A 72089-nucleotide genomic window follows, 5' to 3' on the forward strand; every position below is an offset into this window, starting at 1 on the left:
TCCTTATTTGAGGGAGCCCAGCACAAAGTTGCACCCACCTCACAAGCCTTTGACTGCACGTTAAATTATATTGAATTTTATATAATCATTCCTATGTTTTCCTTGTGCTTTACAGAAAATTGACTTAACCAGCTGCAGAGCTTATCCAAAATATCACGCAGAGTTATCACGGTGCATCTTCCAAACTTATTCTCACAGACATAGATGAGACAGTTTGTGTGTAGAAATGAAAACACTTTATAACAAGAATTTATTTAAAACTGTGCTGTGAGCCCGAGCCTTTGATGTTGACAAATGTCTATAGTACACTATATGAAATACAGTATCCTTTTTAATAATGTCTCACATAATATTTGGTAATTGCATTTACAATACTGAGCTAATTTTAGCACTTGAACTTAAATGAGGTTTTATCCAACATATGTTGTACTGCAGATTCCCCCCTGCCTCCCATCACTATTAAGAAAACCAGGGACATGTTTGCTATGCAAATTCATTTTCAGCTCTAACAAAAAGACATGATTTGCTATATTTTTACAACCATAATACTGTGTCCATAGGTAACAAAAGAAAATCAACTCTCTGATGACTACCTCCAGTACCCTAAATAAGTTTAAATTATATTTAATTTGATGCACAGCTAGCCTTAAGACTGGTAAATATCATGGCAAAAGAGGTTGACAAAGCAAGCATGGAGATGTGTACACTGCCAGCAATGAGACAGAAAAAAAACCCCAAAAATATATATATGTGAACAGAAAATGCACAGATATACCGACATAGTTCACCTCTTCCTCTAACATACAAAAGGATAATGCTGAAAACTCCATAAATCAAATGATCCAAAATAATTTTTCACTACCAGAGAGAAGCAGATGAGATCATGATATGAAGATCAATTTTGGAGTATCCAAGTTTAATTTTCAGATTGAAGAGTTTGATCCTGAACTTTGCCTGGATCGGGGATTTAGAGATAATGGTGTAATATTTCAGAAGCTGGTGAATTGTCTTAATACCATCACATGATGTACCAGACCTTTAGAGTTAAGAGTTATTCTCAACCCTTTTTAAGGAAGGGAGAAAAAAAAATACATAAATCTCCAAGCATCCATTGGCTGTATTAGGGCTAGAAAACACATGGTATGTTTTCCCTTTAAAAACAAACCAAAAACAGTGCATCCATCTTTACAGTATTTATTTTAAACAAACTCTCTGAACATTTTGTGAGCATAATCAAAATGCTTTCCTTTATATGGGATACTGAGGAGCAATTATTTTTTTCTCTGTGAAGTGTTTGACTTAAATATTTACATCAGCAATTCTTGGGTAATTATTTAGCTATTAAACACACACAGTAACAAAATAAAAATAGATATATTAAATCTTGCTAGTTTTCATCATGATTTGTGCTGTAATGGGCCACATTGTGATTTTTGATGTCACCGAAACCAGCATTAAAGGCTGCAATAATAACCTCTGGAAAAGAAAAGGAAAAGGTGTGGGGATTTCAAAACTAATCTAACACTGCATTTGTAGTTTCACCTTGTAAAACACAACCTCGTTAACCACTAACATGCCAGAGACTTGCAGCACATCCATTTATGCTATGGACGTTCAATCATTAGCTATTGCTACACATCCCATAATTGTCAGGCTGCACTGGCTGGAATTTGGAGATTGCAGTCCAAATCTAGTTAGAAGGCTGAAGTTGAAAAATCTGGCTAAGCAAACCTGACTAGCGTATTCAATTGCAAGTTCCTTCTGTGCCAGTAACACTTTATAGTTGATAGTAACCTGACTTCAAATGATTTGCTTTATACAGTACAGAGCATTGGTCAAATATTACATATCCTTTAACCACCTGTAATAAATGCAGCATAAAGTTCCTGCTACGTTTCACATGAACATATCAATGCCAGCCCTGAAAATTTAGACAGTCCTGCAGAGCATCACTTAACCATCTCACCTTACAAATACTGCACCAGTAACACCCTTCCCTACCACCACCTCACATGACCTAAACATATACTGTGGGGTAAACTCTCCCCTCTTTCTGCAGAGGACAACACCACACCCCTTCTTCCAAAGGTATTAAAAGGGAAGGATTTGGTGAAGGGAATGGGATGCAGGGGAAAAGGTAGAAAAACAACTTAAAATAGATATTCTTTAAATACATCAAAAGGAAAATGAAAATATAATAAAAAAAGACTTTATTGCATGAAATCAGTTACAACACAGACTTCTGTGCCTGTTACTCAGGAAAACATGAGGAAATGGGACAGTACACTATCTAAAAAAAAGGAGGTGGGTCGATAAAGGAAGGGAGACAGAGCATATGGCACATAAAGGATTTGTTTTGAGTTTCTTGTGTTTTTTTTTTTTTTTTTTTTTAAACAGTTCAAATTATATATATATTTATATATAAAATAAAAAAAAAGAAACAAAGAACAAAAAAAGAGAAATTAAACAAAAGGAAGGGTAAAATTACAGAGGCAGGAAAGGAGGGGTTAGGAAGGAAAGGTTAGGTTTGTATCAAATTGGGTTTTGCCCTCATAATCAACAATTAGAGACCCCATACACATACACACACGCACGCACGAGATCTGCACTACATTTATAAGTGGGTACTGCAGTTATAGAAGACTGCAGCCCTTAAGAGTGAAGGCTTTGGGAGCCTGCAGAGTATTGTATTGTGTGTGCAGAAAATTGCACTATATTAACCTGCAGACGCGGAGCACTGAACTTTGTGTAAAACGCAGTACAGTTTTTCAATACAGAGTACTGGGAAGAGTATGAAGATTAGTGTGCGGGTGAATAGGAAATTTAAGAGATAGGATAGGTCTCTGCTCTACAAACAAGAGTAAGCAGCTTAAGGGCTGCCAATATTGCTGCATGCCGGCAGGGTTCTTAAACAATGTGAAATTGTAGAAAACGTTTTATTTGTGAATCTTAAAATATGATCAGAGTAGAACCTGTACAATGTATGCAGTTCCCCTGTAGATTAACTAAATGATGCATTGGTGGTGCTGTAGTTGTAGCCACACAAACTGATTGGAAAAACTCTGCAGAGCAGCATGGGTAAAATATGCAGAGCAATTGTCTATATCAAATGTTTTAATGGTATATATGTTTATTAAATCCCATGTGCGACAACCTGTGAGGCTATAAACCATCTTGTCTTAAGATCATGCCATGTGAGCAATGCCTGTATGCATGTGTCAGGCTAGCATGCATGAGAACTTGCGTTAAGTATACAGAGCAACTCTTGAGCTTCGCAGATTGGGGATTTTTTTTAATACCTGAGTTTAAAGAACTTTTTAGATGTATATGAGAAAAATAACACATCATAAACTGGATATATACATGTACATGAGAACGTGTATGTGTATAAATATACATATACACAAAAAAAAAAACAACAACACATGGAGGACACGTGTGCGAGATACTCTTGGTATATATAAACAAAGGAAACATGATGCAGGCACATAGAAATACTATTTAAAAAAATAAAAAAAAGCAACAGATGTATTTAGCAGAGCAAAGATACAAAATGGCATCCAGGCACGCAGCATTGTTTTTACACAGACCAATGTGCATTTTAAGATGGCTATGAATTGCGTACCCAACTCCGAATAAGCATAAATGACATACTGATGCAGAGCATAGAAAAAAAAAATACCAAGAAAGCAACATAAAAATAAAGTAAAAGCAGATTTTGTGCAGCGTAATGATGGAAGATGGAAGGTTACAGAATAGAACCACAGGAGAGAATGCTGTCCCTGGCAGGCACGTGGCAATCTGGGGTCTGAATTTATAAAATACAGGGACATATTAAAAGCAGTCTGTATAAAAATCAGTGCTCAGCACCTAGAAATGCATTTCGTATACGCTGCTTGGGACTGGTAACGCATTTTAGTAATTGTACGTCCGGATTACATTGTTAAATGCAGAGCTGTGTGACAGATGTTCCACACAGCAATCTGAATTCTATGGACTAATACTAATCTTGATGTCATTGAACATTGCTCTGCGTATTCTATGTGCACTAAATAAATAAGTACATTTATGCTTGTGGGTGTAGCAGCAAGTGAACTCAGAAAGGTTAGAGAGAATTTAAAAAATATGTAAGGGCACAAAGATGTATGTAATAGTTGCAGAGCAATCTGAATATGTACGCCAGTAATCTCTGAAACTCACTAATCTCCTTATATTAGTGACTCATTTGCACGTACGCGCGTACACACACAAAGATCAATATTCTGCAGCCCCCTTTTCTTCTTCAAACAAAATCAAGCACACATTTCTCTCCACCCAAAACCCGCACTCTCCTCTGTGTGAACCTCATTCATTGCAAAGTGTTCCACTCCACGTCTCACAGAAAGGGGGTTGAGGGAAGAGATTCAGATCGCCCTCCTGGAGAGTTTCTGCTCTTCAACATAGTTCAGCATTGACAGAGGTGAAGGGTGGAGGATTTACTGCACGATAATCCAAGAAATAGGGGGGTAGATACTGCTGTTCTTCTGGTATCACTTTTGGAGATACATTGCCTCAATATACAGGGGCTGGGGATAAAAATACAGGAGGGGAGCATATTCAGTGTCTCTTGTTGGGAGGGATCCTCCTGCCCCTTTTCTGACATAAAAAAAAAAAAACCAAAAAAAAAACTGGAAATTGTGGGAAGGGATTTTAAGGAGTAAAGTGGTGGAGGAGGTGGTGGTGAGGAGAAAAAAGTCTTAAGAGAAAAGGTTCTGTTCAAATATCTCCATCAGGTCACTCTGAAAATTCATGTCTATAGAAGGAGTCATCTGTAGAAAGAAATAGGGCATGATTATTGGCACCAGTCTGAAGGAAAAGGCTCCTGATAAAAAACTTATAGCGACACTCCACTTTCCAAATGCAAATTAAATACATATCAATGTTTAGTAGATACACTCCAAATCAAAACATGCACATATTTAATTCTGCATTTTTTAAAATTTATTTATTTAGGCTAGCTGACACATGACACGTGGTTGGCTAAAATAGCTTGAAAACCTGCAGATTTTTTGTCTACTGTCTTTGCAAAGCCTCCTCTTCTAACCCCATCCAGACTTTCTGTGGCCGTCCTATCATGCATGCTCAATGAGAAGTCTTTATGAGGCAGATGCTCTGAGCATCTGCTGCCTCTTGAGTTTAGCGTCACTGAGCTAACCAAACCAGGAAGTAACAGGACTGGTTGCAACCAGGTTAATTTCTAAATGTGTCAATTTCTATTGAAATCTGCACTTTTTGTAAAATGCAAAATGGAGGAAACACTCTTCACGGAGATTTTTAGCAAGCTAAAGTGCTTTAAGGGTTCTGGAGTGTCACTTTAAATAGATTTCTTCTAAAGACCCCTCCCCTCCAAAAGAATAACCAAACAGACACTTACTGCCTGTCTCCGCCTCCTCTCTTGTTCTCGCTTCCTGGCCATCTCTCGCTGATCCATGATTGGCTGGGAACTCTGTGCAGGTGGTGGAGCAGAAGGAAGGGTACTCTGCACATGCGGTTGCTGCTGCTGTTCTTGCCGTCTGCGTGCTTCCTCATGCGCTTTCCGTGCTTGCTCCTGAGCATCATCCTCCTCTCGATTCCTAAGAGAGCATACAGGGTGCAATCACTCAACTAATGGTCTATATTTATTTCCCAGGCTAATGATCTAACCCATGAAAGTTTAGAGACTGGAGATCTATAAGATTTCTCTCTCTTACACCAAGGATTTTTTGCTCACAAAAAATATTGCCACCCATTATGTAACAATACTTTCCCTCACAGCACATGAAAGGAAACAATTAATTAATTCTATTAAATTGCCAATAGAAACACTATAGGCATTTTCATGAATATTAGTACTATTTGTATGCTGAACTAATGTCATGTCATGTTCTCTGAAATAGTCATCAAGTACAATATACTTCATACAATGTCAAATTCCATTAAAGAGATCTACAATTAACTTCAAAGTACAGGGTAAAGAGGTTAAAGGGGCACTATATTCACCAGAACAACTGCAGCTTATTGAATTTGTTCTGGTGAGTAGAATCATTACCTTCAGGCTTTTTGCTGTAAACACGGTCTTTTCAGAGAAAATGCAGTGTTTACATTACAGCCTAGTGATAACTTCACTGGACACTCCTCAGATGGCTGTTAGAGATCCTTCCTGGGTCATGGCTGCCTAAAATGCATCCAAACATTCAGTGTCTCCACCCTCTGCATGCAGACACTGAACTTTTAAAGGGGTCACTCTAGGCACTATAACCACTTCATCACATTGAAGTGATTATAGTGCCTCGTTCCTCCTTGTGCGTTTCCAACATTCAACGTTTAACGGTTTTCTAAAAATGTAATGCTGCATTCGTGTCTAGCCTGGTCCCTCTGTACTGCAGATGGTAATCTCTGCCTAAACTAGGATGCAGGTTCCTGGGAATTCTTATTCAGTGTTAAACTGTTCAAAAAAGTTTAATGTAGAATAAAGGCACATTGCTTCAATGAGATGAAATGATTATAATGCCTAGTGTGTATTTTGATTGCCTTTGCTAACTTGGTAGGTTATATTATATGATGCAGGTTACAACAGCCTATTACCATTGCGGGTGCATACGCTTATTAAAGGGACGCTATAGTCACCAGAACAACTACAGCTTATTGAATTTGTTCTGGTGAGTAGAATCATTACCTTCAGACTTTTTGCTGTAAACACTGTCTTTTCAGAGAAAATGCAGTGTTTACATTACAGCCTAGTAATAACTTCACTGGCCACTCCTCATATGTCTGTTAGAGATCCTTCCTGGGTCATGGCTGCCTAAAATGCATCCAAACAATCAGTGTCGCCACCCTCTGTATGCAGACACTGAACTTTCCTCATAGAGATTAATTGATTCAATTCACCTCTATAAGGAGATGCTGATTGGCCAGGGCTGTGTTTGAATGCTGCTGTCTCTGCCCCTGATCTGCCTCTTTGTCAGTCTCAGCCAATCCTATGGGGAAGCATTGTGATTGGATTAAGCTACCACTTATGCTGATGTCAGCAGGCAGTGGACAGGTCTAAAGGAAACAGGGACAAAGCATGCAGCCGCTTGAATACAAGTAAGAATTTACTATTTTTAGGGAGGCATGAGGGGACCAGGGGGGCTAGATGGTGGTTTTAACCCTATAGGGCCAGGAATACAGGTTTGTGTTCCTGACCCTATAGTGATCCTTTAACAAAAACATTCTCAATCATCCTGTATGGTGACTGTTATGGTCAGTATTAGGAACCAAACATATAGCTTATTTTTCCTGGTTTCAATTGTACATTCTAGTCACCAAAACATCTTTAGCTTAATGAAGCAGTTTTGGTGTACAGATCATACCTCTGAATGAATGTGGGATAGGCATAAGGCTATCCTAGCTATAATATAAGGTCAGGGACTCATGAGACTATTTAGAAAATTGGGCAGACTAGATGGGCCGAATGGTTCTTATCTGCCGTCACATTCTATGTTTCTGAAGTCTCGCTGCTGAATTTTCTGCCATTTAAGAGTTAAATTACTTTTGTTTCTGTCTATGCAGCCTGAGCCACACCCCCCCCCCCTCCCCACCCCCCCTATGACTGACATAGGCTACATGAAAACATAATAAAGTTACTTTACAGGTTGTTAACCATGTGCCAAGAATAGTAGAAATGGAGAGAATGTAACAAATGAATTGCTCACTCCTAACTGTGTATTATATTTAGCCTCATCTGATGTGCATTGGGAGCTCCCTGGCATTTTCAAAAGGAGTCATACTGAAAAATATGTATTCCCCGACACTGTATTTTCACTAAACCTCCTTCGTCAATCATCCTTTAAATGGAAAATACACATGGCCATTAAGCATGGGCATTTACACTTTGTTTAAACAAGTACAGTTTCACACAAATATTTTTATATTACCTCATCCTCTCTTGCTCTCTGCGCATCCTCTCGGCTTGCTCAGCCTGGAGCTTTAGAGCCCTCTCACGTTCTTCCTTTTCACGTGCTGCACGCCTGAATAATTCAAAGCTATCGCTGGACGATTTGCACGGTGCAGGTGGAGTGACTGTTGGTTTCTGTGTCACAGTGGCCCAACGTGCTATGTTCTTTAGGTCCTGAAGGAGACGACAATTATATACAAAGTCAGAGGACTGAAAGTGCAATCTGCATATTGAATATCTAGTCCATTACAAAATATTGAAAAAGCAATGGAAGGAAGTCGATGGAACTTTGTTTCCATGCTTTCAAACTATTTTCAAGCCTTGGACACTACAAAGCAGAAATGCTTTATTATGCTAGGTGGTTTCAATAATTATAAATCAGTATAGGGGAAGGCCAATATCTCCATGCAAATGTATATGAAAGAGTATAGGAGTCAGAAAATGTTAGGAGGCAGAACTTGAACTAGGAATGTGTATAGGGTGAGATGCAAATGTTTTGACAATTCTCCTGATGGGAAGGATGTCCAGGTAAATTAAGACTATATTCATAATTGGCTAGAGAGCATCATGACATATGCATATGAATGTGAGCTGGCTGTAAGAGGAGGTTAGATCACACTTAAATCTTTACATCTGAATGCAATGTTTATAAAATACTAACCTTTTTAGGTGCAACAGGCGTCTTAGGTTCTTGCTTTTGCTTTTCCTTTTCTGAGACGCCCGGTGGTGGGATGATCTGCTCAGGTGGTTTTACAGGTCGGCCTCCATCCATAGATTTTAAATCTGGCCCTGGTTTTGAAAAGAAAAATGTAAGAGACTAAGAGACCAGCAAGGCTTTGTAAATTAAAAAAATAAAAAAGTTTAAAAGAAAACAAACTGTGGATTGATTATGAGGATAGGAGCATTATAGGTAAGCAGGAACTGCATCATACATACAGGTTCAGAACAGGAAAAATCTATACAAGGGAAAGACATGACGTAAGACTGACGTGGTTGGCTGTGGCTGGCACCCTTTAGGGCCTCCTGGAGTTTCTGAGGCTCAGCTCTTATCATTCCTGGTGAGAAGCTTTCAGGACGAAGTGATGGTGATTGACGTTTTTCCTCCTTCACCACAAATGGCTGAGGCTGGAGAACTGATGCTCCTTTTATATCCTGAGAAGCAGAAGTAATTACTAGACTATACATCAATATGTAGATTACCAAATGCAGGAAATGACAATGAAGCATAGGAAAGACAAAGTTGAATGGAGAAACCTTCTGATTGAAAAGGTTAAACAGGGGAAAATGTCAGGAGCAGCACAAAGGCAAAGCACGTAAAAAAGGTGGATATGGCTTTTCAAAATAATTACCTGTTTCTTGGGCTGCCCAGCCTGCGGTGAGGAAGGGAGTGGCAAGCCTGGAAAAGGAGGAACTTGAGGCGAATGAAGGAGAAGAGGGGAAGGGGCTTCTCGCAAATGACCTGGAGACAGACGAGATAGGGGAAGGTATGTAACAAAGGCCCATTCTCTCTTTTCTATGTATACAAGTAAACTATATCACTCCTCTTTTGATATTCTTATATAACATAACTTTTCCTCCTCTATATTATTCTCCAAGAAACACCCCTTTTCCCAATCTTACCTCCAGGATAAGCCTCTTGCTTTTGCTGACGTGGTGATGGGTGATGATGCTGGATTACTTGTTGTGTTTTTGCCTGCTGATGCTGTGCATGCTGCTGGTGTGGAGCAGTCAAGGAGCCTTGCAGTGCTGAATGCTGCTGTTGTGATGCAGGTGGAGCCTGCACAACAGGTTGTGGATGAGAGACAACAGCAGGAGACTGTAACTGGTGCACATGTGAAGGGGGTTGAGGAACTGTGGTACCCGAGGAAGGAGGAGGAGTAGTGTAAGCCAAAGAATGCAGGTGTCGCATTGACTGTGAAGGAGCAGTCAGTGGTGCTTGGGACTGTACTTTCACAGAGGGTAGGAGAGGCTGCAAAGGAGACTGGGCAGGAGGTTGCTGAGATTTCTGAAACTGTTGCAGGTAGTGTGCCATCTGTGCAGGGCCAAGCTGAATTGGAGAGTGAGGGAGACCACTAGGAGGTGAAGGAGGTCCATCATCCTCAAGCAAGGCATGGGGGGGCTGAGAATGATGATGGTGGGGTTGAGGGGGAGGTTGGTGATGGGGTTGAGGGGCAGGTGGTGAGGCAGATGGAGGCCGAGCAGGTTTTGGTGGGAGAGCAGCAGCACGATTGGAAGGGCGAGAAGGCTGCTGGGGCATGGCATTGTGTAGAGCTGTTAGAAGAATAAAAAAAAATTAGGTAATCATCAATTCTAAAACACTTCCTAAATTCCACAGAATTTTAACAATCAGACGCTCTGCACACAAACAGTAATAGTGAACTTATATATGCACTTTGTCCCTGCTTTTGCCTAATCATGTTCTCTAGCATGCACAGGAGTCCTGAAAGACAAACTGAACTCTTACCGGGAGGACTGATGAGGGCATGTTGGTTTAGATGTGGGGGTGAACAGTGATCCGGCTGCCCTGTTAGATGTGGTGGAAGATCAGGAACAGGTAGGTGTAAAACTTGCTGCCCATAATGGGGAGTCACTGCTTCGAAGACACTACCAGAATGTAGAGGGTGGTGGAGAGAAGGGTGGGTGGTTTCCAGGGTTGAGGCTGTAGGGTAAGAAGGAGGAGCAGCAGGAGACAGTGGCTTAAGAACAGGAGGAGGAGGGACAACTGGTTGTGGAGCAGGATGAGGCTGGTGATGGTGCTGTTGGAATGTAAAATCGTGAATCAGTTTCCGGGAGAAATAAGACACTGCAATACAACCATTTATTATAGAAAAACATTTAAGTGTTCTGGAAACATCATAATAAACCACAATACTACTTAAAACAATCCTACAGTTTGTTTAGCAGAAATGTGGGCGACAACAATGCATCATGTAATCTGCATTTATAATGAACAAAAAGAGAAAGAAAAGACACAGGGAAAAACAACTCTAAAATGAGAAAAAAGGGATTTCACAGTGAGAAGGCTAAAAAAAAAAAAAAAAAAACAGGAGGAATAAAAACCTCAACACAAATTAAGCTTAATACTTGGATCTAGCCAGGTACAACTGAAGATCAATGCTTCAGTTCATATAAGTGTTTACGCATTATAGTCCTAAATGCAGGGCTTAAAATTCCAAGTCCTATGCTACTAACATGAAAAGTTACTTGCCACTGCAACCCTGTAGGATGCGCAGCAGAATCACAAGAAGTGAATTTCTACTTGTCGAGGTGACATTTTTACTTGCCAATCGCTAATGGAAATTTTGAGCCCTGCATTAATGAGGGATTCAAAGCATTGAACAAAAATACAAGATTGCACAATTACCTTTCTAGATTCTCTCCCTGAGTGACTCTTCTTTTTCTGCTTTGGAGCAGTTTCTGTAGAGAGAGAGAAAAAAAAGACATAAGAAATTATTCCCAAAATCTCTCTCTCATGTTTGATTTAGAAATAGGATGTGGCACTGCATAGCAAATGATATTTAAACCATAATATGATGTCAAAAGACCTTAAAAAGCAGGTTACATTACTACTAATGTGAACTAAATTCACGGAAAGGAAAGACTGAAACCAATGCAAATAATGCCAAGGGAAACTGAACAATGCATTAGACATGACAAGTTCAATGTAAAAGACAATAAAAACAAAGCTCACTATCAATTACAGCCTTAAGACAACTCTCACACTCACACACACACACACACACAAACATGTATGTTTCCCTAGCACCAAAGCATAATAATGCACATTTATCATCTTAGTGTATAGAATAAAATTATTTAATAATGTATGGCTCTACACTACCTAGGATTACTTATGTTTCATTCTTTTTCTGTCTATACAAAAATTAAATAATGTGGATGGATACAATGAAAAAATAAACTTTGGTTTCATTTTAAAGTTAAAAGTCAAAAACTAGTTTATTAACATGTATATATATCACTAGTCACATCACCCTTAGTCGGCATACAGGATGATGAGAAAGAAAATATAATTCTCCAAAGTAAGAAGCTAAATGTAAAAGTAATGTATTTTCTATAGACTTATTTTGCAACCAAGCCTTGGTGGAATTTGAGTTATGTTTGGGATAATTGTCTTGTTGGAAGGTCCAATGACACCCAAGCTTCAGCTTCCTCACAGATAGCATGATGTTTTCTCCAAGGATTTCCTAATACTTCAATGGATCCATATTGCCTTCCAGACTGTAGGTTTCCAGTGCCAGAGGATGCAAAGCAGCCCCAGAGCATCACCAAGTCACCACCATTAATTGTAGGCAGGGTGTTCTTGTAAGCATATGCTTAATTCTTCTTCAGACATACCGCTGATCCATTGGGCCAAACACTTCTAGTTTTGTTTCATCACTCCATAGAATGGAAATCCCAAAACGCCTGTGGCTTATTTATATGATTTTGTACTGAAGCTGACTTTTCTTGTGGTTTGGGTCAGTAGTACGTCTTGGAGTTCTGGCACGGAAACCTTCTGAGTATAATATACGGTTACTGTGCTTACTAAAACCTCAGTGCCTTTTGCCACCAAATATTGCTGCAAGTCTTTTGCAGTCCTTCAAGGGTTTTTCACAACCTGCCTTCTCAGAAATCTGGCTTCTGCCATTCATGGCTTCCTTTTTCTGTCCCATCCATGTAGTGTAACCACTGTTCCTTCATCTTTGATCTTGCAAACTATGCTTCCAACGATGTCTCTAGGAACATTTAGTGCCTCTACTATCTTTTTGTTTCCTGTTCTTTGTTTGTGAAGGGCGATGAGATGATCTTTTCTCTTAACTTTGTGGACCATTCTTTTGACTTACCCAGATTTCTAATATGCAATCAAATGTGACACTAAACCCCTAGCCATTTAAGGTATTTCAAGTCCTCCAATTCAAGCACACCTTGTGCAACTATTTAAGCCCTTGACTAGTTGCATCAGGTGTGCTTGAGACAAAGCCTGTTTTGAGGGATTCTACTCAGGGGGTTGAATAATTTTGAGACTGGAGAAGTCATTAGAAGTTAAATTTTCAGTTGAATTTAGGGAACCTTCTTAAAGCATTCGTTGTGTTGAGTTATTTCAATTGCTTTTGTTTGATTTGTTCATTGCAAACAGCTGAATGTCTTACATTTTACAATAAACATGACTGAATAATTATGATTACATCTGTATATAGGTGAGAAGAGTCTGTAACGATATAATGCAAGCTGTTTTCCATACAATTCCAGAAGATGGTTAAAAGAAGCACATGTTCATATACATATATATGGAGTAAAGATCTGACCTAAGTCGGACTCATCGCTGTCTGTGGTGCTGGACTCGCTTGAACTCTCAGACTCTGAAGATGAGAAGTTTTTAACTTTACCGGAGCCAGAAGAGGGGGCATCTATTTTATCTGTTAAGAGTAATAAGGAAAAAATAAAAATCATAAAATAATTTATCATGTGATTGACAGTTTTGAAAAAGCAGAAATTGTTCTCTGACATGGACAGTTTCCTGCATCTTAGACATTCTTTACTGTAAAGAAGGGTGTCGGTGAAGCGCTACTATATATAACTTGTGATATACAGTGCGGAATGTATAGCAATACCTCTACCTTAGAATATTTTATACAGGTGTCCTAATGGAGGTATGCTGTACCTTAAAAACAAAAGGCAAAATAACCACACATAGTGTATACCATTAATATAAATACGTGGTATATAAAAGATAGGGGGAATATGCCCACTCACACTTTCAGGAGCTAATGATTTATAGCTCACTGTAATCGCCTGTGGGGTCCGTAAAGGCGACCCTTTCCCTTCTTGGCGGTTGTTCCTTTGTTGCTTGTTTTTCTAAATTAAAACACAGACATCTATGGTGCAGGGCATACCATCTTGGCTTTAATCATCTTGGTAAAAAGCAGACTAAGATCAGGTTAAAAAGTTATCTTGAGGGGGCGGAGCCAGCACTGCAACCCGAGCGGTCGCATGCCTGCATCGCTCCGACGAACGGAAGCAAAAACACAGCGAAAACGGATCAAAACCGGCTACCTACAGCACAAGAACAGCACCAACGCACCCCAACACCAATGGGGGAAAAAAACAAAAAACTACGCCCGGATCGGCCATGGCAATCCGCCGATATAGGCGATCTATTAAGGAGAACGCATGGCGCAACAGGGCCCAAGATGGCGGCCGACACTGAGGAATACTCAGACAGCTCGGACGACTTCCCACCTGCACTGCCTAGAGACTCTTGGATCTCAAGCGCCGGCAAGGCAAGTACAGCCGACAGCAGGCCACCCGGTGACCACAGAGATACTCACTTCTCTCCTAACAGGCCTACGCCAGTCACTCTCGACGGAGATCTCCCAAGTGAGGGATGATGTCAGGGAGTTTACCGCCCGCTTAACCACCGTGGAGCAACTTACCCAAGCACAGGCAACCCAGGTGGCAGACCTCCAGACACAGGTGAGGGAACTCACCACAGCCCACACTGCACTGTCCCACCAACTGGCTGCCATGGAGGATAAACGCAGATGGAAACATATAAAAATCCGAGGTATCCCTGACACGGTGACCCCTGCAGAGTTGCCCCATCTCCTCCGCAGACTTTTTGCAACCTTGCTGCCACCTAGACAAGCAAAGGGGATACAGCTAGACGGTATGTTTCGCCTGCCCAAACCACCGCAGCTCACTGGCACCACTACTGGGGACCTCTTGGTCAAACTACAAAATGGGCAAGACAAAGCAGCACTCATGAGTGCCATCAAAGGGAAGAATCCCTATAGATTTGAGGACATGGACATATCATTTTATTCAGACCTATCCCGCACTACCCTGCAATGGCGGAAATCCCTTCGTCCACTGACGACTTCACTGGCGGCCAGAGGGGTGACATACCGCTGGGGACCGGCCCACGTGCTCATGATAAAGCACCAGGACACTGAACACCGAGTGACTGATATCGCAGAGATGGACACTGTACTGGCAAAACTGGGTCGCACTACACCCTCCCCAACTACAACTACTTGGGACCCAGCCAATGTCGTTCCGTTTATCCCAGATCAGGGGGCGCTTCGGAGAAGACAACCTCCACCACCTTCAGTATAATATGGACAACAAGTCAACTATATCTTTGTTTTCTAACATGTTTCAGGTTTTTGTTCGTAGGGCTCATGGGCTTCCAATATAGACACCGGGTCTGACCCGGGAAGCTGGCTCCAGTATACCAACCAACCCCCCCCTAACTCCAATTGGCTCCCAGCCGATCATAGTTTAACGACCAGGAGTTGTATTACACGCTACTTAAACACTATGTATCTCTCCACATAACTTACCTAATGGCCCCCTCTGACGGCCAATCCTAATTCACACTTTTACAAGCTGCTGCCTTTATAATAGCCTCTCACCAAATCAAGATGAGTACCAGCATAGTTTAATAGTTATTTTTTCTTCTTTTTTTTTGTTTTTAAGGCCTGAGCCTAACTTTATTAGAATGCATAATACTGTTTGTTACCTTAGGCTAACCTCTGCTACGACCTCGCAATGTAACTACATAATGTGTACCTAAGCTAATGCATTGTTTAATATTTCCCATATAACAGCCTACCCAGATAGACATCGCTATCGGAATAGTTTGTTTCTTTTGTTTTTTCTCTTACAAAACTAAAAATGTGCTGTATACTCATATGCCATGTTATGTTTTAACTGTTCGTTCCGTTACTGCATGTGACTGCTATTGTGGCTGAACACGCCTATTGTTATACCATGCACAACAAAAATAAAGAATTTAAAAAAAAAAAAAAAAAAAAAGTTATCTTGAGACACACATAATTTCTCAATTAACTTAGCTGAGCTGCTTGGCCATTTACTTGAAAACCCCAGGAAGTACTTGGAAACCAGAGTAATCTGAATGTACCTTTCCTGGTTAAATACTTTGTAATTATTAGTGATTTTATTCATCAGTAATGTCCCCTCTCAATCCATCCCTAATACAATGGAAAAACAAAGGTGATTTTTTTTTTCCTGTGCACCTCACTCACCTTGTGGCTTTCGCTTTTTCCTTAGGCAGGAGGTGACATATCGTTCTAGCTCTCGAAGTGTGGACGGTTTAAGGGTCTCAAAATCTATCTCAATTTCATCAGGATTGGAGTTCTTAAGAGAGGGTTCTCGTGACTGTATAATGTGTACTACCCGACCCAGCTTTTCTCCTGGCAATTTATTTATGTCCAAGCTCAGCTGGCGTTTCTCCTCATAGGACATGGGTCGACAACGCTGTGGCTCCTCTTCTGAAGATTCACAGGGAGCAGGAGGTGGAGGCGGGCGAGGAGGTCTTGCAACAGGGGGTGGTGCTTCTTTTTTTATACTGTTGGAGAATATGAGACTGATAAAGTACAATGCAATACAAAAGTCAGTACACTAAAGAGAGGAGGAGGGAGAGAAGTGACACGTGAATATGGAATTTCAAAGGGAAAATAAGCTTTACTGCAAATACAGTCCTCGATTGGACACAGAAATCTCATAATTCCACACTATTGTTTATACCAACCCCTATTTAATTTTCCTTTTTACTTTATAGTGCCCTATTTTGGCACTAGTTAAAAGGTTCCCCACACCATTCCTTTTGAAAACCTTGAAAAGTGAAGTAAAAACTTACCTGAAATTCAGTTGCACGCAGTCTGTCATCATGCCATGTAATTTACTTCCCATCTATGGTCCAATCAAATGCTTCTTACAGAGAAGCATTTGATTGGACTTTCTTACCAGTTGGGGAGGAGAGAAAATGAAATAGGGGTGGACAGATGGAGGGAATTAGAAACGGAAAAACAAAAAAAACAAGACAATAGCAATAAATTATTAAATGTGGGGAGGCTGGCTAGGATCACAGGAGGAAACGAAGGAAGACAGAAGCTTCCCATTACAAGGTAGAAATTCACTACCCCGTCGCCATTGTGCAATGTGCACTGACGAAAGAACTAGACGATAGTCCCGGCACAAAAGTGCTAATATCTCTGATTATGCAGTGTTTCAAGGTGAAACGTTGCACATACAGATGTCTTCCCACCTGACCACTTCAAAAAAACAGAAGCGGTCATGGTGGCTGCAGTAATTTGTACTGCTGTCTAAAGAACTAGGTGTGCATTTTACAAATATATTTGCATAAGAATATTTTTCCCTATAGTAGACACTCAAACAGACAGACAAAGCATACGCTTTTATACAGATCAAAAACGATGTTTTAAAAGACATCCTCACTTCATAATGGAAAGTACCATTGGGAAAGTGTATATTACTTATAAACTTTGTATTTTGCACATGGTTATAAAAAAAGGGAGTTCTCATTAAAGCTGTATTTTAAGACCGTTTTGCAGATAGGTTAAAATTGCTAGTACTGTTCCCCTCTCTCATTATTATACATATTTTTTATTACACACACACACATATATATATATATATGTATGTTAAAAAAATAAATATGTATAATAATGAGAAAGGGGAACAGTACTAGCAATTTTAACCTATCTGCAAAACGGTCTTAAAATACAGCTTATATATATATATATATATTTTTTACATTTCAGCAAATTTGACCTGTTTTCAGGCCACTGAAATTTCGGTGCATCCCTATAACCAACAGAAATATCTGTCATGTAAGAAGCTTTATTGTACATACAATGTTAAAATAATATGGAATATGTTGAATAACTAGAAGCTGTTAAGAGACTGGTGATAGTTATGCATGTACCTTGGTGTTGTCCCAGGTACTTGAGTACTTTTCTTAGGTTTCTTGGCTTGAGGTTCCCGAACTCGGGTCTTCCGTGGCTCCTCAACCTCCTCTTTCCTCTTGTGCTTCTCCTTGCGCTTTTCACGTTCCTTCTTCTTTGGTTTGTTCGGCTGCGGCTGAGAAAGTGCCGCTAACTGTTCATGTACAGCCTTCAACTGCAATAAGTTAAAACATCAAAGTCAAGAAATTTCAAAGCAAGGCATGCCTAGTTTATACTCTAAACCAGAACATGCCGCATGATCTCCCAGATCAAACTAAATCCATAAGATAACCTAATTATGGACACCTGACATAGCTTGTTTAAACTAAAAATCTCTCTCTCATATTGCTCATTGCCAATACATTCATTGAACAATAACATTTCTGGCCCATTAGTTACCTGTTCCTGGAGTTCTGCTAGTCTCTGTGCCCTCTCTTCCTCACTGTCTGAACTGCTCTCACTGTCTGAAGAGCTGTCGCTACTGCTGTCACTGGATGTGGGAGGTGGCCCCTTGATAGAAGGAGCTGGGGGCCCTGGGGCAGGTGAGGGTGCTGCACCAGATGCCTCTTCTGGCTCGTCTGGCATTTTGGCAAACCGCATTTCAAAAACATCCTAGAGCAAGAATGAAAACGGAATTGATCACAAACAAGCCAGCTTACAGTGTTTGTGTGTAAATAAAACTATGCAACAAGCTAATCCATTATCCCTCCACCCGTACAGTTCTTGATTTGTATTGCCTTTCATTATACCACACAACTCCCTCAAGGCTAGACATGAGCAAACTTTTAAATGTGCTGCAAACCTGTCTCTTGCTATCTGTCAGAAGTCCTAGCCCACCTTGACTTTGTTAATCAAAAAACCCTCTCCCAGTCTTCTTCCACAAACACTTGCTTAGAAATTATACTTTTCTCGGCCCCACAATGTCAATACTCCTACTGACAACAATAAAATACGATAAAATATTCACTAAATAATAATTGATTTTAACTTGACTCTCTTGTGTTTTTGCTTTTAGCATAATACAATCATTATGCGAACCTGGCTGTTTTGTTTTTGCTTTTTTTCCCCCCTCACAATTGTGTCCCGCTTCAAAGTTATTGCCAAGTTAATGAAGACAGTACTTATGGACCCATCTTTCTAAAGGCATAGTCAAAATGTTAAATGGCAGACAATGTATAAGCACCTTTTTTCTATCAACTTTACTGATGCCTGACTTGCCAGCTATCAATCCAGTGATATACTGATTTACCTAAAAAAATTGTAAAGATAAATTGTATCTAAAATTAAACAAATATACAATGAACATGTTTATTATTATAATAATAATAAAATATATGATTTTTATTTTGCTAAAAACAAGAATACATTGATTTAACATGTCTTCTCCTCAAAACATCCTTAAAAATATGTAAAATATATTGTCCGCTACACATCAACAATTACAATTTCACTCCAATAAGTCCCATTCCAGTATGCCAATTCTATTTCGAACCCACCCAGCATAAAATCTCTCCGCACACAGTCCATTAGTCCATAACAAATAAACTAATGTATGGCTGCTTAAAAGCAAAATTATTCTGCTTTAAGTACGTGATACTTCCTCGTAAAAAAAAACAGAACTTTTCTATCTAAATGGAGGTGGTGTCCTTCCATCCTCATCCCTGTATGTTACCTGAAGCTTGCGGGCCATGGCCACCACCTCATGGTCAGGTGGATTGTACTTGTAGCAATTGGAGAACATGAGCCGCACATCTGAGGCAAAGTCCTGAGCATCCCGGTACTCACGGTTCTCCAGCTTCAACTACAGGGGAGGGAAAAAAAGAGGCCAATGCTCAAAAATCTGGTTATCAATAAAGTCTTTAGCAGGCATTCACCTAGAAAAATATGTGATGTGTGTATAACCCAGGCTTTCAAACAACGGTTATATTGCGGAATTATGAAAATATCCCCCACTAGCTTTAGGAAATGTAAATGGCCGACTATTGCTGGATATTGATTAGAACTTTTTTTCTTTGGTATCTGGTAATCTATACATATGCTAGTCAATTGGCTAGCACAATTGGGCAGATTAAGATTCAGTTCAATTAAGACTTTCATAAATTTAAGCCAATAATTTTTGTGTGTGTGATATAAAATCTGTGAATGTGTCCTACTTCAATTGCCTCTTTGCTTCTTTAAGTAGGTTAATAGCCCTTTTGAATTAAACCAAGGACTGACTTACCAATTATTTCATATTAATGTATTAGCAATGCTGATGTTACATTATTATCTCATCATGTTATTCTATATTAAAATTGAGCATTTATCTTCCGAAGCACTATAATAAAGTCTGACGTACACGAGTACAAATCTAAAAAGAGAAGGGGAGAGAGAGTGTCAAGTGACACAATGGGGCAAAGTGTTTTGAATATTGGCAGTTACATTTTGTCATTATTTAGTTAGTAATCTGATCTACAAAAGTGAGTTTTCTTTACAGTAAATTCTGCCAGTTTACACAGAAATTTCCATTTCAGAAGAAAGCCATGTTTTTAGTGGTTGATACATCTATTGCATAGGTGAAAAAAATGTCACACACCCAAAATAATGAAAGATAAAATAAATCAGACAGATTTAATAAAGTGTGACATAAGTACCCTGAAAATTGCATAGAAAACTTTCTGCAACACTTTAATAAATCTTCCCCTGTGAACTACATTAGTATAACACTAGGAAAATCATGTACTAGGTTGCCTTTTTTCATCATGTGGAGTCATACTGGAGAAGCAGAGTACTGGGTGCCGCTGATAGGCTGAGAACAGCGGCTGACGTTCTCAGTCTATCACTAGCTTCCCATTCACAAAACCTTTCTCCAACAGGTTTGCTAATTGGAAGCTAGTGACAGCCTATCTGGGGTGCTCAGTACTCTACTTCTCCAAGGTTTTCTCATTGAACTCGTGAACATTGCTAGAAGCCAGGGGGCACAGTGGATGGACACCACCTTCATAACTCTGGGATTAAACCATTCATACACGGTTTAACCCCTTAATGTAAGGTAGCACCTAAGACCTCCTGGCACCATTACAACATTATTGAAATGAAATTGTTTATATGCCCTTTAACATATTAAAATTACTGTACATGCAAAGAATCAGAAACTCCTCACACCTTGATGGAGCCAAGGTCCATGGGATGCTTTATAATGTCGCAGTAGTCATGGAGCCCCAGTGCATCAACATCCACCGGTTTGTAAAAGGGCCAGGCATAGGCACTGTGCTTCTTGGCAAACATCTCCCGGACAATGCCTGCACAATAGCGCAGCTGCTCAGAAGTTTTGTTGCCACTGCTGCTTTTCTCTTGAACAACAGGTGGTTGTGGCGGTGGTTGAAGAACAGGAGGTGCAGGCAGCTGGGAGTCAGGCACCTCAGTTTTCTTGGCTGGACGAGGCTGGCGACCACTCTCCCGTCGTGGGCCTGCTCTGGGTGGCTTGGGCTCACTGGGGACTGGAGAGGACTCATGCAAGGGATCATGAGCAGTTGGAGTTGTCGTGTCTGCTTTCCTTTTCACACCTTTCTTTGTCTATTGATTGAGGGGACAACATGTTAGTTAAGAAAAAAACAACAACAAAAAAAACTTTTAACAGCAATCTTTACAAATACAACATACATGTAATCAAGCACACTGCCATGTATAACCAAACATACCAATACAATTTCAAATCTTATTATAGTATCAGGTCTTAAACGTTATTTGTCTCTGCCATAGCTCAACTTTTGACTTTCTGGGAATGGATAGGAAAACAAACTTGGTCACCCTGCTCCCAATTTATTCATTAAGATGCACAATGTCTTATGCAGCAGCCTGTGGACCTCATACTATTTACATGAAGTGTAAAAAAAGCAGGACGAGGCATGTTGAAAGCTATCTACCGGCATTTTTATTAAAGATACAGGAACAATGTCTCAAGTCTCGCAAGGTTTTGTCATGCCAAGTAAGCAAAGGTTTGAAAAAGGCTCTTGTGAGAGATGAACTATTCCATCTGTGTCGCCAATAAAACATTGATATTAAGTATTCAGACTTTTCGCTGTGGCACTTAAAATGTAGCTTAAATACATCCCATTTCTCTGGATAATTTATAAAGGAACACTATAGGGTCAGGAACACAAAATTGGAAGAGTTTCAGACTAGGTTTATTGCTTTCTTTTGGATCAACAGCAAAAACATATGTGAGGAAGGCTGAACTTGATGGACGCAAGTCTCTTTTCAGCTATGTAACTATGTAACATGTAACACAAACAAGTATTGTTGAAGAGATATCCTAATGCAAACGCACTCCAGTACGTTCAGGTCCTCAAATTGGGGCGAATGTTTGCCTTACAATAGGACAATGATCCAGACCACACAATGTAAAAGTGGCATAGGGACAACTCTGTGAATATCCTTGAATAGCCCAGCCAGAGCCCGGACTTGAACCAAATCATACATTTCTGGAGTGACCTGAAAATGGCTGTTCGCTGACATTGCCTACTGAACTTGACCGAGCTTGAAGGCTATGCATAGATGAAAGGCAGAAACTACCCAAATGTCAAAAAATATATATATTTTTTTTTTGCTTTCCCTTATATAAAAAAAAAAAAAAAAAAAAAAAAAAAAAACAACCTAAAGCATAAGGGTGCAACATAAAAACATTCAGGGGTAAGAATGCACTAAACATATATACTAGTGGGTTATTTTTCTTCCTTCTTCTTCCAATTTTAATTTCTAATTTATTCATCTTACCTTTACAGGCTGTGCTGCAGTTGGGATAATTGGAGGGTGATTTTGTATAGGTTGAGAGGCAGAAGGGGTCACTATTGTGGGTACACCTAGGTCCTGTGTAATGGTAGGGGAGAAGGTAATGGGAGACTGCGTAACTGCAGGAGCCCGAGCAGGTACTGGTCTGGTTTGAGGAGGTGATGGTGCACGAGTCACAACAGGCGGTGAAGGGGTTGGTGGTTTAGAGACAGCTGAGGGAAAAAAAGCAAATAATATTATAGTTTAAGCAAATCTGGGAGTTCTCTGGATTTCTATTCAACTGACTTAAAACAAAAACATAGGTACTACAGTGTAATAAAATCTGAAACCTGGATAGGTTTCAGAAAATTTAAAGGCCCATGAACACACCTTTTACCATATTAGCTCTTAGGTGTAAAGGTGTTTTTATAATTATATATATATATATATATATATATATATATATATATATATATATATATACACACACATACACATACACAGTTACACAAACCGTAACTGATGGCAATCTAACAGTAGTGCAAATAACTCAAAACAGTTTTGCATTAAAGTAAAACCAGGCTCATGACAATTAGGTGTACCTGATCTAACAGTTTGAATATGGGCATCTGAAAGTTGCATTTTATCTCAAATCTTTTTGTTTAAGGCCATTTCTGGTATGGTTAAAGAAAGGTGTGAGCTGTTGGCTGTTAATTAATATGTTAAGAGCTTAAAGAAAATCATGACAATTCAAAGAAATATTTACCATTGAAAATAAAAGGATCACATGTAACAGTCTCAATTTGAAATGTTTAAAGAATATATATAGCACAGGGCCTGTATACGACTTACCTGTCACAGGGGGTTTTGGGGTCTTTTCTGCTTGGGATCCTGACAGAACTCTGGTTCTCATTGGGGTAACTGGAGCATCTGGAAAAGATCATGGCAAGATAAAATCTCTTTATTCAAAATTTCATCTTTCCATTATTTTCCCTTTGGGCTGTTGCCCTATTTGAAACCAGGATACATTCTTCCAGAAAAAGAGAAATTAATCACCTGGTTCCTTCCTTCCTCTGCCTCGTCCTTTGTTCTGTACAATGTTCAGTTCAGTCTCCTCCTGGGGCATTTCAGAGATCTTCTGTAGGAACATTTTCTCTAAGGCTTCAGCCATCAATACTATGTCATCTCCAGGCTTGGAAACACAGAAAGAGATTTAAAAAAAAAAAAAAAAAAAAAAAATTGTTATTGCCACTCCAAATATATAAAAGGATTCCTTTAGTAAATCATATAAGAGTCTACATATTAAGGGTCATTCTTTATTTACACCATTTAGCATTAGCTGACTCATAAAGCAAATCTTTTTAGAAGATCAGTTTAAGGTGGACAAATAATATTGATGACTTCATACTTAAAGAGTGGAAAACTATTTGTCACAGCACAGGAAAAAGTCACTATTTAAGATGTATCTTATTAAGGAAACGCAAGAATATAAACAACTGGGATTATATTTTCCATACTAGACCTATCTTAGCCATTTCAAGTGTTTGCATAAGGGGTTTATAACCAACCAATTCATAAAACTTTGCCATCTCCTACTACTGTCAGGTATATCAAGCCGAATGTTCCAGGCATATAATAATAATTTAGTGCCAGAGAGATGTCCTTTTTATGTCTACTATGGCCAATCACCTATATGTGTCTTTCTTGCTTCAAAAGACTAAGATATACTTTCCTTAAAACGTTTGACAGGGTTTGTGAAGGAACAATCAAATTTTTACATTTAATTGCCTACCAGAGCTACAATAATGCAGAAAAACATACTACTTTCAGAGCTATCCAATGTTGATTTTATTAAATGTAATAATTGCTCAAGAAACAAATAGTGTAAATTTAAAGACAGTTGACATATTGAAGAATTACCTTGTTGTAGATGTAGCAGTTTGTAAACATGGTGTTGAAGTCCTGAATACATTCCTGGGCATTCCAATAATAAAAGTTCTCCAGACGCTTCTTAATGGTGCCCATGTCCATTGGGGTCTTAATTATCTTATAATAATCCTAAAAAGTTAAAGAAAAATTTTTTTTTTTTACTGTGTGACAACAACATCACCCTCAACCCATTACACATTTCAGGACCATGAACAGACCAAGCTTCAGATTGTTAGTTGTGTTAAATAATGATAGCATTAATAAAAAAGTAACCAGAAAGAGTCAACTAGTTGTGGACACTGAATAACTAGAGTTTAAAAAAACAACAACAACTTTCCAGTAGAGGAAAGGGTTTGGGGTTACATAAGGGGGGGCTTGAGATGTGGAAGGCTATGACTTCAAAGCTTATTAACACCCTTGCACAATGGTTTGTCAAATGATGCTTAAAGTGCAGCAACTGACATTTACGAATGCTATCAGTATCTGCAGTTGAGGAGGGGCTGGTTATAACTACTCAAGTCCTATCGCAGTAGTTATGGTCAGGGTGCATACCTCATTGTCCTTCTGAACCCATTTCTTTCCAAGTGTCATGGTCACTTTTGAGTTTTTGTATGAAGATAGAATCTTTATGATAAATCTAAAGTGCTAGAATTTCACATTTCAAATCAGTTAGGAGATCATTCCATTTAATATCAGCCTTTGACAGCCTATGGCATTTCATTAGACATATTTATCTACGGAAGATTCTACATCTCTTTGCATGCGCAAGAGCAGGAGACTAGGACGAAGAAAACAGCAGCACTGAAATAAGAGGTTCAAGTAAATATCTACATTTTGCTGCTGTTTGTGATGGTATCGCAATTTATCAAATTCACATGGAGTGCTTTCCATGATCAATTAGCCACATACTGATATACATTCTCTCTAGCTCTGTTTGCAAATATCAGCATGTTGATGGCTAAAGTCGGTGGGAACTACTACAATTACAAATTAGCAGATTGCAAATGCTTTGTGTGAAAGGGACCAAATATCCCTTATTTGAGAGAAAACAAGAAAAGGTGGAAGGTGGTCAGCCATTAGAGCAATAGGTTTGTGGGCCATAATGACATGATGCAAGCAAAAATAGAAGGGCAACTATTTATTTAAATAAAGTGTTTTTTGTCAGCCCAACTAGAATTCATAGCATTTCTTATCTCAGCAACCAAATAGCCCAGAGAACTCACAAGATATTAATGTCTTCTTTCAAAGGGAAAATATTTTTTTAGGAATAGGCAACTACTTATTGGCTTAGAGCTCCAGCTGACCGCTCTTTCCAATTAGTGGTGCTCCTGCCTGGCAGCACTCTGGGCTTCCTAAAAGTCAATTGCAGAAGCTGGCACTTGTGTCAACCTTAGGGTTTAACCCCTTAAGGACACATGACGTGTGACATGTCATGATTCCCTTTTATTCCAGAAGTTTGGTCCTTAACCCCTTAAGGACCAAACTTCTGGAATACAAGGGAATCATGACATGTCACACATGTCATGTGTCCTTAAGGGGTTAAAGGACCACTCTAGTGCCAGGAAACATACTCGTTTTCCTGGCACTAGAGTGCCCTGAGGGTGCCCCCACCCTCAGGGTCCCCCTCCCGCCCGGCTCTGGAAAGGGGAAAAGGGGTAAAACTTACCTTTTTCCAGCGCTGGGCGGGGAGATCTCTGCCTCCGATCCTCCTCCGTTCCGCCCCGTCAGCTGAATGCGCACGCGTGACAAGAGCTGCGCGCGCATTCAGCCGGTCGCATAGGAAAGCATTTTTCAATGCTTTCCTATGGACGCTTGCGTGCTCTCACTGTGATTTTCACAGTGAGAAGCACGCAAGCGCCTCTAGCGGCTGTCAATGAGACAGCCACTAGAGTATTTGGGGGAAGGCTTAACCCATTAATAAACATAGCAGTTTCTCTGAAACTGCTATGTTTATAAAAAAAAAAAAATGGGTTAACCCTAGCTGGACCTGGCACCCAGACCACTTCATTAAGCTGAAGTGGTCTGGGTGCCTAGAGTGGTCCTTTAAGGGGTTAAACCTTTTGACAACGGTTTAACCTTCCTGGTAAGAAAGTGCCGGCGATCTCCTGGCACCATAACCTCATCTGAAATTGTTATTTTAACAAAAACAATATGTTGTCCAGCAGTTTTGCCACTTAAAAAAAAAAAAAAAAACACAACTCAGAAGTAGGACACTGGGAGTAGCCGCCTAATTTATGCGCATCAGTTTCTAGACTGGAGCTCAGAATGAAAATATTTTACCTAGAATCAGTCATGGGACACAGCTTGCCATTTTTGTTATTAATCCAGAGCTTATTCAGAGTTGGTATTCTTGTAACCATTTTCATGCTATATGTTGAAAAACTTAGGTTAGAAAATGTGCCGGTTCACGTCTCGCTGAGGTATGAGTCATCTTGGCTGTTCCACATATTAGATAATTTATGTGGAATGTAAAGCAATGTGGTGTGGGTGAGTAGCAGAGGTAGATTCTGAGCAGTGTAGGTGGTGCAAGGTCAGTAATAGCTCAGTCATTAGCACTGTATGCAGGAGGAAACAGAGCTCAGTACTGCTGGATGTCACATGAAGGTTGTTCCCAGAATGGAGCAAGCTTACAGAAATCAAAGGCAAATGTCATCAAAATGCTGATGCTTTAAAAGTAAAAATAATTATCTCTGCAACAGAGTTTATCAGAATAAAAAAAAAACATTGTTGCACATAAACATGAAGCCGACCCCCTTTAGCAAATCAAGGCAATTTAATGGATGAGGTAAATGAATCCCGTTTCTCAAGGTATTTCCACTCTACAAATGTTTAATCTTTACAAAGTTCAGAACAAGAAATGGCAGACTAAAAACAAGATACATGACAAGCATCTAACAATGCAAATGTTTGGAATAAAGAGGTTTATCAAGAAGGTATACAAGTGATGTTATGGCAAACACCATTGTAGAGATTTGCAGGCTTCAAGAGAGCTATTGTAGCCATAAAATAGTCTGTATGAGAACTCACCATTGCATTTTGTTTTATCCAAGCTAATAAGCTCATGTGCATGAAGACATGTGCAATAACCAAAAGGCCAAGAACTTTAAAAGGTAACCCCAAAACAGTTTCTGTAATAGGACCAGAACATCAATAGGTCTATTAATTTTAAATTAAAACGAACACTCTGGAGCAGGTGTTTACCACATATGTAATAACCCATCAAGACATGAAATATATAAATATCCACCAATCAGAAAATTATTTTGTAAGCTAAACCATATTCTGCTATAAGGTCTGCTGCAACCAAGATGCGGTAGAAAAAGTTCAGGCAATTCCTAGTCTCCTTTTTTAAGAGAGATGTGGGATTGTCACTGCCGCAATCTCAGCTGAGATCACCAATTACCCAATGGGAAGCATTGGTGTGCTAGTGCAGATACACATACATGCATGCATACACACACACACACACACACACGCACACACAGAATATAGAAAAGCTGTTACACTGAACTTCTTCTAACGTTATATAGGAAGCATTATTGAAACTAAGTATATAAGGTCATTCACACTGCTCCCCGATTCGGAGGACTGTCAGTTTAGACAGACACAATCATCTGTCTGAAACAAATTAGAAATAATATCCTAGGTTTCCAGGTATTTTTTGTGCAAAATGTTATTTCACACACTAATGCACTATCATTTATTAAAGGAGCACTATAGGGTCAGGAACACAAACATATATTCCTGACCCTATAGGGTTAAAACTACCATCTAGCTCCCCTGTCTCCCTAAATATAGTAAATCTTACTTGTACTCAAGTCTGCAGCTGCATGCTTTGTGCCAGTTTCCTTTAGACCTGCTTGCTGACATCAGCAGAAATGGTAGCCTGATCCAATCACAATGCTTCCCCCATAGGACTGGCTGAGACTGACAAAGAGGCAGATCAGGGGCAGACCCAGCAGAATTCAAACACAGCCCTGGCCAATCAGCATCTCCTCATAAAGATGAATTGAATCAATGAATCTCTATGAGGAAAGTTCAGTGTCTGCATGCAGAGGGTGGAGACACAATGTTTGGATGCATTTTAGGCAGTCATAACCAAGGAAGGATCTCTAACAGACATCTGAGGAGTGGCCAGTGAAGTTATGGCTAGGCTGTAATGTAAACACTGCATTTTCTCTTATCATTCATTAAGCTGTAGTTGTTCTGGTGACTATAGTGTCCCTTTAACCCCTTAAGGACCAAACTTCTGGAATAAAAGGGAATCATGACATGTCACACATGTCATGTGTCCTTAAGGGGTTAAATACCACTTAAAGGGACACTATAGTCAACAAAACAACTTTAGCTTAATGAAGCAGTTTTGGTGTATGGAACATGCCCCTACAGCCTCACTGCTCAATTCTCTACCATTTAGGAGTTAAATAACTTTGTTTATGAACCCTAGTCACAACTCCCTGCATGTGACTTGCACAGCCTTCCAAAACACTTCCTGTAAAGAGTCATCTCAAGATTATCCTTTCTTTATTGCAAGTTCTGTTTAATTTAGATTTTCTTATTCCCTGCTATGTTAATAGCGTACTAGACCCTGCAAGAGCCTCCTGTGTGTGATTAAAGTTCAATTTACAAAGCAAGAGATAAAATTGTTTAAGGTAAATTACATCTGATTGAAAGTGACGTCATCCGGCAGGGGAGAATTATTGAGCATGCGCGGCTGGCTGAGACCTAATGCATATGCGCAGCAATGCCGCACACGCGAATTAGACCTCCCCATAGGAAAGCATTGAATAATGCTTTCCTATGAGGATTTCAGCGACGCTGGAGGTCCTCACATGGCATGAGGACGTCCAGCGACGTTATATCACACTTTTCGTGTTCTATGAACACGGAAGTGTCCTCTAGTGGCTGTCTAGTAGACAGCCACTAGAGGAGGACTTAACCCTTCAAGGTAATTATTGCAGTTTATGAAAACTGCAATAATTATACTTGCAGGGTTAAGGGTAGTGGGAGTTGGCATCCAGACCACTCCAATGGGCAGAAGTGGTCTGGGTGCCTGGAGTGTCCCTTTAACTCCTTAATGGCAGTGAATTGAGCAGTAAAACCTAAGGCATGATCTACACACTAAAACCGCTTTATTAAGCTAAAGTTGTTTAGGTGACTATAGTGTTCCTTTAACCCCTTAATGACCAAACTTCTGGAATAAAAGGGAATTATGACATGTCACACATGTCATGTGTCCTTAAGGGGTTAAGCTATAAAAGGTATCCAGCTCATCCAAATAAACCTTCTCAGACACAGTTCTTCATTGGTGTACTTACAGGCAAGTTGAGTTTGATAGCATCCACAGGCTGCTGAAAGGGCCAAGCAAAATGGTGCTTCCATAACGTTTTAAGAACAGATTTAAGCAAGTACTGTAATTGGTTGGTCTGACGCTTGGATTGGTTGATTTTTGTAGTCTCAGGAGGAGGAGGGTTTATGGATTGGGAAGCCAGTGGCTGGGGTTGGGAAGGAACAGGTTGCTGAGGCCCCGACATCTGAGTCCCTTCAACTCCGTCACCCATTCCAGATGCAGCCCTCAAACGTGTACCAAGCCCAGTCTCGGCTGACATGGTGGAGCTCCCATCGCATGCACGGTCGGGTGATCTGACAAGTAGAAGAAGGGAAAGATTTGCTTAGAAATGTTTACCACAGTTCATTATGTCAATGCAAATTATCTATATACGCTAAACACATATATACAGGTATCATTTTATGCGAAATGAATACTGTACAGAAAGTAACAGAGCACGTAAAGAAGCGTTTGGAATTGCCCAACCATACAAACAAGCGTAGTTCAACTTAATCATAATTCACTGATAGTCTTGGCACGCCAGGTGTTTCTCAAACAATAATTCTGTTACTCGTATTTTGGCTGCCTAAATGTTCCTCATATCATGGATTTCCGTAAAATGTAAGTCAGACTTAATGGTGCACCAAAATTTTGTGAAGAGCGGACAAGCGATTCACTTATCAATCAATTAGATATAGAAGTCTACTGCTGTAGAAACTCAAAAGCTTTTCAGGAGTGCAATACCATTCAGTAAACAATTTTTATAAAGTAAATGCTTCCTGTTGTGGAACAATACTCCACTCAAGGAGTAATGTTTTATTTACAATAGAATTTACCTTATAAAATATAATTTGCAGGTCAGCGTTCTACACTAAACCATAAAATAAGCAAGTAGACATCATTGCTGCACTGTTCTCTGTATTGCAATAGTTGTCGAAAATTTGGAATTCTTAACTGCAGTTTGTATTATTCCTAACACTACTTCCTTGACTTCACAGAGGAATAGATGATAATGAGTAAAGTGCATACTTGATGTATTGCACATACTATTAATGCCATCTCTAATCAATATAGTATGGCAGCATAAATACCTATAAGAAAACCTATATTAGAAAATAGCTATGCAAAGCATTCGTCAAATTATTAGGAATTAAATCATTTTCATTCAAGCATTCAATAAGTAAAATAAAATATGGCGCTAACTTTAACCCCTTAAGGACACATGACATGTGTGACATGTCATGATTCCCTTTTATTCCAGAAGCTTGGTCCTTAAGGGGTTAAAGGAAGTACTAGTGTGTTATTCGGAAGGAAAGTAAAATAAGTGTCAGTTTTATATTGATGCTCAAAATTTAGACTAATGTAATTTGAGTTGAGACAACATTCGCTTTCACTCATGAAAACAGTGTACTAAGTATTATTGTCATAAGGTTATAATCTTTAGAATGAATCCCCACCTTTTTAATTGAGCTTATTAGATAAATCACATTGACTTAGAAGCATTAGTTTAATACATTTGTGTTTTTCAATTGTAAAAGAATAGGAAACAAAATACAATGGAGTAAATTTCAGGATTATAGGTCAATAAAATAAATGGTAGTTTATTTTATGTGCTCTGCACTTTCATAAAAGGAGAAATGTATGCGTGCACACGCACTAAATGAATAAAAATGTAAACAGACAATTGTACAAAACATTAGATGAGGAACACTAACTAAACTAGTATTGTTAATTATCCATACAAACACAGCGACTGCAAACACTAAATACTCAAAATCACACGAAGAAGCCACAGCAGCAACAACCACATATGACCAACCCGATACATGAAAATGTACTGTATATGTTACAATTGCTGTATATTTTACAGATTGGTGGTCATTCACTAATCATCAAAATTTCGACTGGTAATGTGACCATTTTCATTTGTTAAAGACACACTGTTAGGAATACAAATCTGTGTTCATAACGCTAATGTTCCCCTGCTTGTATTAACAGCCACCACCCCCAGACAATGTTGTAATAAATAGTAAAAAAAAAAAATAATACTAATAATAAAAGTTTTACTCACCTTTTTATAGCGCTGTGGATCCCTCAGTGTTGCTCACCTTACCACATCCAGCGACGTCACGGAGTAGGCATGGCCAATCCAATGCCCCTCATAGGAGCATTCAAACTTTACTCTGTCAGAGCAGAAGAAGCACCTTTAGTGGCTAATAGCCACTAAAGGTGGACTTAACCCAACAATGTAAAAAAACTGCAATGTTTTCCTTTGCAGGATTAAGAGGACATGGACAATACAATGTTATCTGGGTGAATGAAGTGTCCTTTTAATCTGATGAAACTACTTTATTCATTATCAACCTAACTGAAATTGCATTGAAACTAAAATGTAGTCACTGCAATAAACAGATGCATCAGAGAAATAGAGAAACCACAACGTGCAGCTTAGTTGATATGGGTCACTTGTGAAAGAGCACCCAATAAACATTTTGGAACTCCTGCCTCTTTCTTAATGTAAATTGAGAAAGTAGAATATTGTACATCAAGAAAGGGACAGTGGTCCCAAAACATTTACTATTTGGTGTTAATCAATGTTTTATGGCAAGGTTCCCCAAACTCTTGCCATCCACATGTTGCTGTACTGTAACCCCCATTATTCTTTGAATGAAATAGATAAACAAAAATTAATGGAAGTTGTAGCTCAGCAACGTTTGGAGGGACAGAGTTTGGAGAATCCTGTTTTAAGGGTTTCATGAGTGTCCCATATAAATTAAGCTGTGCATTGTGCTTTTTTTTTTTATAAACGTCATTGATGCATTGAAACAAAAATATCTAGATCTCGCTGCTGTAGTGAGATTAAATTCAAAGCTGCAATCATAAATTAAATAAATAATATACACTGCTAAAGTAAGAGTAGTGATGGGAAGGGATATTGGGTTGTGGTGTTCTTGGGTTATGGGATGCTGGGAGTTACATAACATGAGTTGGCTTTGGGGGACTTAGAAGAATATGTGCACTCCCCCGGTATACATCAAATATATATGGATAATTTTAACTGCTAACCAAACAGCAATGTAGAAAATATGGATAAAACGTCCAAATAAGCCTTGTGTAAATAGCTAAATCACATAGCAAAAAGTTTAGTTGACAGATAAATTTTTATGACCAAATGATTTTTGGTGTTAAGTAACCCCGTGATGATTTAAAGTCTGTTTCAGAGAATGCCTAGTTGACTAAGCCATTATAACTCTCAAAGATCAGCAATATATGAAAATGTGCTATGGCTAATTTTTAACCTATTAAAAAGCATTTAATTCAACAGAACACAAGATATTAATGCTTAAAGATGCACTTGTAAAATATTGGGCACTCTTCACCTTGTTTCTATACACATTAATATGTGTGTCAGTTATTGTAAAGCACTCCATAATATGTTGGTGCTAAAACCAATTGTAAATTATCATAAAGCTTACGTGATCATCTTAAAAAGAAAAAGTACTGAAAAAAATTTAATTGTTTATTAAAGCTGATCATTGGCAAACACCTCTAGTCATAAAATACAGCAAACTAGTTTATATGTCTTGCAGTTAAGTGATAGAGATACCAAACAACTTGCTATTAGAGCAGAACATACTTTACTGGTATTAATGTTTATGATGGAATTTTGCATAGTTTATTGTATATGTAAAATGTATATTGTTAGAAAGATATAGATAGGTCAGGTGTTACTCATGAGAAGATGTGATTTTATTTATAAATAACATACACACACTAAGTATTTACAGGTTGACAACGAAATTGAGATTTAAAGGGCCATGGAAGGCTGTGTAGGTTAGTGATTGCTACCGGGTGGGTGTATATTACAGATATACAATTAGACAAGGAGGTGAGCAATGATGGAAGCAGCCATAAAGCAGTGAATTAAAGGAGAGCTCTTTATATAAATATCCCGATCTCCGATTAGAGGGCTGACACACAATAGCAGTGTTAGTGGGGAGCTTGTTGGTGCACAGCCCCTCCTCTGTCACTGCAGTCTGACCATTACATGGACACATATACACAATAAATCCATAGGTGCCGTACATATACACCGGCACACCGCCAGGGCCCTCTCTGTGGGTTCATGCAGGACTTTCTAAGAAGGATATTAAATAAATACACAATGTGTTGGGAAGCCCACCCCCCCCCCCCCCGGCCTCCTCTCCCAGAAAATGGCGCCGGCTCTGGGCTGCTCTCCAGGCCCCGGACTGCCCCTCTCCGGTATAGCAGCTTGCACTGATTCCCTAGGGCTGCGCTCTCTTGTGTAAACCCCCGGTAAATGGTCTCGATCAGTTACAGTACATGCACAGACCCGACCGCGTCACCAGCAGCAGCCTTACCGTCCGACACAGGGCCCGCCAAGGAGACCCGGCCTTACGGAAACTACGCAGTGCAGGCAATAGACAACGCGAGTCCAGGCGCAAGCAGCGTATTCACAAAGACATGCTATACGGAACTAACGTAAAACCTCCTACTAGTCCTCTGTGCGCAAGAGAATATTCTATACCATACGCTACGCAAACTGCGTGACTAACCTGCCAAAGCAATGAGCGGCGTTACAGAAGCAGCGTATCAAGTCCCATTCACAGCCGCGTCGGGTAAGGTGCGGACGTGACGTCAGGCGTCCCGGGAGCGTGGTGATGCAATAAGATGTAATGGGGCAAGCTAGACAGACTGGAGCAGAGCTACCAGTGGCATGGCGACCAAAAACACAGAGCCCATAGGAGCCGCGCTGTGACTGTGCTATTCACCGAATGTGGGCCACACGGATATTACACGGTCAGACAAACCGTACACAAGCCGTGCAGTATGTATAATACTCCTAATAAAGCTCCACATCCAGGAGACAAGCCGTGTAAAGCCATAGCTATAGCCAGCCTCTAGCATTCCAGCTTCTGTCACTATCTCCCATCATGGGGAGCGCTGCACTCCCTAGTACTGGAATGTAGGAGAGTCCTCTCCCTGAGGGGTGACTCCGTGCACCATGACCACTTCGGTGATTTGAAGTAAAGTTATAGTGCTTGGAGTCTGTACGTACATACTTATATATTGAGGCTATCTGCTTAAGGTGTAACTCCATCTCCAATATCAGGACATAATTAGCCAGCCCAGAAAGAGTTCCAGACTGGTCAATACCAATTAGACGTGTATTTCTATTCGCAGAGGGGAATTGGTTGGATGAGCATGCTTAGCTGAGTACCATACAGGGTGATCAGGGAATGGCACCAGGGCAGTATCAATATCATAACCACTACAGCAGACTGAAGTAGGTTTGAATGTATTGAGTAACTCTTTAATGAGTGGTTACTCTACAATTTGTAAATTAACCCCCTAGGTTTATTTCAACCCTTTACATTTTCTTTTTTTTTTAAATTAATGCCCAATTTCACATTATTCTTTAAGATTCCCTCCCCTCCCAATCGATACATAGATAGTTTTTATAGACCAAGGACTTAAGTGCTGGGCACGCTCCTGGCACTGCATTAAACACCCCCTCCAGACTTTAGGGCAGGTGATGTGCAGTCCAATCAAAAGTTTCTCAGAAAAGCCTTTGATTGGACTACTTGGCAAGCTCAGAGCACATGCGCCTATTCTAAACCAGCAAGAAGAGCAGATAGGGAGTGGATAGCTAGGAGGATTAAAAAAAAAAAAAAAACCTACACAGAGGGTGTCACATTAGACTACTCTGAAAAACTGCACATGCTGATTCCTTGCTTCATGACCACTTCACAAAGCAGAAGAGGTAATGGACATCGGAGTAGCCATTTAAGGACCAGGGCCTTGTTGGTATTTTAGCCAGATGTACATTCTACCACAATTTGACCCTGTTTAAGTGCACCCAATCATTACACATAGTTTAAAGGAAAAACTGGAACTTCTTTTGATAATACACACTAAGTATAATTTTTTTTTTTTTTTTTAAACCATACCTTTTCCCCGCTAAATTTTACATTCAATAATTTCTACTCAACAAGTGCAACTACAGAAAACCAACTCAAAATACATTAACTGATTAGTCCAGATTGTTAAACTACCCAATATGTGTAGGATTTCGATACATTTTTAGAAGTTATAAAATATATTCAAAAGTCATAAATTACAGTTGTTAAAGCTAAAACATTGCAAAACCTGGCATTGCTTGGAATCTAGGAGCCAGATAAAATTGCCATTTAAAATTTTTTTTAGACAGTTTCATTTTCAACAAGAAAGATACAATTCTTAAAGAGACACTATAGTTGCCGGAATCACTACAGCTTAATGTAGTGGTTCTGGTGTCTAGAATAGATCATGTCCCTGTAGGCTTTTCAATATAAACACTGCCTTTTCAGAGAAAAGGGCTGACAAACACCAAGGCAACATTTCTAGTCGCCATGACAACCTGGGACTTGTTAAGCCCACCACTACATCACAGTACCAAAATATCAGTGGGCCAGACACTAATTTTAACATGGGAGATAACCATACCATTTACAACACATACTGCTTAAACTGAAAGCAGTATGCTTTCCTCAGGTCACCTCCAAAGGGGTAGCTATAGTGGAGCTCAAGCTATAAGAAATCTGGTATGTATTCCAAATATACACCGAAAATAAAAGGAAGCACAACCAGAACACACATTTTTCAATAGTGGTGCTGCCGTAAAGACTTAACATTTATACAAAATACAGATTAAGGAACTCCTAAGTTAGTTTTCACTAACTTAGGAATTATGCATGGCAACTATACTATGAATAAAGAAAGAGCTTGTCTAAATTAAATAAACACCCTTCTTCTCTCCCAGGTTATTTGAGGGCAATAAACTGGCGTAGACATAGATTTAACTCCTTAAGGACCAAACTTCTGGAATAAAAGGGAATCATGACATGTCACACAGGTCATGTGTCCTTAAGGGGTTAAAGAATATATATATATATATATATATATATATATATATATATATATATATATATATATAATAAACACGTATAGAAAAAAAGTCAACCTGCCGTATCTTGGATCTTTATCCAGTGATAAGCACTATGCATTCATATTGGATACCAACGCATTCACAGTACAATAGTAATCAAGGGGGATAGAATCTGCTGTGTTGGTTATTTAGTAAGTGTACACATTTACTTGATGTTGTTACCAAAGTTATTAGTAAAGGAGAATGTTTACCATTTTACTAGCTTCAATTATTTATTTTTTAACCCAAGTGCATTGTGATTACATTCATTCTGTATTCTAGCACATTTTGGATGTATAGCCATAGCCCCTTAGAGCCCCAGGGTGGTTGGAACACGCCACATTATGGAAACATCCGGCACTTGACAGCAGCTGCTTTAATGTCTGAGCGCCATAACAATATTGCTAAAAAAACACAAAGTTGCTATCAGAACATTTTAGGTGCAATGGTTTTCTATCTGTAGAGCAGGGCTTAAAGGAACACTATAGTCACCTACATTACTTTTGCTAAATAAAGCAGTTTTAATGTATAGATCATTCCCCTACAATTTCACTGCTCAATTCACTGTCATTTAGGAGTAAAATCACTTTGTTTTTGTTTATGCAGCCCTAGCCACACCTCCCCTGGCTATGATTGACAGAGCCTGCATGAAAAAAAAACTGGTTTCACTTTCAAACAGATGTAATTTACCATAAATAATTGTATCTCAATCTCTAAATTGAACTTTAATCACATACAGGAGGCTCTTGCAGGGTCTAGCAAGCTATTAACATAGCAGGGGATAAGAAAATCTTAATTAAACAGAACTTGCTAAAAAAAGAAAGCCGAAATAGGGTTCTCTTTACAGGAAGTGTTTATGGAAGGCTGTGCAAGTCACATGCAAGGAGGTGTGACTAGGGTTCATAAACAAAGGGATTTAACATATACACCAAAACTGCTTCATTAAGCTAAAGTTGTTCAGGTGACTATAGTATCCCTTTAACAAATGTGCCAGTTAAAGTTAGGAGCCAGTTTTGTTTTTTCAAACTAACAAAGCTTTATTTTTCACAATGAAAATACAATTTTTAAAGGGATGCTATAGTCACTAGATCACTACAGCTTAATGTAGGCTTTTCAGAGAAAAGGGCAGTATTTATATTGATACCTAGTAACACCTCTAGGGACAGTCATTCAGATGGCCACTAGAGGTGCTTCCTAGTTCAGTGTGCAGCGCCTACGGTCAGCATCTCCACGCTCTGCATGGAGGCGCTGAATGTTCTCTATAGAGATGCATTAATTCAATGCATCTCTGTTAGGAGATGCTGATTGGTGCAGAGTTTTGCCACGCATGCGCAGTAGCCCTTGGCTTGGCTGAGATTATCAAGATTTTCTCATCCATGGAGATGGGGCCAGCTACAGCAAAGCCGACATGGCATGGGAAAAAATGGTAAGAGGTAAAATGCAATCGGAGGGGGCTGGTTACCTAGACAGACACAGCTTTGGGAGTGCAGGATTGGGTACTTTCCCTAGGGTCCTGTGGGCCTGCTCTCTGCTCCCTCGCACGCCGTTTAGGGATGACGGAGTGACGTCATATTCTGACAACAGGTTGAGTGAAGGAGCAGAGCAAGAAGAGCTTGAAATTGCATCTCACTCTCCGCCCGACCCCATTCCGCAGCCGCTGAATGGGCTGACAAACACCCAGACGCCAGGACAAAATTCCTGTTGGCCATGGAAACCCGAGATTTGTCGAGCCCTGTTGTAGGGATTTAGTAAGCATTAAAGCAGCTCTGTTACTATCTGGGCACTTTGCATAATTTGCCAAGATCCCAGTTGGTGGTCAGGGTGCAGGGAAAGTTGGATGTCCGGTGGTTGGGAGCAGGGAAAGTTGAGTTATACTTGCCTGAACCGGTCCTTCACTGCCACAGCCATGCTCTTTCTGCCAATCCTCTTCAGCTCCTGACGCTTCAGCTGCCAAGAGTCCACGTATATGTTATATTCTGGCATATGCCAGAGTACAAAACAGAGGTCTATTGAGGATCCTGAGAGTATAGCTTAAAGGGACACTATAGTCACCAGAACAACTACAGCATAATGTTTTTCTGGTGAGTATAATATCTCTCTTCAGGCATTTTCATGTAAATACTGCCTTTTCAGAAAAAAGGCAGTGTTTACATTGCCCCTAGGGACACCTTCAAGTGGCCACTCCTTAGACGACCACTGGAAGGGCTTCCTGGCTCAGGGCTGTAAGCAGCCCTGCTGTTCAGCGTTCCCACACTCTGCATGGAGATGCTGAATTTTCCTCATAGAGATGCATTGATTCAATGCATCTCTATGAGGAGGTCCTGATTGGCCAAAACGGCATTTGGCCCCACCCTGATTTTAGCCAATCCAATACTTTACCTATGCATTGGATTGATTAAAAATCGGACATTTTGGTAATGTCACAAAGGGGGCGGAGCCAGCAGACCCACACGGCAATGGAAATAAGGTGAGTTTTAAACTTTTATAGGGGGGCTGACCATATAGTGATCCTATAATTGTATGAGAAAGCATCCCCCTTTATGGAAGTAGCATAAGTGTGACTTAGCATTATAGGTGCTATTTTCCAAGTCTCTGTCATGGGAAATAGATTAAAATTACAAAATGATATTTGGTTGCAATTTGTCTAGCTGAACTAGATAACTTTGTTAAAGATCTAGCTGACTTTAATAACAACTGAATGGAATGCATATACAGCTAAAATAATAATAATGCTCAATGACATTAGGTTGTCAAATTAAAAACAAAACAAAAAAAACATTGCTGCTTTCTAAATGGAAAGCTCATGTATGTTTACTAGAACTAACAGATTGAGTTAATTCCTATGGTGTAACTCTAAAGTACATTTGTTTCTCTCAAATGTGTTTCTTCCAGTTGCATCAGACAACCAATTTGCTGCTGCAAAGTGCAATGTGTCCTGAATAGGAAGCAGTAAGAGAACCTGTACAACAGATTGTCTAAGATGTAATTTGGTATTAACACACCTGTAATAATGTAAAAAGTCCATGGAATCCAAAGGAAATAATTAAATCAATTACTGCATGATGCAGTCTAGTGTAAAACAAACCCCACTGCATGTCACCAGGATGAAGACATCTATAAACACTGGTTTCGTGATGAGAATGAGACTGTAGGTACTTTAAAGAGAGCTTTGTTTTTGTATAAAATATCAAATGAGACCTTGCAAGGAATCTCTCCTTTGAATAGAGAATAAGACCATGCACTTATGGATGGCAGCTAAGTAAGTGACTGCAACCTGGAAAGCTTGTACGTTTTAGTCCTTGCCAATTACTCCTAGACTAGGGTCTTGTTTTGTTTTTTTAATAAACATTTTACTTCTATGAAATAAGGGAAAGGGGATAGTTTAGCACTTCTTTGTTTACCTCGCAGACCATTATGAAAAAAAATACATGCTTATGTTGCATATCAACTAAACAGAGTTTATACTGTACTGCTTTCTTTTGTTATTGTAGACATATACCTGGTTATAGCACTCAAAATTTCACTTCCTAAGATACAAGGCAATACTAAAAGTTACTTGCCACTACAAATGCACTGATTATTTATATGTATTTCAAGGAGTTTCTATGCCAACTATTTTTGTTTACAGGGTTCTGATGGCAACCTGTTCCTTTCAGTTTATTATAAAAACTTTTTGCCAAACTGGTGCATTAAGTTTTTGTTCAGAGGTAAATGTGGAAAATATATATGGCAGCCCGATTGTTAATGTTTTCAAGAATGTGTGTGTATATAGATATATGGGATAGGATTCTGTGACTAATACATTCTAAAGGCTAAAATCTTTTTTTTTTTTTCTTCAAAGAAATAATTTCATATTTTTACTATATTAAATATAAATCATTTAAAAATAATTTTATTCCTCACTCCAGGGGCTCCAATCTGTTTAATTTAAAATTATTTTGTGTCAGGACAAGTAGATTGGGTTACAACTTTAGTCCCTTGGGCAAGTAGGGTTTTTTTTATTTATTTTTTTTAATTCCACACCCGTGCTTTGCATCCCTGCCAATTCACTAGCAAATCACCAAGACTGGCTTGAGAAATTATGCAAATTACACTCCAACAGCTAGAAAGTCACAGGTTTGCCAGGACTAGAAACCTTACATGTTAATGTATGATTGCATTTTATTTTGTAAGATAATATATGCAGCTCTATTGTTCTATTCAACCTGGTACCATGGAATGATTCAAATACTGATTGTTTATCCAATTAACACATCAATCTCTGCATCTACATACAAGCACACGTAAACAATCCTGAATCAGAGTCACACCTTCACTGTACTGGGGGTAGACTTTACAATTTTAAAAGGTCACTTAGTTCAACAATAAATAAATCTATCATGATCATTACAAAAGAAAGGCTTTAACTTCGTTAGATCTTGCACTATTGCCTTTTCAGGTACACAATCAGTGTCTGGGCAAACACCAGAAACCGATAATTAAACTTCTAACCACCGAGGCCTAGTGTTTTGGGATATTTCTCTAAGGCTGCTTTAATTTCCAAGCCCTAAAATATCATTAATAAAAGAAAATATTCAAGCTAATTAATTTTTTTATGTAATTTTTTTTATTGAAAAAGTCAACAGAAGACAAACATACATAACCAGAAAATAAGTATGCACAATTGGAATAGCAATTACATATGAAGAAGCTCAAAATTACATAAGCATATAAGTCAAAACCGTTCAATGTGAAACTTTTAATAAAAACAAACTGAATATATAGGTAAAACATGTTTTGTAAAATAGCAGTAAACGAATAAGAACTATCAGTTGTAACATAAAACAGCTGTATCACTGAACCAAGTACTATAAAAGGGGGAGGGGGAAAAATGGAGGGAGGAAAAGGGAGAAACCATTAAAAAAAATTGTAATAGACATATCAATCAGATTCAACTTTAGAATCACTGTACAATGTACATACAAGGACAATGAAACACAGTTGGCCTCTGACAAGTGCAGCAATTATTAAAAAAAAAATACTATATAAAATTACAAGTACTTAATGTAAGCTTTTAGCAGCCTATACCTTTATACCATAGTACCTCCAGTACTTAAGAAATACAATTCCTTCTTCATTGATAAAAAGTTTTAACAGCTTAATATGTTGACATTACACAATAGTTCCACCAATAATATACAAATTCAACAATACAACCCATAGCCCCCAATCCAAGAAATATATATCCCATAAAACACCATAACCCTGCAATAAGTATACCAAACTACCATACAATTAATATATCTAGTGCAAATAAATAAGCCAATCTTTAGCAATATACCTTTATCATGTGAAAATGAAAAAAACAAAAACACAAATCATACCACACGGAAATCAGGCTAATTTATAACTATATCTGACTTCTATAAAAATTGCATTTTTCATAGGTATTTGGGGGTTATGTGTATATAAGCAGCTCTGGGCCAAAGCTGTATTGTGGAACAATCACCAGGTAAACCAAATGTTCCAGTTGATTGCTCCATTTTTAGAACATTCCAAAGACTTGCCAACCATGCACATTATTTTTAAAATTAAAAATTAGAATTTTTCAAACACTGAATAAAACATCAGTAACAAACAGTGACACACAGCCATATTCACCCAACAATAGTGTCCTCAAATATCATTATTGCCAAACAGTTGACTTTGCCTAACTTTTTATCACTATTAAAATACATAACCCACCAAAGTGCTACACATAATCCATTCATAATAGTGCCACATGGTCCCCTATCATCATACACTGCCATGAATCTACTTATCCTGAAGTATAGCATGAACACTAACATTAATTAAGATGTGAATAATCTTTGCTCTTACCTGGACAGCATAGCATCAGGATACAGAAGAAAAAGGTAGTGCGAAAAGATGTTAAGACATAAAGATAGGTGCTCTGCATACCATGTAACAGTAAGATGAAAATGATTAGCATAAGGGGCGTGGAGTTCGCCATGAAGGAGTCTTGAGTGTGTAAATGGGGAAAGGTGCAAGAAAAAGAGGGGGGGGGGGAGGTGCTAACTAAAAGGAAAGGGAGATTTAAGGGAATGCCATTGCTTTTTGTGTACGGTTCATGCACTTTTTCCTTGTGGTTATTACATGCCTGTAGATCTACTTATAGGTGTTACATAACAAAGTAATTACAAGGGACAGACTCAAAATACAGCTGGGAATAGCCTTTCTTAAACTTTGCAGCCTACTAATGGTTTATTTAGGCACTGCCGGGAGTCCCAAGTAATGTAAGCCTACTGCACTTATGAGATAAAGGCACCATATGTGTAACGCAGGATTGATTCATATTAGACCATGTGCTACACCATCAGTGCAATTATATATCTCTTTAAAATAGATTTATTTTTATTATTTTTTTACTGCCCCTCCTCCTCCTCCTCTCTTGGTTACGTTTTAAGGACACATGACGGAAATATTCCGTCATGATTCCCTTTTATTCCAGAAGTTGTGTCCTTAAGGGGTTAAACCAAATGGCAGGGAAATGCAAAATATATACATAATATTTATATTAACTTAGTTTAGAGGCTTTTATCTCCTGCTCTGTAAATTGAACTTTAATCACATACAGGAGGCTTCTGCAAAGTCTAGCGAGCTATTAACAGTGCAGAAGATAATTATAAACTAGACAGAATTTGCAATAAAGGAAGTGTAAACATTAGATCTCACTTCAGAGAAAGTGTTCAGGAAGGCATTACTTACAGGGAGATGTGACTAGGGCCACATAAACTTCTAAATGGCAGAGAATTGAGCAGTGAGAATGCAGGGGCATGATCTATATACCCAAACTGCTTCAGTAATAGGCCACCAGACCACTTTATCTCATTGAAGTGGGTGCATTGTCCCTGTCCCCTTAGTTTTACATTGCAGTTTCAGAGATGCAATGTTTCCATTAAAGGGTTAAAACTGCTTTTAGAGGTTGTCTACCAGACAGCCACTAGAGGCGTTTCCTGGCTTCTCATTAAGTTTAACTCAGTGAAACAACGCTGGAATCCTCACAATTTCCATGAGGATGTCCGGCATCTTCTAAATTCCCATAGGAAAGCACTGAGTCAGTGTTATTCTATGGGGAAGGCTTAAAGGGACACTATAGTCACCCAGACCACTTCAGCTCAAAGAAGTGGCCTGGGTGCCAGGTCCCTCAGGTTTTAACCTTTCAGATGCAAACATAGCAGTTTCAGAGAAACTGCTATGTTTACATTTGGGGTTAAGCCAGCCTCTAGTGGCTGTCTTCTGGAAAGCCACTAGAGGATTATTATGCCTCCATCGCGCACAGCGTCCATATAGGAAAGCATTGAGAAATGCTTTCCTATGGACACTTTAAATGCTCACTGCAAATGCGCTTTTGGTTCCCTCATCAGCTGACGTTGGAGGAGCCTGACCCAGTGCTAAGGAACCTTGATGCTAGGAAGGCAGAGGGACACTTTACTATTTCTATTTCTAACACTATAGTGTTCCATTAAGCTAAAGTTGTTTTGGTAACTATAGTGTCCTTTTCAGTATATGTTTTACAGTCCAATTGGACCGTATTCGTACCCTTTTTAATGTCCCCAAATATTTTCCCATTGATGATATTCGGTTGATCTGCACATCACAAACTAGCATTAGACATCTCAATCATTAAATTTCAAGAAAAATTATCTGGCTGGACCAAACTTTAACTAACCCCATGCACAAATAAATAATTGAAGGTGAATTAAAATTGGATTATAATTTTTAGGATAAACTAACCAGTTTGTCAATATAGCTGAATTTTGAATTATTAAAATTTGCAACAAAACACAAAAGTAAATTCCAGCCAAAGAACTATACTCCAATACAAAGTTAGTGCCAAGGTTCTTGCAATTTGCTTCTCCAATTACCTAATTTGGTTCTCAGATTAACTAGGGGAAACCTGCTGGACAAGCATAGCAACTTGGGGCAGCTATTCATGCATTTAGAACCAACCTAACAACTTGGGGCAACTATTAATACGTCCAGACATGATCACAGCAGGGGGTTGCTTTTAAATACTGCTTGGGGTTATAGCAATCAGTGTTTCACCAAAATTTAGAATATCATGTTTCCAGTGTTGGTTTATTGATCTAATTACTAGGGTCAGAGAGCAGACTGCTCTAGATATAATCCTTTCTGGCATAATTATTTATTATTTTTGGCATTTATTTAGCACCAACATATTCTGCAAGGCCTAATCCATTGTACAGCGCTACGGAATTTGCTGGAGCTTTATAAATAATAAAATAATAATAATCACCTGTACACTTGTAGTAGTGGACAAAACTATGTAAATAATCAAATATATATCTTTTTGAAAAATGCAGATTTATCTGAGGGAGTCAATGTGTATGACATTCAATTGATAATAAAACTCACAAAGTAAAAATGCTGAATTATCAGTGGAATTCTTTAGATTGTTTAAATATTTAAAAATTGTATTGTTCGCTAGCAAACATAATTGCTTATATCAACAACCTTATCAGTAGGCCACTACTTTCAATTTCACTTTGAAATGGGATACTTCTCACTAGGGATTGACTGAAATTTTTCCACAGGCAATCCAATTATCAGTCGCCTTTCGGGAAGATTAGCGATTAACTGGTGCTGATATTCTACACATTTAAAGTTTTGAAAAAGTAACAATTTCTTCACAAATCTGGCATTAACTGAACATGCGGACATCAATCACACTTCTATTTCTCCCTGAACATGCTGACAGCACACTCCTATCATTCTCAGGCAGTAAGTACATGCAGGAATCAGTGAGAACCCAGCATTTTAATAGTGCTGTTACTGATAGGACTTTGATTGCCGTCAGTCACATTAAAATCAGTCTAAGACAGCCAGTACATGCTGGGATCATGAGATCTCAGCATGAACAGTACTGATACCGATAGGAGTGTGATTGACAACAGCAATTTCATTCCTATCACTGTCATCCAGCCCAGTACATTTTTCACGGTCTCCCCTCCCTGACTTCAGCTGAGCGCCGCATGCGGGGACTCACAGTAAGGGATGACGTGAGGTCAGGACATGGTGCTTTATTGGCCTGGAGTCAATACTGTGAGAGGTAAGTTATCGGTAAATTACAAGCCTGATTATCGCTGAATATTGGCTCTAATAATGGATGGAACTGATAATCAGTCTATCCCAAATCCTCACTAATAAAGCATTTTAAGTGCTTTATGGGTGTCGAAGTTTTTTTAAAGTGCCTTTTCATAAACAAGGGTCTGCCTGTTTTCATGTACTGGCAAAAGAGAGGTACCTTATAGTTCACACGCTCTTCTTAACATATCAAGACCTTGTAATTCCATTTGTAACAATTTTTATTATTTACTTTGAATAAGCTGCACCCTTTTTTCACCAGTAATACTTCTACACACACTGCAAGCTATGTTCCCAAAGCAACAAAATTAATTTAAAATTTGTAAGATTACTTTACTCTGCTTTTTGGTTTCATCTTTAATTTGTTTTTTGGGGGAAAAATTTCCACTTTTCTTTCCCAGGGGTAAAAAAAAATTAAAAATATTACATTTTCCCCCACACGGTATCAACATTCCGAGAAATTGTACATCTTTAGATATTATGCTCAACTCTATTGTCCAAGTTGGACAGAACAGACACTAAATGAACATTCCAAGCACCATAATTACTACAGAGCACTCAAGTGGTTATGTTGCCAGGAGTGCCTTGGTGTCCCCATTGAAAGAAGTCAAATCGGTTTAGAACAGTTTGGCTTCTTACTTTGAGTCTGCCGGGTGCAACTTTCCACCAGCACTACCTTCCTATGGAGTTCTGGAATCTGGCGAACAGGGCTTAGCTTATTGGCTTTGAATTATCAGCTAAAGCTCTCAGCCAATAAGCTAGCCCTATATAGGAAGTAGTTAAGACGGGGAATGGCGTGTGGCACACCCCAAGTGAAAAGGCAACTATGCTAAAACAGTATGTAAAAGTAATAAATACCTGAGTTCACAAAGATAATATGTACATTAAAGGGACACTAAGCGCCATTAAGAAGCCAAAACACAGTTATGTCTTCCCACAGAGAAGCATCTTAACACTTCTCTAAGAGGAGAATCCTACTGACACAGCCTGGTGATTGTTGCTTACTTGAAATAAAACCATCAATGCATGCATTCTCTATGAAGAAGCATTTGATTGGCCCAAGATCATTTCCCTGAATGACATCAGAAGTAGGCAGAGTGGTGGCCCTAGTTGGACCAGGGCAGCACAGGATGAAAGGCGAGTTTAACTTTATTATACCATGTAAAGGGTTTTAATTACATATGTATTTATAAAATTAGAGTGTTTCTAAGGATTTCATCCACTTATCACTGAACTGTAGTAAATTGAAGAACAAATGGCTAAATTTTGGCTAAAATGTCCAAGTTGGAGAATTTTTCTAAATCAGCACTTCTTTCCTAACTTGGTTTTCAATTCACTACAATTTGGGGGATAAACCATTAAGAAAAAATATACAAGAAAGTACATACTAAAACCAATTAGATTTGAACTTTCTGTGGGAAAACATTGGATTAGTTAAGATAACTGATCAGCCAAAGAGGCAGGGCTTCTACACAAAGACCGGTGCAGCAAGGGCTGAAGGCAAGTAAAACTCACCCTTCCCACATGGTGTGGGTAGGACTATATTAATACTGTAAAAATAAATAAATATTGCGTGAGGAATACATGTTTCTTTAATAATACATTATAGACCAGGGCTCAAAATTTTCACTTTCTACTAACAAATGGCTAGTGAAAATTATAACCCTGATGAGTAGAAATTCAATCCTGGTTAGTGTGGCATGGATCCCCAAGGCTTACTGTGGCGCGTAATTTTCAAGGCATGGCTAGTAGCATAGAACTTGAAACTTTGTGCCCTATTATAGACCACAGATGACTATTAGGAGTTAATAAACATATGCATTTTAATGATGTACTGGTTACGCAGTGATCTAGAATTAATATCTAGGGTGTAATGTTTGCTATTACTTTCATATTCATTCTTAAATCTGACATATAGAAGAATAAACCTGTATAGAAGGAGCCTTTTCATTCTACAGATCAATCATAGTTTCAGACAATATTGGGGCCCATATTTGGAATATTTTTGATAAACACTGGTAACATACTCACCTCCCTCAGTCACTTTGCTCTGTCTTCTACAACCAGACACTCCCTCCCTGAGAGTCCAAACATTCGGGGCTAAGCTGAGATAGTGTATAATCTACTGTAATGTACCAGGCTCCCTGTCTGAGAGTGATTGCTTACAGCACACTCCTATGGGAAGCAGCACTGTACATGTCACCAAGCATGCATTGGCTGCCTGAGAGTGATAGGAGTGTGATTGCAGTCAGCATGTTCAATTAGTGCCTAATTTGTGTAGAAATGTGTTGCTTTTTCATAGCTCTGGAAAAATTATATTGTTGATCCCTAGTTCATTAACCCACACAACTTAGCCCAAAAATACAAGCTTTACAATTTTCATTTCACAATTTTTTTTTAAAGGGACACTTAAAGCATCATAAATTATGCCACTCACACAGGTTATGGAGTAAAGAGGTTCCATGCTAATACCTCCATGCCTACTGTATCCTATAATTGTAGGGACTAAGGGGAGGCACTGCAGTTCCAAGCACACAACCTCACTCACAGACAACACAGGTGTAAAACTTGTGCTTCTCCAACCCATCCAAGAACTAACTGTGCATATACAAGTCTTTCCATTTCATTAACAGGCATCTGGAAAGGACTAAATGCTGTAAATCATGAGCATTATTTTACTGGCTGCTTACTAATGTCAGTGAATGGAAGTTAATAGGATTCTATTCATTAAAAGTATTCCTTCACTCCTGGCGTTTTATGAAAGAGAAGTAGCTAGCAAGTGAGGACATAAATGCATTTTCTGCACTTTGGGACTAAATTTACAAGCATTTGTTCATTTCTTAGCATGTCTTTCTCTTCCTGATGGGAGAAGGGAAAAAAGGTGTCTTAAGCAATGTTTTTTTTCGCCTTCTTTTGCGATAGAGATATACATCTAATACACACACACACAAAAAAAAAAAAACTCAGGATGAGGGTTCACATGATACCCTTATGTTGAGAAGAAAATCTCATTCTTTTAAATATCTGGTTGGGGTTACAAAAATCTTAATACTATTGGAATGCACTTGGGCTGCTGCAGGGTCTGAACATGTAAAGCAAATGTTGCAAGTCAAAAGCAGCTCTTGAAATAAGGAAAATTACGTGCCCCAAACGTGCAAATAAAGTATAAAGAAAAATGCTTTTATTTTTTCACATTAACAGCAGGGTGAAGGCAAAACCATGATGACGCTCACGTGTTTCGTAAATCAAGGGTACTTTATCATAGACATCATTATGCTTGTGCTTTCTCCCTGCTCTGTAGTTCAAGACAAGATTTTTTTAATGTGAAGAAATAAAGGTAGTTTTAAAAAAAAAATGTATTACTGGTGTTTATAAAGCGCCAACATATACCGCAGCGCTTATCATTTGTATGTTTAAGGCACTTTCCTTGTTCGATTAGCTGCTTTTAACGTGCAATAGAATGATAATTAGAATTTTTTTTCAATTCCCTACCCCTCCAATTTTCACATCACACACACATTTTGTTTAGCAAATTTATACCCAAATAATTTGAAATGTATTTAAGGATGTCAGAGTATTTCCTTCCTGTCACACAAATAACAGTGTAAAAACTGGTGGAATTGGCAGTTAAAACGACACTATAGTCACCAAAACAACTTTAGCTAATGAAGCAGTTTTTGTGTTTAGATCATGCCCCTGCAGTCTTGCTGCTCCATTCTCTGCCATTTAGGAGTTAAATCACTTTTGCTTCGGTTTATGCTGCCCAAGTCACTCATTCCTGCATGTTGTTTACACAGCCTTCCTAAAAACTTCCTCTAAACAGTCATCTACTATTTACATTTCCTTTATTGCAAATGCCGTTTAATTTAGAATTTATCTCATGCTCTGTTAATAGCTTGCTAGACCTTGCATGAGCCTCCTGTATGTAAATAAAGTTCAATTTACAGAACAGGACATAAAAATGTTTAACCCCTTAAGGACACATGACATGTGTGACATGTCATGATTCCCTTTTATTCCAGAAGTTTGGTCCTTAAGGGGTTAAAGTAGTTACATCTGATTAAAAAATTAAACCGTTGTGGTTTTATGCGGGCTGTGCCATGGGAGGTGTGGCTAGGGCTGTATAAACAGGCACAAACGTGATTAAAGGGCCACTTTAGTCACCCAGACCACTTCAGCTCAATGAAGTGGTCTGTGTGCCAGGTCCCCCAGGTTTTAACCCTGCAGCTGTAAACATCGCAGTTTCAGAGAAGCTGCTATGTTTACATTGCAAGGTTAAAGGGACACTATAGTCACCTGAACAACTTTAGCTTAATGAAGTAGTTTTGGTGTATACAACATGCCCCTGCAGCCTCACTGCTCAATCCTCTGCCATTTAGGAGTTAAATCCCTTTGTTTATGAACCCTAGTCACACCTCCTTGCATGTGACTTCCACAGCCTTCCATAAACACTTCCTGTAAAGAGAGCACTATTTAGGCTTTTAATTTTATTTTTGGCTTTGTATTTTATTGCCTACACATTCAATAGAATAGTAGATCATGCTACAAAACTAAAATCCTATCAGTACTAGAAAAAGGTATGTGGAATCTAGATACTGAATACACAATGGAGTAAGTCTATGACATCTCTTTTAGAGACATTGAACTGTTTTAGCGTCAAAGATGTTGCACTATTGGCCAGATGGCAAATCTGTACTGCTCTGATGCCAAAATATTTACTCATCCAGTGTATTTGTTGGATGTGCAGATTAGGATCTATACAACCTCTCATTTCTTCACCATCTGTACTACACTTAAATGTAAATCACACACTATAAACCAAACCCTTAACTACAGCAGTTAGATTGTCAATAAATCTCTGGCATTCCAAGATCAGCTAAACGATCAAGCTTATTGTCCAACTGATCATAAGGCTTGCAGACAGTAAACCTGTTCAGCTACACTGATATACACTACTGCAATTGAAGCACCAGAGGTATCCTAAAAATGAGGGGATGGAACAGAAAACAAATACACAATCATATATTTATATATTTTATTAATACAAATTAATGCCACTTTAACAACATTGATCATGTGCAAGTTACACTACACGATTTAATAGTGTAGTGTATAGTAGCAAAAAAATAAATATACAGTTATATATCCTTGAGTAAATATGCATTAAAAACACTATATATATATATATAATATATATATATATATATAGTGTACGATTAGAATTTAACATTGCTACTCAAACCATGGGCAATCTCACATCTGGAATGTATAAACAATTGTGATTTTATTTTTTATATCAACCGTACCTTTATGTAACTAAAAGAAATGTCAAAAATAGAAAATTCGTTTTTATAACTGATCTAGCCTGCCAGGTCCACTAGCTGAAAATGGCCTCTAGCCTTTTTATTTCATTTATAACCATCCCCCCATTAAAGAGAAGCCATCATGTACCCTTACTGCAATAAATCCCATTGTGTGCGTGTGATTTTGCAGCACCACCAAGGCTTTACCTGGGTTTGCGCAATCTGCGTAAAAATACCAGGAACATCCGGTCAACTGTACGCAAAATGCGTAGCCCAGCCCCACTATCCACTCTGCACAACTTTACGCCAATGACACAGCGATCCCCCGCCCACCAACGAGCACCGCCCAACAGAACACGCAAAAGGCATCATCATGCCAGTACGTAAACAGAGCAGCTCCCGCCAACATCAAACCCACACAGGCCAATGGGGCTTACGGAAACTGCGTAAAACGCCTGAAGGCATTTCTCTCTGTTGGGGACTACACTCCCCACGGTGTTCGCCCGAAACGGGAGAAATGTAGTCCACAACAGCCACCCTTGGCCCAGGGCACACCCAGCACGGCTCGCTAGCCATGAATGCGCTCACAGTGAGCGAAGCGAGACTCCCGGCACTCTCCCTGCCCAGCCAGGGTCAGAGGGCACCTCACAGCGACACGAAAAACAGCTCGCTCTCCGACACAAGCACGAAGCACAGCACACAGCGGCCGAGCCGCACACATGACGTAACTCCCCCCTCCTCCCTCACAAGTCCCATGGTTACGCAATGCGGGCCCGGCGGACATGTCAGCCCGTGAATAGACCGTGAGCTCACCTGCAAGCTCGCTCCGGAGAGGCGAAGACACGGTAACACCCGGGCGGGTAGTCCGGTAGGCTGGCACGGAGACTAATGGCACCTAATGAGGGACCGGAGAGAGGGGGAGGGTCACCGAGAAACAGGGTAATGGATCACAACCGCCGAGAGCGCTCTCCCTCCGCTCCTTCCTCACACAGCGCCGCCGCTACGCGTCGCGACGTCATCACGCACCATGGCACGCACGCTCTGGACACACCCCTCCCACCATTCAGCGCTCAGTAACGGGGGAAGTCACGCCTACTGTGTTGGGTGTTGGTGGGAGTAGGGGGTCCGCGGTTACCATGAGGGGCAGACAATAGACGGAGGGGGGGCTGTGTGCATGGGGAATGTCTCCAGCTGCTCAACACACGGGGACAAAAGGAGCCTCGGCATGCTAACTGACTGACTGCTGGTACTTACCTCGGGTCCAGACACTGACTGACTGCTGGTACTTACCTCGGGTCCAGACACTGACTGACTGCTGGTACTTACCTCGGGTCCAGACACTGACTGACTGACTGCTGGTACTTACCTCGGGTCCAGACACTGACTGACTGACTGACTGCTGGTACTTACCTCGGGTTCAGACACTGACTGACTGACTGACTGACTGCTGGTACTTACCTCGGGTCCAGACACTGACTAACTGGCTGCTGGTACTTACCTCGGGTCCAGACACTGACTAACTGGCTGCTGGTACTTACCTCGGGTCCAGACACTGACTAACTGGCTGCTGGTACTTACCTCGGGTCCAGACACTGACTGACTGGCTGCTGGTACTTACCTCGGGTCCAGACACTGACTGACTGGCTGCTGGTACTTACCTCGGGTCCAGACACTGACTGACTGACTGCTGGTACTTACCTCGGGTCCAGACACTGACTGACTGACGGTACTTACCTCGGGTCCAGGCTCTGACTGACTGACTGCTGGTACTTACCTCGGGTTCAGACACTGACTGACTGCTGGTACTTACCTCGGGTTCAGACACTGACTGACTGACTGCTGGTACTTACCTCGGGTCCAGACACTGACTGACTGCTGGTACTTACCTCGGGTCCAGACACTGACTGACTGCTGGTACTTACCTCGGGTTCAGACACTGACTGACTGACGGTACTTACCTCGGGTTCAGACACTGACTGACTGACGGTACTTACCTCGGGTTCAGACACTGACTGACTGACGGTACTTACCTCGGGTCCAGACACTGACTGACTGCTGGTACTTACCTCGGGTCCAGGCTCTGACCGAATGACTGACTGCTGGTACTTACCTCGGGTCCAGGCTCTGACCGAATGACTGACTGCTGGTACTTACCTCGGGTCCAGGCTCTGACCGAATGACTGACTGCTGGTACTTACCTCGGGTCCAGGCTCTGACCGAATGACTGACTGCTGGTACTTACCTCGGGTCCAGGCTCTGACCGAATGACTGACTGCTGGTACTTACCTCGGGTCCAGGCGCTGACCGAATGACTGCTGGTACTTACCTCGGATCCAGGCTCTGACCAATTGACTGCTGGTACTTACCTCAGGTCCAGGCTCTGACTGCTGGTACTTACCTCACGCTGCTGATCCATACCAATTTGTAACCACACGGTATTGTCAACGTGCGTGTGACATCACTCAAAGGATGTGCATGCAAGTTCTGGGGTCAAAGGCCGGGTACGGCCAATCGGATCTAAAGGAGGCTTATTTAAACTCCTTTTTACTTTTCCTCATTGCCCTGTCATGGTTTCCCTTAGTAGGTTATCCGAGAGTGTGTTCCTGAGCGTTTATTTCTGGTTGACTTTCGCTTCATTTTGACTTCCCTGTATTCTGGTCTCCTTGACTTGGCTTTCCCTCATTGTTGTGTCTCCTTCTGTGTCACTGACCTCTGCAAGTATTCTGACTAACTGCTGGCACTTGCCTCAGGTCCAGGCTCCGACTGACTGCTGGTGCTTGCCTCAGGTACAGTCACTGACTGACTGCTGGTACTTGCCTCGGGTACAGTCATCGACTGACTGCTGGTATTTGCCTCGGGTCCGGGCACCGACTGACTGCTGGTATTTGCCTCGGGTCCGGGCACCGACTGACTGCTGGTATTTGCCTCGGGTCCGGGCACCGACTGACTGCTGGTATTTGCCTCGGGTCCGGGCACCGACTGACTGCTGGTATTTGCCTCGGGTCCGGGCACCGACTGACTGCTGGTATTTGCCTCGGGTCCGGGCACCGACTGACTGCTGGTATTTGCCTCGGGTCCGGGCACCGACTGACTGCTGGTACTTGCCTCGGGTCCGGGCACCGACTGACTGCTGGTATTTGCCTCGGATCCGGGCACCGACTGACTGCTGGTACTTGCCTCGGGTCTGGGCACCGACTGACGGCTGGTACTTGCCTCGGGTCCGGGCACCGACTGACGGCTGGTACTTGCCTCAGGTCCGGGAGATAATTGATTTAGGAAGATATGACTCAAATATCTCCCAGACACAGCGGTGCCTGGGTGGGATCTGTATGCATTGAACAGAGACCCCATGCTGAGGATCTGTGCATAAAAGGCTGCATTTGGAACAATAAAATCAGTTGTATTACCAGAACTATGTGTCGTCTAGTTTTTGGGGAAAGCGCTATATTCACGGAAGATTCTATTTCTGGCTGAGAGGAGAGTTTAGCAGAGGTAACCAGTCAGGTTACCCGGGTTCCGCTACATCTGGTAATTGGAATGCCAGCCTAGTGGCTGTAATCTTCAATGTTTTTCAAAAGCAGCGGCATATTGTAACTGGTTCTGTCTAGGGTCTTTCATGAGCTGAATGGCTGCATAAGTAATACAACATTTTATAACATGACAGAAGGCTTCATATTTTGCCTTTGTCTGCTGTTTTAAAATATTCGCCTCCTGTCCTTCATGAAATTAAGATTATATGTACACTACGTTAGCATAATCTACAATTTTATAATATGACAGGAGGGGAAATTTTACAGCAGCAAAGAAAGAGGAAAATATTTGCCTCCAGTCCTTAATACAATTAAAGGACCACTATAGTGCCCTGAGGGTGCCCCCACCCTCAGGGTACCCCTCCCACCGGGCTCTGGTGTGAGGAAGGGGTTAAACTTACCTCTTTCTCCAGCGCCGGGCGGGGAGCTCTCCGCCTCCGATCCTCCCTTTTGGCTGAATGCGCATGCCCGGCAAGAGCTGCGCGCGCATTCAGCCGGTCTCATAGGAAAGCATTTACAATGCTTTCCTATGGACGCTTGCGTGCTCTCACTGTGATTTATCACAGTGAGAATCACGCAAGCGCCTCTAGCGGCTGTCAGTGAGACAGCCACTAGAGGATTTGGAGGCTGGATTAACCCATTTAATCCAGCCTGCTGTTTATAATAAAAAGGGTTAATCCTAGAGGGACCTGGCACCCAGACCACTTCATTAAGCTGAAGTGGTCTGGGTGCCTAGAGTGGTCCTTTAAGATTATAGGTACACTGCTTTAGATAATTACCAGATTTTACTATTTACATGACATAAAGTCATGATTTTATTAACGACACAGAGGCTCATATTATGCTGGACTCTTTCTTTATTTCCCTCAGCAGCAAAGAAAAAACTTTAACAATAGTATGAACACAGAAAACAGTCCTTAACAGATATCTTCCCTGGCAGCCAATCAGGTTCCACTCTCCAGCATAATAGGCAGTGTTCTTATGACAATTTCCTCTTTCTTGCGATCCCGATTTGGATACAAGGATAGCATCTTGTGAGGAAAAAACAATCTTTCTGGGTAGGGAGAGTTCAATCGGGTGTGATACAAAATCTATGCAGTACCCTGTTACAGCCTGCAGAACCCAAGCATCTGATGTCAGATGCGACCACACATGGGAAAAATGTCTGAGTCTGCCCCCCACACCCTGAAGGGAAGAAGGGGAATAGTAGACACTTACCATAAGGTCGTCTTCCAGAAGGAGCTCCTCAGATGCCCCTAGCGACTCAGGGTCTGCTCCTTTGGGGGAAGAAAGCTGGTGTGGCCCTCTGCTCTTGGAATCCAGCTCTTCCGGTATAGGAACCTCGGTTCTGTCTGTATGAACCTCTCTGAATACGGCCGGACAGACGGCTCCTACCTCTTCCGGCCCCGGCAAAAACCTTTTGGTGGAATATCTTGCGCATATTATTCTGCGCCTTATCTAGGGCCGTAAAGGTATGTACAAAGAACCCTAGTTCCTTTACAAAGGAATCTCCAAATAAAAGCCCATTAACCTGGGCCCCCGGCTCATTAATTGCTTGATTAACTAGCTTAGGCTCGATTTTGAGCAGGATAGCTTTGCGGCGTTATGTAGTCAAAGCCGAGTTTACATTTCTTCTAGGCAAATGATCCTTTGGATCCGTCCGCGGATGACATCCCTGTCTAAGTCCCGGTCATCTTCGACCGACTCAAATATTTTTGCAGCTGGCCCAATATGTCCAAAGCCTTGTCTTGGCAATTAGTCAGGGCAAAGTCAAGGCCTTTCCTCGGTTTCCACCCGGTTTTCCCAAGGAATTGGGCAATTTTGGGGTCCACAATGGGCATTTTACACGCGTCATCTGGGACCTTGGGACGGGGGCATTCTGCCCTCATCTTATTCCTGGTAGCCTTGTCTAGGGGCTTACGTACTCTGGAGGTGATGTATTTCGCCACATGTTCCGAGGGACACCATTCCGCTGAACGCAGATGTCTGAGTTCCTCAGGTTCGAATAGAGGTACCCCCTTAGGATCTAATATCCTGGAGTCGTCACCAGACCCCAACAGACTTACATGGGCCCCTGACAACATCACGAGGAAGGTGCCGAAAGAGGAGGTAGCATCCTCACCCAATGCACTGTCGGAGACTGATTCTGACTGACCCTCTAAGTCGTCCTTATTGGACACATTCATTTCCTCCTCAATGTCGCTTGGTTCTGACTCAGACGAATCTAGTTGGGCTCTCTCCCACTTCCATAGTCTAGCCAATTTTGCCTGGCTAGTGGCTCTTTTGCGCGGTGGTGGTTGCGCGCCATCTGAGACAGATGTTAGGCTGTCACTCAAAGCAATTTTGGAGGAATGTTTGGTCTTAGCTGTAGCTTTGCGACCTTGGGGGACCTCTGGTACATTAGATGCAGTTGACGTGTCAGTCTGCTGCGCAGATTGGTGGACCTGCAGGATGGCATGTGTAATACTGTGTGACAGAGACGTCGACACAGCGCCCATAGCAGAAGCCATAGCCTGGGAAATGGCTTGAGAAACAGAAGCGTCGAATAGCACCTGTATGTCCACAGTAGCGGATAAATCATGGCACATAGTCCCTTTTCCCGGGTTACCCTGCGAAATCTGAGAGGTCACTTGGGACCCAAAAGCCACAGTTTGGTCCTTGTCAGACTGCATTATTAGTGTGGACTATAGTAACCTGCAATATAATATAGGATACCTAGCTATAGGGTTTATTAACCCAGAATAGGGAAAAAATATCCTGCAAAGGAAACAAATAACTTACAAAAGCACAGAGAGAGAGAGAAAGCCGTCCATTTGCCAAAACACTAAACCCCCAACAAGGGGAAACAGGAAGGGGCAGGCTTATAGGAGAAAACCGCGCGAAATTCTGTCTAATGGCAAAATTCCGCGAATAGCCAGTTTATATGAAGAGCAGTATAAATACTGGTAAAACTCCCGAACTGTAAACCGTACGAACGGTAAAGAGACTAACTGTGCGAATGAATGCACAGTTCGTCGAAAAATCATACGAACGGAAAAAATCACGAAAATAAACTGGTGAATAAAGGAACCTGCCGAACGGCAGATCGGACGAATTAGACGTCAGTTGAAAAAGGCGCGAAAGTGCCGCGAGACAAGTGTAAGTAAAATTAGAGGGATAAATATAATGGATTCCCCTCCCGATGTCCCCTAAAGAGATATATGGAACCGGGGGGGAGCCCAATCAAGCAAAAACAAATAAACGGCACAACAATTTGGGGGGTGGGGCTTGGCAGCCAATATGGCCGGACGCACTTCACACGAGCTCCCAGAAAGATAAGCAAAACTAAGCGAGTACCGTGCGACCTACCAAAGCTAGCGGCACACAGGGATCGGGGAACGACTCAGCAGACCGTGAGCAACAAATCGACAAAACGGGCACCTGTGCACGGCGGAAAAATCATTGCCGGCCATGCGGCGGCCTAAAATAGAGCAAGGCCTGAGGGCCGAAGGAAGCGCCCGACATGGGACTTGCTCACAAGCGAAATACCACAGCAGCCCTGCTACCCGCCCCCCTCTGGACTGGCGGGGGATATCCCGGTCCTCGCGGGGGATGAATACCCCTGCACCACAGCTGAACCAAGCGACCAAAAGTAAAGCAAATTGGACCCACCAACGTCAGATCAAGATGGCGCGACAGACAAGACGCACAACACAGAGCAAACTTATCAAACCTCCCAAGCACACGAGAGAGTTCTATGATCAGCTCTGCGACAGCCTCTGGACAAAGCTGAAAGCCCGGAGGAAGTTCTATAGGCTGGCGGTGAGAAAGATAGCGGCATGGATCCGCCCGGCAACCTGGCGCCAACTAAACGGGAACCCCCCACGTGCATCCAGAATGGCCCCCAATCGGAACCTGAGGCGAAACGCAGCACCGCTTGAAAAAGAACCGCGCTTCTCGGGAGCCAGAATTTACGCTCCCACGCTGCAGAGCAAGACCAGCCAGAGCACCCGACCTGCTTGTCCCTCAGCAACCCCAACAATCTTCAACCAGCAAAGCACAAGAACCCACAGGGCCCGCCGCAACGCCGACGGGGGGCAGCGGATCGGATTGCCGGAAGAAGACACAGACAGGGTACCTCTCCATGGCCCACAGTCGGGGAAACCTTAACCCTCCAAAGCCCAACAGCACCCACCTGGCTTTTTTCGATCTTAGGCATCGGTTGACTGGTGACTATATCAGGGACAGGCCCCATGCATAATGTCTAGGCCTCTTGAATTCCAGACAACTGTCAGCAAACCTTATTTGAGCATTCCCACACGCTGGGACACACTTGACAGAGAGGACACTAACAAATGTTCCAGAGCGATACTTCACTTTATGATGCCTTAACGGTGCTTTGTTTTATCTTTCTTGAATCCCACACGGCAGCATAGTGTTGAAAGCGCAGACCAGTTACATGAAGCTTTTATAGTTAATCTTAAACTGTTATAATATGTCTGTCATAACCTTACCTGGCTCTCGCCCAATATATAACATGCTCCAAGCGAATCTTAGGTGCACACATACCTGAAAGCACCCAGTACTTCTGTTTAGACCCAAGTTAAGCTTGTTCTAAATCATTAACAATTGCCACGTAAACACTCAATCGATCTGCACCATTGTACTAGCTGGCACAAACTACTATGGCAACTTCAGCCTGTTTAAAATCTACAGAGAAACTGATAGCTTACCTACAAGTAAACCTATTAGAATGTTTAAACTTATGTAGACTTAGGTTAACTCTTAACTTAAACATAAAATTGTGCACCGTTGTTATGGTAGCGATTAAGCTACAACAATACATACTGTTTACTACTCGACTTACCCTCATATATAAAATACGTGCTAGAACTATCATGTACCTTTATGTTGAACTGTTGAACTGAAATGTGCTAGAGGACTGCCTTTGGGGCACCTCACAAGCAACTGTTACCAACGTATGCACTACAAAAAATAAAGAATTTTTTTTTTTAAAAAAGGCACAACAATTTAATGAACGTAATCAGAAAATATTGTAGTTAAATAATAATTGTAAATTAACAGGAGCAGTAATACTAAATGTATTACTAATATTACTATTATTATTAGTACTAACAGTATTAATATTAGCAATAATAATAATAGAAATAACAATAGTAATAATAATCCCACAGTTAAGAACTTTGGGATCAGTGTACTTAACTGCGGGAGCAGCAAAGAAAGAGGAAATTGTCATAAGAACACCGCCTATTATGCTGGAGAGTGTAACCTGATTGGCTGATTGGTTGCCAGGGAAGATATACCGTATATACTCGTGTATAAGTCGATCTCATGTATAAGTCGAGTGCAGTTTTGTGACCAACAATTGTGAAATATGCTATGCCTCGTGGATAAGTCGAGGGTAAAACTTGGGGCTATGAAATTCTGTGATTTTTTATAATTATATACACACACACTCATACAAACACACACTCTGCATTATATACACACACACTCATACAAACACACACACACTCTGCATTATATAAACACTGTGTGTTTGTGTGAATGCAGAGTGTGTGTTTGTATGAGTGTGTGTGTATATATAATGCAGAGTGTGTGTGTAGTGTGTGGGGAGGGCATTTTTATTATTTTTAATTTTTTTATTTAAATATTCTAATTTTTATTTTAATATTATATTTTTTTATTAAATTTTTTTTATTATTCACATTTATTTTTTTTATTCACATTTCTTTTTTTTTGTCCCTGGTGGTCCAGTGGTGTGTAATGTGCAGGAGGGGGGCTGGCAGGAAGCGTTTACTTATCTTTCCTGCAGCTCCTGTCAGCTCCCTTCTCCTGCGTTCTGGTCAGCTCCCCTGTAAGTCTCGCGGTCTGCGTGCCGCGTTGCCACGGTAACCCGTGGCAACGCTCTGACGCCGCGGCTCTTGCGAGATTTACAAGGGAGCTGACCAGAACGCAGGAGAAGGGAGCTGCAAGAAAGGTAAGTAAACGCTTCCTGCCAGCCCCCAACAGGACCGCCGGGCTTGTAATGAGCCCGGCGGTCCTGGTCTGTATTATGGCAATGTAAGTTGCCATAATACAGACATTAACTCAAGTATAAGTCGAGTGGGGGTTTTTCAGCACAAAAAATGTGCGGAAAAACTAGACTTATACTTGAGTATATATGGTATGTTAAGGACTGTTCCTGTGTTCATATTATTGTTAGTTTTTTCTTTGCTGCTGAGGGAAATAAAGAAAGAGTGCAGCATAATACTCGCCTCCGTGTCTTAATAAAATCTACAATTATCTCTTCCACGTTATCAATTCGAATTTCATCCATGCTGGTTAACACTGGTTGGAGATATTCTGGGGAGTTTTAACTGTCTAAGATTTGTGCTAAGAGTTTTCTTTTTTACTGTTACAGGTAAGATTCATCTGTAGGAAAAGGTTACTGATTGCACAAGGTTTGATTTCCTGTTGGTAATTATAAGGCATTTGATTTGATTAGTTAGCTATTTGCTATTGGTTGCTGTTTAAATTAGCTATTGTTTGCAAATAAGCAGAGGCCTACCCAGGTGTTAAACATTCCTAGTGGGTGGTGATTTTAGGAGTATGTAAGGGTTGTTGTCATTAGCTTGGCTAATATAGCTTGGTTGCTTCATCTAAGTGTTGCTTCTAAGTGTGTGTGTTTGGAGATATTCTGGAGAGTTTTACAGAAGCTTCAACTGTCTAAGATTTGTGCTAAGAGTTTTCTTTTTTACTGTTACAGGTAAGATTCATCAGTAGAAAGAGGGATGTGCTCATGCCATTGTACAGAACACTGGTGAGACCTCACTTGGAGTATTGTACGCAGTACTGGAGACCGTATCTTCAGAAGGATATTGATACCTTAGCGAGAGTTCAGAGAAGGGCTACTAAACTGGTTCATGGATTGCAGGATAAAACTTACCAGGAAAGGTTAAAGGATCTTAACATGTATAGCTTGGAGGAAAGACGAGGCAGGGGGGATATGATAGAAACATTTAAATACATAACGGGAATCAACACAGTAAAGGAGGAGACTATATTTAAAAGAAGAACAACTACCACAACAAGAGGACATAGTCTTAAATTAGAGGGACAAAGGTTTAAAAATAATATCAGGAAGTATTACTTTACTGAGAGGGTAGTGGATGCATGGAATAGCCTTCCAGCTGAAGTGGTAGAGGTTAACACAGTAAAAGAGTTTAAGCATGCGTGGGATAGGCATAAGGCTATCCTAACTATAAGATAAGGCCAGGGACTAATGAAAGTATTTAGAAAATTGGGAAGACTAGATGGGCCGAAAGGTTCTTATCTGCCGTCACATTCTATGTTTCTATGTTGAGTGTGCTGGGCTTCTGTCTTAGTGACCAGATCGTTTTTCAATTTTCTTACCATTGAGAACCAGGGCTTCTTTTACATTTCTGCAGTGTTTGTGTTTAGCTGTGATTTTCCTCTTACTCATATACTGTACCCACACATATTACATACCGTTTTTCTCGCCACTAAATGGTCTTTCTAAGATACCATTATTTTCATCATATAATTTACTTTAAAAAAATCATAAAACATGACTTTTTTTTTTAAAACACACTTTTTCTAACTGTGACACCCAAAATCTGTTACGCATCTACAACCACTGCAAAACACCCCTGCTAAATAGTTTCTAAATTTTGTCCTGAGTTTAGAAATACCCAATGTTAACATGTTTTTAGCTTTTTTGGAAAGTTATAGGGCAATAAGTACAAGTAGCACTTTGCTATTTCCAAACCATTTAAAAAAAAAAAAAGAAATTAACGCAAGTTACATTGTAACACTGATATATGTCAGGAATCCCTGAATAACCCTTCACATGTATATATTTTTTAAAAGAAGACAACCTAAGGTATTAAACTTAGGGTATTTTGACTCTTTTTGTGCTCTTTCCCTGGGGGCTAAAATACCTTCTTTGGAGGGTGCGCATTCCAGTTTTCCAACTTGGAATTTTCACAGATGGTCATCATGCACCCATGTTTTATTTGGGACATTTTTGAAGCCGGCCAATGTAATTTACCCCCATCAAACCATATATGTTTGAAAAGTAGACACCCTAGGGTATTTCAAATGGTATTTTAACACTTTCCATGCACTAATGCTACCACCAGTCTTTGTCAAACTTTTGGGTTGTCATTTTTTGTGTTATTTTTCTCTCACATTGTACTTTAGCCATGCATTCTCAGTTCCTGTTATGTGTTACTGGCAAAGAAAACCCAAATGTGTTCAGCAATATCTCCTGAGTACAGTGATAAAACCCATGTATGTATAGGTGTGTTGGGTTCTCTGAGGGCTAAAATACCTTATTTGTAGGGTGCGCATTCCAGTTTTCCAAATTGGAATTTTCACAGTTGGTCATCATGCACCCATGTCCTATTTGAGACATTTCTGAAGTCGGCCAATGTACACACACATAATACGTGTGGATGTATGTGTATATATATATATATATGCACACACACACACATATATATACATATATGTGTTTGTATAAAATACATGTGTGTGTGTGTATATATACACACACACTTTTATTTCCTATATGTATAATATATTATAATTAAAGCTTTTTATAATAAATTATACATATATAATGCATATATATGATTTCATTATAAGTGTATTTTGAGATATATGTGTATATATCTCAAAGTACACTTATAATGAAATCATATATATGTATAATATATTATAAAATGTTTTACTTATTTTATAACATATTATACATATATATGTATATTATATATATGTTTTTTAATTTTTTTTTTTTTTACTTTTTAGCAGCCTGTGGGACTGTCTGACAGCTCAGACAGCCCCCATGCGGGCAGCTCCTAGACTCCTATTGCGGCTATGTGATCATGGTGATCACATGGCCCTGGAGGGCCGGGTGGCCGGAGCTGCTGCAGGGAGACTGCTCGATTGCAGGTCCTGGTAAGTCCAGGGCTTCTATTTGCCGCTGTCGTACTAGGTACGTCCGTGGTCCTTAGCAACTTTTTTTTTGTCGGACGTACATAGTACGTCCGCGGTCGTTAAGGGGATATATATATAATTTCATTCTAAGTGTATTTTGATATAAATATATATATATATTATCAAAATACAGTTGGAATAAAATTACATATATATTTATATAATTTTTTTATTATTTATTTTTTATAATATATATATTTACACAAAATATATATAGTTATTATATATAATATATATATACACGTGTGTAATTTTACTCTAAGCGTATTTTTATATTAATATATGTATATATTAATAAAACAAATACACTTAGTATGACATTATATATATATTTTTTTATTATTTATTTTACTTTTACTCTTTAAAACTTTATTTTAACTTTTCCACCAGCAGGGGGACTGCCTGTCAGTTCTGGCAGTCCCCCTGCTGGCAGCACTATGGACACCTATGGGGGCATTGTGCCCACTCCTTTAGAGCGGTCAGATCTTTTAGAGCGGTCACATGGCCCCTGGGGGTCCTTTTTTGCAGAGGGGGGACTCTCTGGGCTCAAAAATTATTATTATTTTTTTTTTTATAATGTAATACCATTAGAACTGCTGGAAGCGATCATGATCACTTCCAGAGCTCTAATTACCCCAGGACGTATCAGGTACATCCGCGGTTCTTAAGGAGCGTTTTTTGTCGGACGTACCTGATAAGTCACCGGTCACTAAGGGGTTAAATAGACACTCCACTGCCACAAAATAAAAATCATTGTTTAGTAGATATACCCTTAAATGAAAACTTGCATGCATTTAAAGGGACAATAGGGTTAGGAACACAAACATGTATTCCTGACCCTATAGTGTTAAAAACACTATTTAGATAGCTTGCCCTCTTAGAAAGGGTTAAAACTTACTTTATTTCCAGCTCTCTGCAGATCTGCTGCGGAGTACTGCCCCAAAGTACTTCTTTGGCTGAGATTGTCAAGGGGCAGGGTCAAACGCCGTCTTGGCCAATCGGCATCTCCTCATAAATCTCTATGAGGAAAGTTAATCGTTTCCTTGCAGAGCATGTCCCTAGGCTTGAATGTAAAATCTGCCTTTTCTCTGAAAAGACACTGTTTACATCAACTATAATATATAACTTTAAACTGTAGTTGTTCTCGTGACTATAGTGTCCCTTTAAGACTGCCTCTAGCAGCTGTCAATCAGACAGCCGCTAGAGGCACTTAAAGGTCATCTAAAGAACGATGGACGTCCTTGCGTTCTTCATGAGGACATCCAGTGTCATTCAATTCCCCATAGGAAAGCCCTGCAGCACTTCTTTCCTAAGGGGAGGGTCTAATGCACTTGCAGCATGCGCATTAGAGTCCCTCATCGGGTGATGGAGGGGACGTCAGCACTAGAATCGGGTTAATACAGTAAGCATTTTATTAACCCCTTACACTGCAGGAGTGGAATGCGTGGGAGCTATAGTGCAAGGAATACAACATTGTATTCCTAGCATTATAGTACACCTTTTATTATGCTTTTTTTTAATTGGAGCTATATCTAAAAACGTCAAATCTCTTGTCTGCTGCCTTTGCAAGCCTTTCTCTTCTAATCCAGCCCAAACGTTATGTGACAAACCGTTTCATATTAAATTGTGTAATTGTGAAACTCTAGTGAACTGTATTGGTTATGTTGTTTACAATGCCTCTTTTTCATTTTTTTTTATTTTTTCAGTGCAGTTAGTTACAAACAGCATAGCATATTGGCAGGGCCAGATTAAGAGCCCAGTGGGCCTGGTGCTGACAATTATGATGGGCCTAATTACAGAATCTCATCGACCAAAAACATTAAAACAGTCATACCTCTCAAGCATCATGTATCTGATGGAGATGGTATTGGAGGGAAACTCAAAGGATGCAGTTATAAGAAAACACATACTCTATGCTAATCTCTCTCTATTCATCTTTCAAGTGAATCTATACACCCTAACAGCAGTGTCCAGTGAAGCAGGAAGTCAATGGGCGGGGTAAAAGGGTGGGCCACTGACGCGAATCACGTGACCAGAACTGCTAAAAGGGCCGAAAATGCCCAAAAAGGGGGCATGTCTGTCCAAAGAATTGGAAGGCCAGCCTGGGATCTGTGTCCCTATGTATCACAGTGTCACTGTCCCCATGTCACCCAGTCCCCTAGTCTCCCAGTGTCTCAGTGTCCCCATTTCTCCCAGTGTCCCCATGTCTCAGTGTGTCCCGTGTCACTAGGATACTAGCGGACACTGTGAGACACGGGGAGACTGAGAGACCCGGGGACACTGAGAGACATGGGGGCACTTGTGGATACAGACATGGGGACACTGGGAGACATGGGGACACAGACATTTGGGGACACTGGGAGAAATGGGGACATAGACACTAGGGACACAGACACTGGGAGACATGGGGACCCTGAGACATTTGGAGACACAAGGGACACTGAAAGACATGGGAACACAGACATTGGGAGACTATGGGACACATGGGGATACCGAGACACTAGAGACACTGGGTGGGAGACATGGGGACACTGGGAGACATGGGGACACTGTGTCCCTAGTGTCTCAGACACAGTTTGGGGACACTGGGAGACATGGGGACACTAGGGACACTGAGAGACATGGGGACACAGACACTGGCAGACATGGGGACACTGAGCCACTAGGGACACTGGCTGGGGGACATGGAGACACTGTGTCCCCAGTGTCTCCGTGTCCCAATGTGTATCCTCATGTCCCTATGTCTCACAGCATCCCCACATGTCTCAGCGTCCCTATGTCTCACAGTGTCCCCTAGTGTCTCAGTGTCCCCATGTTTTCCAGTGTCCCCAAGTGTCTCATTGTCCCCAGGTCTCCCAGTGTCCCCTAGTGTCTCAGTGTCTCAGTGTCCCCATGTGTCCCTTAGTGTCTTAGTGTTCCCATGTCTCCCTGCTGCCTTTCCCCTTAATCCTCACTTCCCTGAGCTGTAGTCTGTTTCTGCAGGCTGGGAGCTGCTGTCTGAACTCTGTGCTGTGTAGCTGCTCCCCCGCGGATTAGTGAGTAGAGAGAGGCAGGGAGGGATATGCTGCAACTTCCTACCCCTGCCTCTCTCCACACACAGTGACCCCTACTGTCTCGTGCTGGTATTGCAGGGTAATATATACTGAGAAAAATATCTGCATTTGTATTGCCTGTATTGCTGCAAAACCGGCACGGCCAGGCAGCCTCAGATACTGGCTGTGCCAGTAAAATACCAGTCAGGTGGCAAACCTAAGAGTAGTGTGTAAAAAGAAAAAAAATGTTGATCCGGCCCTGCATATTGGTACAGAAGCATGGCAGGTAGATACTGTGCATAATTTTTAGGAAAAGGAGCAACAAGATGAAGTAGGTTAAAGGACCACTATAGTGCCAGGAAAACAAACTCGTTTTCCTGGCACTATAGTGCCCTGAGGGTGCCCCCACCCTCAGGGTCCCACTCCCGTGGTGCTGAAGGGGTCAATCCCTTACCTTTTCTCCAGCGCCAGGCTCCCTCGGCGCTGGGACTCTCCTCCCTCTTCTGACCGCGTGCGCATTCAGCCAGTCTCATAGGAAAGCATTCTCAATGTTTTTCTATAGACGTCCAGCATCTTCTCACTTTGAAAATCACAGTGAGAAGTGCGGAAGAGCCTAGAGCGGCTGTCAATGAGACAGCCACTAGAGGCTGGATTAACCCTAAAGTAAACATAGCAGTTTCTCTGAAACTGTTATGTTTACAGCAGGCAGGGTTAACCCTAGATGGACCTGGCACCCAGACCACTTCATTGAGCTGAAGTGGTCTGGGTGCCTATAGTGGTCCTTTAAGGTATTGTTAATTAGGCAATTGTAAAATCACAAGGAGAGGAACACTTAGTTGTCACTAATTATAGCTTGGGGTTGTAGAGAAATGCAAGTTACTCATGACATTATTCAAGCTTTAGACATATAGGTTGTAACTTGTAAGTGTATCATGCGGGAAAGACTCTATAAAACAGTTTATCGCAATCTACTATGTCATGTATTTCCTTTCTTCCACAGAGTGGAACGGGCAGACACCTTATATGCTTTTATTGACACATGTTTGTGGCAGCCATACATTTAGCAGACATAACCTACTGGTAACTAGACTCCACAGGTGCTTATTATAACGAAAGTAAATCGAGAGACTGCAGTAATGTAAAGCATGCTAATGGTGTTAAGAATGGGGAAACACTAAGGTAAAACAATATGTGTAACAATCGTTGATAAAACTTTGTGGGTATACCGCCCAATATGGCGCCATCTGCAGCAGGACTAGGTAGATGAGTTCAGTGTAGTTCTTGAGGGACTTAGGGTGCAGGTTACCAAGTAGGCCCCTCGAGGCTTTAGACTGAACAGTCATCCAACACCTCTACAAGGGTCGAGGTTTGGGCTCAGGTCAATTTGGGGAGTGGTGCAGCTGTGTGAGGGCGAGGTGCCTCTCCAGCCTTGGAGCTGCGTGAGAGCCGGTACCCTCTTGCCATGTACCTGGAAACCTTTGCAGTCCAGGGTCTTCCCGTTCAGGATAGTACGGTGGGCACTGCATGCCATCAGTGCGTTTCTTCATTTGCGCCTTGTAGCCCTCCGTTTGTGTGGCTAGTACTGTCGGGATGGAGTCCTTTTAGCTCTCAGCCCAGGTGGGCAGCGTGTGTAAGTTGCAAACGCTTAAGACCACTTTGTGCCCTTGAGAGAGACAGATGCGTGTGTAGCAGGGCCTGATGCGTCCGCCATCTTGGCGACCTCTGCTCCTGTCCAGCCTGGGAGTAATGCAGGACCCACTGAGAGGCTTGAACCTGTGTCAGTGCAGATCAGCGGGGACTGGGATATCCCCCACCGATCCAAAAGGTGGGGTGGGGGTAGGTGAGTCGCGTTTGTACGTGTCTTGGTGCAGCGGGAGGAAAGCGTCCGCCTTTCCCCCACACCATCTCTTGCTGCTGCGGCTCCCGGCTTCCCAAGGCTTCGGGTCAGGTATCAAAAGTTGCGTGCAGGAGTCCCCAGTGTATAGGGCTCCTTAGAGTGAGTTTTCCCGCACTTCAGCCCAAGAAATCCCCGGGTATACTGCTCCAACAGCAGGAGCTCATGCGAGACACGTAATGCCAGTTCGCTTGCCAGGCTCCGCCCCCCCTACAATGCCTTTTTACTTTCTGTTTCTTCTATTAGTTCTTCTCCTGCTTATCACACACAAACTGTGATAGTGGATATTCGAAAAGCCTTTTTTTCTGCCCGTAGGAGTGCACGGAGGCTTAAAGCAGCTCTGTTACCCCATACTTACTTTGCTTCAATATATTTCTCTTAGCTTCCTCCCTCTTAATTGGTTATTTTTCATTTTTGTTTCCTACAAAGCAGCGTCTACTTTGCCTTATGTATTTTTCCTCCACTTGACAAAAGTGTGTGCGTACCTTTGTCAAGTTTTGTCACTTCCCTCAGCTGTTGCTAGGAACAATATATTGAGACAATGTCTATGGAGGCTCTTGTGTTGTCCTCAATAGCCATCAGCAATGACGCCTCATCTGCCAGTACCCTGTTGACTGGTAATAGGGCAAACTGTTCTGCAACGGATTGCCCTCTTACCTGGTTCGCCGTCTGGCTCAGATTGTCCTCTAGTGACAACAACCTTTCTCAGCAGAGCTGCAGAAGCAGTAAGTCAATCCCGCTGACCATTGATTAGTTGAGAGCGTTGGCTAACCTCTCTCAGTGACTGAATGCCATTCTGTAAATAGCAATATACACAAAATTGACATAAGACAGCTCAGATATCTTCAGGGTGGCTAATGATGCCCCAACTGCCAATGGTTATTACACCTAAATTCAGCAAATGGAAATGCTGCACATACATACTACAGGCACCATGACCACTTCAAATCACTGTAGTGGACATGCTGGTTAGAATAATTTTATAACTGTACATTTCAAGCACCATACCTACCTCCTACAGCTTGCAAGCACTCAATCACTATAAAACTGAAATGACACTACAATTAAAGTATTTAAATCCAAATACTCTTCTCTATGAATTTCTTTTGAATGTAATCAATTCAACTCTGATAACAAGATTAAACTATTCACATGGAATAATTATCAAGTAGTAATTGCTAATTATGGAATTATTATTTTTTTAGATCAACCTATTTAGTATCCAAGTAGTGCAGCAGACAAATTAAATTAATTCCTATTTGACAAATAACTAGTTTCCTTGTCACTTTATTTAAAAGAAACACAAAGGGGGGGCGGAGACGGACAGGCAACCTGACCAGACGCACGTTACAGGAGCTCCTACCGAGTTGACCCAAACTCGGCAGATAACCCGAGAAAAACTGCTGAGATTCCTCCACAAATCAGCCTATCGCCTAGAGGAAGCAATCTTGTACGTGCCGATACCAAACTCGACACTAGTTTCGTCCGGGAACCGTGGCAACGGAATGAGGCCTAGCGAAGGCACGGGGGAAGGACGGCCGCCTCCCCGCCAGATGCTGAACGCAACACGCGAGTGCAAAACACGCACCCCCCCCCCCCCCGTGGACTGGCGGGGGATATCCCGGTCCCCGCCAAATGGAGTGTCCCGAACCCAACACCAAGCAACAAACACAAAGACCTTCAGAAGACACGCGGTGACGGGAACACCCAAGATGGCAGAGCACTATCAGTCAATGACATCTGACAAGCACCGAAAACAACCTGGTGCAATGAACACCTGTGAACAAACAAGTGACCCCATTAAACTTATCTTTGACCGCTTCTGGGTCATGCTAGAGGCACGCCTGCGGGCTGAAGAGCCACGCCGAATCTCCCATACTACGACCGGAGCCGATGGCGGACGGGTGAGTGAGGGTCCGCTTCAGTGCAACGCAAGAACCCAAGCTTCCGACGCTCACGTTTTAAGCCTTCCCGGGCTGAGAGCAACAAGGGGCAAGCCCCAGAGGTGCCGGCCACACAAGCGAGGAAAAGTAAAGCGAAGACCCAAGCGACCTGTCAAGACTCCTCGCGCCACCCCGAAAGGGTCGAACCTGGACCACAACGGTCTCCAGGCTCGAGGCCTACATGCACCAGCCCTCATGCAACCCCGGGGCAGAAGGGGACTCCCGCCTCCGAAACGTCGCGGCACCACACAGACGAGACGGCACCCAAGTGTGCTATCCACATCAGGGAGACAACGGGCGACCGCCACTCACTAGGCCCGCAGCAACAGAGTCCAAATCCCAGCACACGCTACGGAAAAGATATCCCCAGCATACCACGTCAGTACAGGCACCTACCAGCAAGGACCTAATCAGCAGAAGTATCCAGATCTTCCCACACCGTACCTGACAGCATTGGCCCCGAGTAAGAACCGACGCTTGACATGGACCAGCAACAGGGTGAGAGGAGACACTTTTGCACCGCACGCAAGCTCCCATGACCATGAGAGATCGGGCATTGGATGAACTGTCACAGGGACTAACGCTCGTAAGCTGCAGCTCAGAGATGCCACTCTTAATAAGCAGCATTCTCCCTTGTCCTATGCACAACCCTACTTCAGCATGTATACCTATAGTGGCTTCTAGCAGATAAACAAGAAACTCCCGTGTCCATCAATAAGCTCTAGGGCAGCCTAGTCAAACGGATTATCAATCCTGTTATTAATGTTATTAATATTGTTATTAATACTACTCAACGCCACACTTTTATTATGGCTTCAGATTAGTTGCGCGTTAGTTTTATCAATGTATGTCGGAACCCACATAATCCAGTAACGCCTGCCTATTCGCTTACCTACCTAATCATCTGTTTTGCGCACTAACAGGCTTAGCTATAGTGGATATGGTCGTTAGCATGAGCAGCCCAGTCTTGTCACTACAACTTCCTCTGGGTCTAGCTGGTACCATAAAGAATAAAACAAATGTTAGCATATCGACTTAAATTTGTATGCGGTCTTATACTCTGTACGTTAGTGCCCGATGAGCACCCAGATTACATGCACGGAAAGATAGCATAGTTTAAGACGACACAAGCATGTAAACCGTATCATTTCTAACCTTGTTTATGAATCTGTATAGCAAAGTAACTCTCATCTAATCGCTTATCTAGACATGTTTATGTTTAACCTACATTTAACTCTACCTAACATTTTAAAATTGTGCAAAGTTTCTACATGCCTTGCCTTACAACGTTATGTATGTTATTGTCTAACTTGACCATGCTGTCGTGGCATCGCAAGTGCTTTTGTTAATGCTTTGATGCACAGAAAAATAAAGAATGTAAAAGAAACACAAAGGATCCATTAAGTAAAACATGCTAAGTAAAAACTCCACTGAATCCTATTTATGTCACCCTTGTGGTCTTATGTGCAACTACAAGTAAAAACAAAACAAACACAACTATGTAGGCTAAAAAAGATG

General features: G+C 40.9%; 1 protein-coding gene across 3 annotated transcripts; it reads right to left on the reverse strand.

The window, feature by feature from the left end:
* Nucleotides 1–231: 231 nt before the first annotated feature.
* On the reverse strand, nt 232–52186 carry BRD4 (bromodomain containing 4). 3 transcript variants are annotated; one of them, XM_063448388.1, is made up of 21 exons: nt 51983–52186; nt 29721–30045; nt 24394–24531; nt 23530–23665; nt 23326–23403; nt 22480–22706; nt 20869–21279; nt 19397–19525; nt 18124–18336; nt 17706–17899; nt 16003–16325; nt 13261–13371; nt 11319–11371; nt 10419–10710; nt 9575–10225; nt 9304–9413; nt 8944–9106; nt 8616–8743; nt 7935–8128; nt 5414–5612; nt 232–4808 (listed from the first exon to the last, which is right to left on the reverse strand). In XM_063448388.1, exons 2-21 carry the CDS (start codon nt 30009–30011, stop codon nt 4737–4739), a joined length of 4113 nt encoding a protein of 1370 aa, XP_063304458.1. In that variant the 5' UTR covers nt 30012–30045; nt 51983–52186; the 3' UTR covers nt 232–4736. The 3 variants fall into 3 exon arrangements, with proteins under 3 accessions (XP_063304458.1, XP_063304459.1, XP_063304460.1); XM_063448389.1 differs by lacking the exon at nt 51983–52186 and adding an exon at nt 34114–34163; XM_063448390.1 differs by lacking the exon at nt 19397–19525.
* Between the last annotated feature and the right edge of the window lie 19903 nt (nt 52187–72089).

This window comes from Pelobates fuscus, chromosome 3 (assembly GCF_036172605.1).
Source record: "Pelobates fuscus isolate aPelFus1 chromosome 3, aPelFus1.pri, whole genome shotgun sequence".
Taxonomy (NCBI): Eukaryota; Metazoa; Chordata; class Amphibia; order Anura; family Pelobatidae; genus Pelobates; species Pelobates fuscus.

Bases quoted from the DNA above. Each gene is read 5' to 3' on its own strand.
- BRD4 (XM_063448388.1), bottom strand. From the start codon at position 30,011: ATGTCAGCCGAGACTGGGCTTGGTACACGTTTGAGGGCTGCATCTGGA. The intron at 19,526-20,868 runs GTGTGAGGAGTT...CCTCCCCTGTAG, and splicing joins TGGACCTTGGCTCCATCAAG to TTGAAGCTGGAGAACCGTGA. The intron at 10,226-10,418 runs GTAAGAGTTCAG...TTCTTCTAACAG, and splicing joins TGCCCTCATCAGTCCTCCCG to CTCTACACAATGCCATGCCC.